Source organism: Staurois parvus, unplaced genomic scaffold, assembly GCF_062004578.1.
Source record: "Staurois parvus isolate SC_StPar_1 unplaced genomic scaffold, SC_StPar_1.0 ptg000136l, whole genome shotgun sequence".
In the NCBI taxonomy this organism is placed as follows: domain Eukaryota; kingdom Metazoa; phylum Chordata; class Amphibia; order Anura; family Ranidae; genus Staurois; species Staurois parvus.
The window spans coordinates 14342429-14414517 of record NW_028317932.1 but is presented as its reverse complement, the minus strand read 5'-3'; the positions used below and the strand labels follow the sequence as shown (position 1 = coordinate 14414517).

Sequence of the window (72089 nt, the reverse complement as noted above, 5' to 3'; positions counted from 1 at the left end):
TGACCTGGATAAATAAGACACCTTCACTGACACCAACAAAAAAGTGTTTTAAATGAATGCAGTAGATTTCGAAGCAATATCTTCCAACACACGTCTGAATTCCTGTCCATTGATCCTGTAGAAGAAAATTATCAACTGTGTCTATGATATCCTCCCTGCTCTTTAGTTAATATTGTAACTTATGTAGAATAATACCTCAGCACATTGATACTAATTGTGAAATATCCCAAATTCCAAATGTAGATGCATACACAGTATTCACTGACTGGGGTAATATTAGTTGATTCATATAGTTTAATTTTTGGCTTAAGTTTGGTGGTTATTTAAAGGTTTAGTCTACCCAAAAGTGATGTTTTATTTATATATAGAACCTAGTGGATTTGGTTTGCTTTTTATATGGCCCTGATACTCCAGCATTGAGATTTTACTGATTTTGACATTTTTTGATGTTTCTGCTCTCCTTTGTAAATTCTAGTTATTCTTCTTGCATGCTCAATAATATATAGAATCATCTGTTAGGGAGAGTGGGGCCCCCTCAAAAAGACCATAACATGTATGCAGATCCAGCGACTCAAGAACAGCTATGTCTCTGATGGAGACCCTTCAAGATATAAGTTATTGTCATATTAAGCTCGCTAGCATCTGACAAGGACTGATATATCAGTGTTGGATGAATGGAACCTTTTAAAGATACTTAAATATACATTGGCTATGAGATACAACAGGCACTTATAGACCACCAACATTTTAAAGAAAAAGATATTGGTTGTCCTGTAACTATTCTGTTCCAATGCTTTGGTATTTTACACAGGGGAACTTTAGAATAGAAACGGATGTTGTGCAACACATTATCAAATCCATAAAGATCACAGATGACCGCTGGATAATATGACTGACAACTCATGTATAAAGTATAACACTACTAGTGGTTCCTGAGCATTTGTATCAGCAGTTTTTCTTTTTGGATGTAACAATGAGATGTAAATCAAGGATGAATGTCATCAGCTCCCCTAGCAGTGTAATGTTTGTCCCAAACCCTATCACTGCCAATTTGTGGAACAGCTTGGCCTGTGGGCAGGGGTGTAACTAGATTTCTGAAAGACTTGGGGCACCCTTGGGCACTCTCTGAAGTAAAACCCAAGTGGTGACCTGGGGAACAGTTTCTGGACTCTGAGAAGATAAACCTAAGTGGTGGGTGTGTCACGAATGGGAAAAAAGATCTGCACGACCGCCACTGCACTAAAATCTTCCTCTTTATTGAAACAACCACAAAAAATTACATAAAAAATACATTAGGTTGAAAAAAGCCTAATTGGGTTGGTATTTTTTCCCAAGTAGTTGGTGTGGCCTAACTGCACACAAGTGGGAGGGTTTATAGGGATATGATTAAATAAAACCAGAGCTTCTAATGGTATGCATGATACATATATACCACTGCCCTTCAGTACCCACAAAATATAATTTAATTGCCATGCCACAAGCTAGAGTCTAACCAAGATAACCATAATTTCTGTACCTGGAACCTGGAAAGGCTAAAACATGCGGCATAGTGCAGGTGTGGTATAAAGTTACATGGTTAAATAGAGTCTAAGCTTACTCACAGTACACACTACCAGGGGTGGACTGACAACTCATGGGGCCCCCGGGCAATAGGGATCATGGGGCCCCTGTGTCCTTGCCCAAACTCAAAAAGCCTATGAAAAAGGTACCAGTGGCATCTCATGGGGCCCCCTACTGACCCCGGGCCCTCGGCCAGTGCCCGAGTTTCCAAATGGTCAGTCCGCCCTGCACACTACACACATACGCAGCAGGCCTTGTATCCACAAAATATTTCTTACTTACTGTACCACAAGGGAGAGCTTCCCAGACACACATAAAATCGAAGGCTCAGCAGTAGAGGAGGGAGCAGTGAGCTTTGAAATGGGATTACATAGTTACATAGTTAGTCTGGCTGAAAAAAGACAAAGGTCCATCCAGTTCAACCATAAAAAAAAAAGTTATAATCCTATGCCCACAGTTGATCCAGAGGAAGGCAAAAAAACCCCAGCAAAACATGATCTAATTTGCTCCTGCAGGGAAAAAAAATCCTTCCTGATCCCCCCAGAGGCAATCGGATATTCCTGGATCAACTTTACCTATAAATGTTAGTATCCAGTTATATTCTGTGTATCTAAGAAACAATCCAGGCCTTTTTTAAAGCAATCCACTGAGCTGGCCAGAACCAACTCTTGAGGGAGTCTATTCCACATTTTCACTGTGAAGAAACCTTTCCGTGTTTAGAGTTTCAATTTATTTTCCTCCAGACATAAAGAGTGCCCCCTTGTCCTCTGTGATGACCTCAGGGTGAATACCTCTCCACTAAGTTCCCTATATGTACAACTGATGTATTTATACATGTTGATCATATCCCCCCTTAATCTCCTCTTCTCAAGAGAGAATAAATTCAGTTCCTCTAATCTTTCCTCATAGCTGATCTCCTCCATGCCTCTTATCAGTTTGGTTGCCCTTCTTTGTACTTTCTCCAGTTCCCCAATGTTCTTTTTTGTGAATTGGTGCCCAAAACTGAACTGCAAATTCCAGATGAGATCTTACTAATGATTTGTACAGGGGTAAAATGATATCTCTCTCTGGGGTCTATACCTCTTTTAATACAAGAGAGGATTTTGCTCACTTTAGAAACTGCATCTTGGCATTGCATGCCATTGTTAAGCTTGTGATCTACCAGAACCCCCAGATCCTTCTCCATCATTGATTCCCCCAGTTGTACCCCCCCCCTAGTATGTATGATACATGCATATTCTTAGCCCCAAGTGCATAACCTTTCATTTATTAAACCTCATTTTCCACATAGTTGCCCAATTAAACAGTGCATTGAGGTCGGCTTGAAAGTTGGAGACATCCTGTAAGGACGTTATTCCACTGCACAGTTTGGTGTCATCTGCAAAGACTGAAATGGGATTTATAATCCCAGACCCTATATTGTTTATAGATACAGTGGGGCAAAAAAGTATTTAGTCAGCCACCAATTGTGCAAGTTCTCCCACTTAAAAAGATGAGAGAGGCCTGTAATTGGCATCATAGGTAGACCTCAACTATGAGAGACAAAATGAGAAAAAAAATCCAGACAATCACATTGGTTGATTTGGAAAGAATTTATTTGCAAATTATGGTGGAAAATAAGTATTTGGTCACCTACAAACAAGCAGGAGTTCTGGCTCTCACAGACCTGTACCTTCTTCTTTAAGAGGCTCCTCTGTCCTGCACTCATTACCTGTATCAATGGCACCTGTTTGAACTTGTTATCAGTATAAAAGACACCTGCCCACAACCTCAAACAGTCACACTCCATACTCCACTATGGTGAAGACCAAAGAGCTGTCGAAGGACATCAGAAACAAAATTGTAGACCTGCACCAGGCTGGGAAGACTGAATCTGCAATAGGCAAGCAGCTTGGTGTGAACAAATCAACTGTGAGAGCAATAATTAGAAAATGGAAGACATACAAGACCACTGATAATCTCCCTCGATCTGGGGCTCCACGTAAGATCTCACCCCGTGGGGTCAAAATGATCACAAGAACGGTGAGCAAAAAGAAGAGAACTGGGACCAACGTAACAAAGGCTACCATCAGTAACACACTATGCCGCCAGGGACTCAGATCCTGCAGTGCCAGATGTGTCCCCCTGCTTAAGCTAGTACATGTCCAGGCCCATCTGAAGTTTGCTAGAGAGCATTTGGATGATCCAGAAGAGGATTGGGAGAATGTCATATGGTCAGATGAAACCAATATAGAACTGTCTGGTAGAAACACAACTCATCGTGTTTGGAGGAGAGAGAATGCTGAGTTGTATCAAAAGAACACCATACCTACTGTGAAGCATGGGGGTGGCAACATCATGCTTTGGGGCTGTTTCACCACAAAGGGACCAGGACGACTGATCCATGTACAGGACAGAATGAATGGGGCCATGTATCGTGAGATTTTGAGTGCAATCCTCCTTCCATCATCAAGGGCATTGAAGATGAAACGTGGCTGGGTCTTCCAACATGACAATGATCCCAAACATACCGCCCGGGCAACGAAGGAGTGGCTTCGTAAGAAGCATTTCAAGGTCCTGGAGTGGCCTAGCCAGTCTCCAGATCTCAACCCCATAGAAAACCTTTGGAGGGAGTTGAAATTCCGTGTTGCCCAGTGACAGCCCCAAAACATCACTGCTCTAGAGGAGATCTGCATGGAGGAATGGGCCAACATACCAGCAACAGTGTGTGCCAACCTTGTGAAGACTTACAGGAAACGTTTGACCTCTGTCATTGCCAACAAAGGATATATCACAAAGTATTGAGATGAACTTTTGATATTGGCAAAATACTTATTTTCCACCATAATTTGCAAATAAATTCTTTCCAAATCAGCCAATGTGATTGTCTGGATTATTTTTCTCATTTTGTCTCTCATAGTTGAGGTCTACCTATGATGCCAATTACAGGCCTCTCTCATCTTTTTAATTGGGAGAACTTGCACAATTGGTGGCTGACTAAATACTTTTTTGCCCTACTGTATATTAAAAAGTAAGAGTCCCAACACTGAACCTTGTGGTACACCACTAACAACCGTAGACCATTAAGAGTATGCATCATTAACCACTACTCTTTGAATACGATCTTTTAGCCAGTTTTCTATCCATTTACATACAGATTGTGTGGGCCATCCAGACACCCAGTAGGAGATGTGAAGCATGTACCCCGGTTGCCTGGCACTAGCTACACCCCTGCATGTAGGTAATGTTAAAACAAATCAAATAAAATAATATAGAGATTCCTATGCTGAAAACTATCTATTTATTAAAAAAATATTTTTGCAAAAACCTATAATGTTTGTAGTATGTATGAATTGTCAGTTTCTATTTGTTGTCTTTTGCAATGAAAATGTAACATTTCCTAATAGCATTCCAAAAGAAAAAAGCCTGCAACATTGTATGAATTCTGTATAGCCTCTGCAGAAGCATATTGCACCATTAGTGGTGAGCACAGGCATCACCATACACTTTACAGTGCAGAGGTCACCTTCATTATATATCCTCTTCTGGTCGACTGTTCTTAGTCTTTAGTGTCATGTTATTTTCTCTATTAGTCATGTGTTTTTAACTATTCTTCAAATGTTCTTAAGGTTTTCTTGTCTTAGGATGGTGTGTTACATTTGCTCTGTGAAAAGCAACAAATACAAACTCCCATTTCACACCTATTGCAAATATTACAGGTATTATTTGTAACTTTTGTATGAATTTTGAGATCTTTGCAAAGCAAAGATTTTATTAATAGAGCCCTTAGTGTTAACTACTGTATATGCAGTTATCAAATACAATTTATTTCCTGTTCCTTTAAAGACTAGAATTGTAATATAGATGCACACTCACATTGCACAAAAGCTAAACCATTGACTTGTACCTAAAAAGGCTAACAATGCAATGATAACTCAAAATATTTGCTTCCTGAAAATAGTATATACTTTCCCTTTAAATGCATATTTTATCAGCAATATGACTTCATTAGAAACCTACTGAACCAGATTATTGGCTCAAATATAAAATGACTGCAGACTGCCTGCTACATAAATACAATTAATCCTTTTCACCAAGGTGAGTCTTTTAATTACAGTATTACATTCTATGAACAATCCAGTGCTTTTGTCTTTGCAGAAGGTTGTGAACAAAGACAACTTTTCATATTAAGTACTTTTATTCTAACTTGCGTTTTAACCACTTGCCCTCCAGAGGATTTACCCCCCTTCCTGGCCAGGCCATTTTTTGTGATACGTTGTGCGTTACTTTAACTGACAATTGTGCGGTCATGCAACGCTGCACCCAAATGAAATTTACGTCCTTTTTTCCCACAAATAGACCTTTCTTTTGATGGTATTTGATTGCCTCTTTGGTTTTTGGTTTTTGCGCTATAAACAAAAAAGACTGACAATTTTGAAAAAAACCCTGTATTTTTGACTTTTTGCTATAAAACATATCCAGTAAAAAATTTAAAAAAATCTAATTTCTTCATAAATTTAGGCCAAAATGTATTCTGCTACATGTCTTTGCTAAAACAAAATCCCAATACGTGTAAATTAATTGGTTTACCTGAAAGTTATAGCGTTTACAAATGGTGGTATATACTGTTTACTGGAATTTGTTTTAGCTAGTAATGGCGGCGATCAGCGACTTATAGCAGGACTGCGGGACTGCACTGGGCATTCTGACACTGGGGGAAACTGACTTGGTGTCACTGATATCCCCATTTACACCAATACAGTGATCAGTGCTAATAAAAAGCACTTACACTGTACTAATGACACTGGGCAGGAAGGGGTTAAAATCTGGGATGATCAAAGGGTTAACTGTGTGCTGTTTTACCATGGGGGCTGTGTGTGTGTTTCACTGCAAGCACACTGATTTGTATGGCTCTGCTATGCAGAGCCATACAAAGTAGTGTACAGGAGCTGACAAGGGAGAGATCTGTGTTGTTTATACACAGGTCTCTCCCCCATCACTGATACTCGGTGATCAACGGGTGCCGGTGGGGAATCTATGGCTGGGACACGGTGATTGACAGCCGAGCGGTATGGGTAGGGCACGCGCGCCCCCTACCTGGAAATGCAAAATCACGTATATATACGTGATTTTGCACACCCGTGCCACCCTGTAGCAGTATTTCTGCTATAGGGCAGCGAGGAAGCAGTTAATTGTTTTAATTCCAGCCAAAAGATCCATGTCAGCTGTCCCCTTTGTATGAAAGTGCTGGGTGCATTACTCAGAATTTTAGAAAACAGAATTGATGAAGGAACATTTATCAAATAAATATTTAAGGAACATTTATCAAATAAATTTTCCTTTTTTTTTTATTTTACATTTTTTACTAAGGGTCCATCTATACTGATCTCTTTGTATGAAAGGGTCCCATGACACGGAGTTTTAGAACACGGAGATTCTGCAGGCAAACTGAAATAAACAAAGTATTGCACAATGCTACATTCATATCTGTCCACTTTTTTTTTTATTACTCCGCTCTTGCTGCCAAAGGCAAAAGCCATGCAGCTACACTCTTTAGCACATCTAAAATAGCAGTCAACATTTCATAACAGAGCTGATTTTGGATAGAACATCGCTGCTCATGGGGCAATTTAAAAGCCTGGAGCTAGTACCAAAAGAACATGTCTTACTGCATTCCATTCACAATGTCTCCAAATGTTTGAGTACAATGACAGCAGAGAACAGGGTGCACAGCAAAGTGAACCCATACACTGTATATCCTTATTGCATTGGATGAATACAGATATCCAGAGAAAAGGGCAGCCCTGACACTTACTGCTAGCCATTTTGCATTTGCTAAGCATTCATATAACTGTATAGTTGATGATGTTAAACAGTAATTACAAGGCAGGCTTTGCATCAACCTTTAACTGCAAGTCTGCTGCCAAAAGATATAACAACTATAACATTGCTGAGATGATTCTAAGTGCAAGATGCTTTATGACAATTTACATCTGAATCTAGCAGCTGATCTGCCCATAGTTTATTGTATATCCCAGGTGTTATCATTGTAAGGTGGCAGCTGCCCACAATCATTCCACTACTCCTCTTGGCAGCTATACATTCCTTAGTCCGGCTCATTTAATGGAGCTCATTGCCCCACATATCAGTTCTATAATGCAGCTAAACGTATTTGCGAACACAGGATAATAATTTCCATAAACTTTGAAGCTTACACATTGTAAAGCGTCAGCAGCCAACACACGAACACATCCATGTGCATTAACGGATGTAAAATACTTCTGGTGGAGGCAGATAAGCCAGTCAATTTAAGCAATTTATTTCAACCAGTTACATAAGTAAAAGCCATTTCAAATGTAGATTTAAATTAACCTCGATGTGTTGAATTCACAGATTACATTTCTTACACCAAACTAATTTCTCTGTCATCACAATAATGGATTTCTTATCTTTATTTTTTATTAAACACAAGCCGTAATAGTCCTTGGAGCCAAAGATGCTATTTTCAGTCATGGCGGCAAAAGAATAGATATCATTTCTAATTGATCTGTTTACGAGCTCTGATGAAATTTGGCTTTTGTTTTAAACCATTGTTGAATATTTATAGACAGGATGGTGTCTGAATGATACAGGCTCAATCAGTTTCTTTATTTAATAGGGCCCACTGCTCTTCTTCTTGGTACTCAGCAAAAGAAATAAGCCTTACTGAGCTTGAGTCAAGGCGTCAGTCATTATCATCACGGAAACCTATTGTTGAAACTGATTTTTTTAAATTGTAACAAAGGAAAAACAGAGTCTTTATTCATTAGGCCTTTCATAGGTTGTCTTTGATTTTCCAACCTTCTTTGAAATAATGACAACTGGAAGCTTATTGGCTGCTTTAGGCAACACCTCTAAATTTACAGTCCAGATTGTACAGTACACGAAAAACCCAACTGTGTCAAGTAAGGCAAAGTATAGATAAGAAGGGGCATCTCTCAAAGTAATTACACATAAGCGGTGCCTGCTCTGATGGAGGGGGGGGGGGGATCCATTAACAGTTCCACAGTGAATGAACCAATGTCATTTTTTTGCCCTTTCAGTTATTGGACGTGTCAGCTCTACAGACAAGTAGTTATAAACAGATGTGCATCTGTATACATCCTTTTCCTCCAATCTGTCATGTTTAGGTCTGAAAATCTTTAGACCTAGATGGACTCAGAGGTAATTGAATGTAAATGTATGACAAGGCCTTTAGAGATTTTATGGAGTAAAGCAGCTTACTGAATCTCTCACTATTCACCAGTTCTCCAATCATACTGACAGATCCATGTCTTTCACAGTTGTATGAACTCCAATTGCTTGCACAATACACAGTTTATTGCAATTAAGTAACCAATAATACATCCTTAAAGTGTTACTAAACCCACAACAGTAAAATCAGTCTTTATACGAAGTAAAGCATGCTTGTTATACTCACTGTGGAACCTAAGGGGTTAACCCACCTCATTGTTTTATAAAGGATGTTTGATCCTGTCTTCTCTAATACTCCCCTTCTTCCACAGTTGCCAATCCATCTGCACAGTCTTGGGGGCAAGGTGCACATGCTCAGTTTGGTGTGTATTGTTAGAGAGTTTTTTTTTCTTGGGAGAGTGCACGTGAACAGCACAGGGCCAATCAGCACTGTCCAGACAGAGATCAGGGGTCCTGCATCCTCTTAGAGTAGAATGAAAACTCCTCCCACAAGCTTTAACCAGTGCTCTGCTGGACACTGACAGAAGTCACAAGACTGCTCTAACTGCTGATGAGAAAAGGTATTTAGCAGTTTATATTTACTAAAATAATTGCATTTCCATGTTCTGTGTACCATTGGAGACCAGGTATAGTAAATACAGTGCCCTGGGTTTAGTAACACTTTAAATGAGAAGTATGGGCTTAAAAAAGCAAAGATACATACAGTACTTCTCTCCATGCTGCAGCTGTCCCATGTTGAAATTCCACTTCTATACATGAGTTGCTGCTACTGCTGAACAGGGGGTGGAGAAGAGGCCCCAGTTTGGACTAAACCTTCGACTCATCCCTAGTGACATCAGTGTGCAACTACTGGCATGGTCTTAAGGAAGAGGTGTTGGAGGACTAACACACACAGCATATAGGAAGGCTATTGGAGTGAGGAATAAGGTATATTCCTGATACATTCCCTTTAATGTTCCTCTATCAGATAAGAAAATCTGTAGAATATCACAGTTAGTGATGGGCAAATCTGGTTACCAAAAATGGGATATGCAGCAATGTGTACTTGTCTGTGGCAATCAGATGTTTGTTGCAGATTACCGATTCGCTGGCCAAATTATTCTACTCTGTCAACTTGTAAGGGATCATTGGATTTGCAGTTCACTTCTAACCAACCAATTGTAATTTGCTCATATCTTGACATTTCATACACTGTGCAGAGAAGCATCCTGGTTAATATATGGTTTAAATTGTTCTTGAAAGCTATGTACATATCTAACTAAAGGTATTGATTATTGCCCTGTGCTTAATGTTTAGTGACAGAATTAACTGTCCCTCTGACAATTAATGTGGCTGTGTTGTTAAAAATCTCTTGGTAGGGCCATAGCCCTTGTAGATAATAAGTGGGATCTACAGTTAACAAAATAAATGCATCAACTTTACCAGAATTAATTACTGTACCTATATCTAATGGACAAAGAATAAACTGCTCCATTACTCCAATCCTTTTGAACAGTTTATTGAAGCTTGGAATGAAGCAGCAGAAGGAAGTGTAGATGCTCTGAATACTCATTGTGCTTCTCAACACAGCCTGGCAAGGAAATGATCCACATGTAGAGGTTCCAGTGTCTTCTCCAGAATAATGCTGTCTGCAGGCGTGGTTCTGGTTAGGCCTAAAAATACACAGGCATCATTGTTTCACATCTCAGTAACCTCCACATCCCAAGGAATCTTTCAAAATGATCCTTTGTTTTTTAACACATCCCTGACCCCACTCACCTGTCTATCTGCTCAGAGATTAGCTGGCTGGTTATCAAATTAAAGTTTCCAAGTGGTCAACATTCTTACCTTGCAGCTCAGGGTTCTGGGGTCACCAGTGACAGTATCTGCATTGAGCTTATTTGTTCCTCCTTTCAAAATTGTCTTCCAATTTGTAACATATCCCTTACCCTACTTACCTGCTTATTCCCTTAGGGATTAGCTATGTGTGTCAGAATAAAGTGTTCAAGTGGTCAACATTCTTGCCTTGCAGCTCTGGGTTCTGGGGTCACCAGTAACAGTACCTGCATGAAGATTATATGTCCATGTCTGTGTGGGTTTCCTTTGGGTTATCTGATTTGCTCCTACAATCCAAATACATAGTAGTGGTCCAATCTACTTACTCCCAACCTTGACCCATGTGTTTATATAAATGCAGTAGGGATATTAGGGACTGATGTGAATGGTTTATGTACTCAGCAAAGCACTACGTAATATACTGGTGCCTAATAAATATAGGAAATAAACATTAATGGCTCACACCATAGTCATACATTTACACAGCCTACTGGACATCAGTGCCTGGCAAATCTGGGAAAACAGTTTGACTATTATATACCATTAAATTCTGTATAATAATTAAGCAGAGAGCTTAAGCATATTCCATACACATTTACTGTATTCACTGAAGGGTTGATTAGCTAAGTGCAAACAGGCTGTTCACTTTTCAACGAAAATTTAATTTTTCAGGGGAATTTGCTAGGACATTGCTAAAACACTCCCATCCATTAATGCTCACCCTCACCATCACAGGAGTGATTTGTTCCTCTGATTCAAGCCCCCTCACATGCACTTTATTTCCCCGACACACTAGCTCTAAGCTCAGTGTTTGAGAGCTCATTGCTGTGCTGGTGGGGGACAACAGTAATGGCTGGAAGTGTCTTAAAACATCTTAGCAACAAAGCAGGACTGATGTCATTTCTGGGAGTTTTTCAGTCAGGCTTCAGTAGGTATGCAAATGGCCTGCACCTATAACAAGGGCATTATCCAACGTTACCAAAAACTGCCTATGCAGGTAAGGGATGTCTGTAGATAAAAACAAACTGTGCAACTTTAACCAAAGGTGAACTAATCTTTATACTCAATACAGATTTAGATTGATGGGCGGGGTGGGAACCAAGATTGGTAGAAACAGGACCAGGAGCTATGGTGAGCAGATCTCACTGACTGAGTCACTAAGAGATACACAAATTGGGAAGGTGACCCATTTATCCAGACACCAGATATAACAGAAATGCCTTCTTTGGGAGATCTGGCCCTTTAATAACCATTAGATTTAATAGCTCAGTCCTTCCCTCTTCTGCTTTCCATTGGTTCCACTGGCACCGAGGAGCAGGAGATAGAGAGGGTAGGTTTGATCTTTGAGCACAAGAGCTGATAGTTGCCCACTAGAGTGCTCTGGAAACACAGGTTAAATTTAAAGTGTGCATTTATATATAAAAAGAAAATTTGGTAATATTGATTTAAAATGGACTATAACCCCTATATTTTATTTAATAACTAATTGTTACTTGACCCTGGGAATCTCTGAGATAGGATTGTCTAAGTATGGGCTGGAGGAGATTTACTAAAAGCGGTGCACTCAGAATCTGGTGCCGCTGTGTATGGTATTCAATCAGCTTGTAACTTCTGCTTGCTCATGTGAGCTTTGGCAATATTATTATGATTATTATTATACAGGATTTATATAGCGCCAACAGTTTATGCAGCACTTTACAATATAGAAGGGGGCAGTACAATTACAATACAGTTCAATACAGATGGAACTGGAGGACCCAGCTCATGAAGCTTACACTCTAAGGGGAGGGGGAGGTGTTACAAGAGGTAATAGCTGCAGGGGATTATCTGACTGAGGTGACTCAGGTACAGTTCTTAGGTTGAGGTTGGGTAGACTACCCTGAATAAATTTGCTTGCAAAGAGCTGACAAGACATACTGTTGCAGGGAGTTCCAGAGGATAAGAGTGGCTCTGGAGAAGTCCTGGAGGTGAGCATTGATGGAGGTAAAAAGGGAGCTAGATAGTAGGAGGTCTTGGGAGCAACAGAGAGGGCAATTTGGGTGATATCTGCAGGTGAGGTTGGTGATGTACAGTGAAGGAAATAAGTATTTGATCCGCTGCTGATTTTGAATGTTTGCCCACTCACAAAGAAATGATCAGTCTAAAAATCCAATGGTAGGTGTACTGTAACACTGAGAGACAGAATAGCAACACAAAATTACAAAAGAAATGCATGTCTAACAAATTATACACTGATTTGCATGTTCATGAGGGAAATAAGTATTTGTTCCCCTATTATTTTTGGCTACCAGGTGTCTTTCATACAGGTAACAAGCTGAGATTAGAAGCAGTCTTTTAAAGGGAGTTTTGCTAATCTCATTTTGTTACCTGTATAAAAGACACCTGTCCACAGGAGCAATCAAACAATCAGATTCCAAACTCTTCACCATGGCAAAGACCAAAGAGCTGTCCAAGGATGTCAGGGGCAAGACTGTAGACCTACACAAGGCTGGAATGGGCTACAAAACTATCACCAAGCAGCTTGGTGAGAAGGTGACAACAGTTGGTGCAATCATTCGCAAATGGAAGAAACACAAAACAACTGTCAAGTCTCCCTAGATCTGGTGCACCATGCAAGATCTCACCTCGTGGAGTGTCAATGATCATGAGAACAGTGAGGAATCATCCCTGAACTATACGTGAGGATCTTGTCAATGATCTCCAGGCAGTTGGGATCACAGTCACCAAGAAAACAATTGGTAACACACTACACCGACAAGGATTGAAATCTTGCAGTGCCCGTAAGGTCCCTCTGCTCAAGAAAGCACATGTCCAGGCCTGTCTGAAGTTTGCCACTGAACATCTGAACAATGCAGAGGAGGACTGGTTGAAAGTGTTGTGGTCAGATGAGACCAAAATTGAGCTCTTTGGCATCAACTCAACTCGCCGTTTTTGGAGGAGGAGGAATGCTGCCTATGACCCCAAGAACACCCTCCCAACTGTCAGACATGGTGGTGAAAACATTCTGCTTTGGGGGTGTTTTTCTGCTAAGGGGACAGGGCAACTGCACCGCATCAAAGGGACGATGAACGGGGCAATGTACCGTCAAATCTTGGGTGAGAACCTTCTTCCCTCAGCCAGGGCATTGAAAATGGGTCATGGATGGGTGTTTTAGCATGACAATGACCAAAAACACACAGCCAAGACAACAAAGGAGTGGCTCAAGAAGAAGCACATTAAGGTCTTGGAGTGGCCTAGCCAGTCTCCAGACCTTAATCCGATTGAAAATCTGTGGAGGGAGCTGAAAGTTTGAGTTGCCAAACATCAGCCACCAAACCTTAATGACTTGGAGAGGATCTACCAAGAGGAGTGGGCCAAAATCAGTCCTGAGATGTGTGCAAACCTGGTGGCCAACTACAAGAAACGTCTGACCTCTGTGATTGCCAACAAAGGATTTGCCACCAAGTACTAAGTCATGTTTTCTGAAGGGGATCAAATACTTATTTCCCTCATGAACATGCAAATCAGTGCATCATTTGTTAGACATGCATTTCTTTTGAATTTTTTGTTGCTATTCTGTCTGTGTTACAATACACCTACCATTCGATTTTTAGACTGATCATTTCTTTGTGAGTGGGCAAACATTCAAAATCAGCAGGGGATAAAATACTTATTTCCTTCACTGTAGCTGGGACGATGTTGTAGATGGCTTTGGTTGTGTATGTTGTGGTTAATATTTTAAATTTTATACGATGGGGTAGGGGAAGCCAGTGAAGAGATTGGAAGAGAGGGGCAGCAGTCACAGATCGGTTGGTAAGGTGTTTTAATCTAGCAGCAGCATTCATAATAGACTGAAGGGGTGATAGCCTGTGTAGAGGTAGGCCAGTGAGGAGAGAGTTGCAGTAGTCAAAGTGGGAAATAACCAAGGAGTGAATAAATTGTTTTGTGGTGTCGTTAGTCAGAAAGTGGCAATAAAACCAAGAAGCTGACTAGTTTCTAAGCTGTACCAGATGTTGCACTCTCCAGCCATCATAAATAACTCCCACTATGACTTTTCTATATTGTTACCAAACAGCTGTGTATATTGCATTCATCTATAACGCATTTTATAATGAAAATCTGTACCAGGAACTACTGTATATGGCTAAAGTTATAGTAGCAGCAGATCAGTCAGGCAACTGGCATATTTTCTTCTGATAATCTCCTGAAATTACTTCAAATTTGCCTCTGAATGTCCTAAAACCACATTTGCATGTGTGAGATTATGAAAATCATGTTTCTCCATCAGTCCTTTATAGCCCAGTTGGAGCACACTTTATGGGCTGTGGACCATTCTAGAGACTGAATGCTGCGGTAAACAGATAGATGGCTTAACTTTTTTCTTTTTTTTTTTGCAGTGTCAAGATACAGATGCCATCTGTGCCATCTGTTTATCACTAATAATAAAATGTGTTTTGATGGTATGCCAACACATTTGTATTTCATTGGTAATGGTGAATAGTTGAATAGTAGTATTTCACCTCGTAACAGGCAAAATGTTTGGTTTGGTTTGTGGTTGGTAGGTATAAAATGCAGACTATTTCAAAATTCCATGTAGTTCCTGGAAAAATATAAATGTCTGAACAATTTTTCTAGCACTAAAACAGGCTTGCATTTTTTAACAAACAATGTTGAATTCATATTGCCTTGAACAGCTCTTGTAATATTTGATAAATGCCTCTTTAAAGATTGTTCCTACCACACATTAGGTGTAGTACTATATTCACATTAGGTGTAGTACTATATTCACAGTGTAAATATATAATTTATTAAGTGTTACTAATTCTATATTCATGTTAAAGTTAAGGCCTTGTCATTATGGGCAGTCTGATGATGTTACAATAAGGTCATTGAACCATCTTTGAAAATACAAACTTTGTAACGGCATTGAGTGCTGCGTGTGGCCTCCTTTCACGGTTTAATATACACAAGTATTGTGTTCATTAAAGGTTTATTTCTTTTTACCCATTGAAATATAAGTAATCTTTTAGCTGCACAATGGCATATAATAATTGATTAAAGTGTAACTTTTCTTTTAATTTTCATGAATTAATTTTTATTGCAGTGGCACCTATATGATAGTCCCACAACCCCCAGCATTCCCTGCCAGACTTATACTCGTCTATCTCCACTCCAGCAAAATATCGCCCAGTATGAGCTGGTTCTCTAAACTACCTCTCTGTGGGAATGAATAAGAGTGCACAGCCCATTTATGGAAATATTTTGACAAACCAGGGTGTGCAGCCTCATGTACAATATCTGTGAGAGCTGAGTATAGGACTAATAGGCAGTGCTGGGGGTAAGGACTACAATGTGGCAGCAGTTACACTTTAAGTCAACATAAAATGTTTTGGCAATATGGTAATGACTGTGCCAGTGACCACGTCTCTCATGTTTTTTTAACATACCCATTTTTATGGACTCCTTTGTTGAAACTAGGTATTATGCTAAAATAGAAGTATTTAAATTCAACAAATAGAAAAAGATGTATACTAATTTGATAAGCATACTATCCTTCCACACAAGCAGAAAATATGAATGACACAGACAAAACAATAAAATCAACAACATCCAAATGCTTATTTTTATTTAGATTTATTACACTTGATGTTTTCAAAAGTTACCAGTTAAATGTTGTATTTTAGTCAGCTGCTAGAAACTAAGGACAAAGTAGTATAAAATCATAATAACATAATTTGGCAATATATATGACAAATGACTGAATTATGGAATATGTATTACCCACTACAAACTCTACTAATATGTATGGTGATTTGAACTTAGTAATAACAAATAACCATAGACAGATGCATTTGCCATCTCATTAAACTTGAGAATCTTAGCTAATCTGTCTTTTCACTTTAAAAACAGCGCAAGATAGTAGTAGTGGTGACTGCAATCTAAAACCATGAACCATGAAACCTAAGGATAGTGAAAATATTTTGTAATATTATATAACAAACCTGGCCAGTTTATTGTAAACTCTTCTTAAAGTGGTTAAATCCAAACAAAAATATATAAATCTTTATGAGGCAAAGCCTGATTATGTAAATCAGTTATATGACAGCCTTACCTATGCAGTGGCACATTTTCTTGCCTATATGTGAGTTGTTTCTTGAAACAGGTGCAGCCTGCTCTTTAATATAACTCTCCACAGTGCAGTTGACAGAACCCTCCACTTTTTGTTTTGTTATTGTCTTTTCCAGCTCACAGCAAAATTAAACAAAATAGCTGAAAAAGCCAATTACAAAATAGAACAGAAGACATTTATAACCATAGAAATGGATATCAGTTGGCAGCTTGCACCCTTTGCAAGAGACAGTTGGATTTGGAGGCAAAAAAATATTTACAGCTTGGCTGAAAAAACTTTCAGATTTCAAATTTTACATGAGGTTTTTGTATCTGTATGATGGTATAAGGGGGGAAAAAAGCATAAAAAGCATGATGTATATGTATGTATATATATATATATATTTATTTTTTGGTTTAACTTGAGCGATGTTGTAGTCAACATCCAAAAATGTTTTAAATCTAGTTTTACCACCAAAGATTATAGCTGTAAGAACAATACTTTAATTTAAAATCTGATATTTGTTTTGCTTAATTGGTTGAATTGGTTTACATAATTACATCATACAGCATTTTACTTTTCTCCACAAGAAAGATACACGATGCAAGAGCTCCAGTCATTGACATAACATAAGTGGAATGAAATTAGTGAGGTTTTAATTGTTTCGCTGCCAGAAGTGCTACAACATACTGACCTCCCCTGACAGGTATATTTTCTGCTCCGGAAACACCTGCTACGATTTTTCATTTCTTCATTGCACTTTCAAAGCACAAAGTATTTATTTCAACAATAGATGTCTTTATACAAATGTGGTGGAAGAAAAAATAATTCTACAGAATTCAGCAAATGTCTGCATGCACTGGTTTTGTTTTTGGAGGGTTTTCAAAAGTCTGATTTGTCATAGAGCAATGAAATATGGATCAAAAACTTTGAAAAAGACTGAAGATGGAATTTCATTGTCATCACCACATTGGAGGGTCTTCATACCTGCAAAGACAAAATCACAGCACATTATGAAGATTGTTATTGCAGGAAGATTAAAAATAAATGGTGTTAGTACATTATCTATGCTTTGTAATATAAGACAGTCAGATTTATAGCTCAGGGATACATGGAAACAGAGCAGAGCCGTAAGCTCCATTCACACTAGTGTTTTTTTTTAAGCTCAAAAACACTGGAAAACACGCTGGATAAAAAACACTTGTAATACTGTTTTTTAGTAACATTTTAGTAGTGTTTAGGAGCATTTAGAAGTGTTTTATTAGCGTTTTTACAGTACTTGTAGAAAAAAGCTAGAAAAAAAACTGTTAAGTGTTTTAGCAGCTTTTAGGAGTGTTTAGCGGTTTTTCTGCTGGAAAAATGATCCATAAAACTCTACAAGAACAATTTTTTTTCTGCTCCTGGATGCTGAAGCTCAAAAAACGCTAATAGCCTAAAGTAGTGTACATGAACACATAGAATAACACTATTTAGTTTCTAGGAGCAGAAAAAAAATGCTAATAACAGCTTCTAGGATCTTAAAAAAACGCTAGTGTGCTTGGAGCCTTAAAGTGAACCTGCACTATACCTTGGAACATTTAAGTATATGGCTGTAGTCTGTATACTGGTAGAGAAAGATCAGAAGACCTCCAATGTTTGGATACAGAACTCTAAGTGTAACAGATAAAATACTGAGCTAAAATACAAAAAGTTTTATTCTAATACAATAAAATACTACAAATTCATCAACTCCATAAAAATCACAACATGGTGGCTACATTAGATGAGAATAAAGAAGCTTTAACTGATGTGAAGAGAACCTCCTCTTGTTGTTCTGCTGGACATCCACATGAGTATATATACTGGTAGAGGGAACTTCAATGCACTCTTCAAAAGTTGTGTGGAGAGGGGTCCTAGAAGTTAAAGTGGTTGTAAATCTTTTTTATTTAAATAAGATAACACGCGTTATACTTATCTGCACTGTGTAATGGTTTTGCATAGAGCAGCCCTGGTGCTCCTGGCCCCTCCCCCTGCCAAGTGCCCCCAGAGCAAGCTGAGTACTCTGGGGGCACTCGTACATGCTCGCTCCTGAGCCAGCCCTGTATGTCCTTAAGACATACAGAGCGTTGCTCAGCCCGGCCCCCTCTCCCTCCTTACTGCTCCTACTGCTGTGACGCTTTTGTGCAAATCACTGGATCGTGATCAGACTCAGATAAGTATTAGTGTGGGCCTAGGGGGAGCTGCACACTCAAGGTATTTTGCCTTCATGCCTACACATTGCACATGAATGGTTAAAGATTTAGGATCTTCAAAATGAAGCTAATTCATGTTATATTTTCCCCCTAGATTATGCAACTGCAACCAGGGACACATGACTGCACTTTTGCCAACCCCCTTCTGCTACTAGTGTCTCCCTATTGGCCACTATATGTGATAGGTGGTCCCATTAAGCAGTTAAAAGGCAAGAGAATGAGAGGGGTTGGATTACAATACATCCATGGTAGTTGTGGCTTCAATTTGCATAAAAAGATCCATGTTAGGGATCAGAGGGAGATCTGCAAATAACCTAATAGTTTAAGTAGGGATCTGGTGGTGTCCTAACTCCAAATAACCTAATGGTTATAAAGTATGGCCAAAGGGTTTTGGGCAACACTTCTTTTGTGGGTCACAGGAGAACATTTACTTTTGTCCTCATATGACCCAGAGTCAGATGGTAGCAGGCTATGGCCTGCTATCAGCTGGGGAGGAAAAGCCACTGCAAAAAAAAAAAAAAACTCTTGCTGTACCTTCTTAAAAAGTGTTAGCTGGAGTTCTGCTTTAATATGTTAGTCAAGTGCATTTAAATATGCTAGTGCATCTAACACTACCTTCTACCCAGATGATCAATGCTGCCATACAAAGGTATCTCCATTGTTCCTCCAGTGGAGTTAAGCCACTATAAGCCAGCTTTGGGTTTCTGCGGGTGGGTAAATGCTGTGTGTTTGACAGGTGCATTTGACCTCCAGTGGGCCTCCTTCTATCCTACATTTGATCTGCTTGAAACTAGTATGAATTACCTTTGACTAATATGGGGAGAGAAACAGCTCAGAAATGAACAAAAGCCCATGGAAAAAGGTCCTAACAAGGATCTGACCCCATTTACTTCAGGTCTATGCCTGCCAATTGCTATTTCTTTAAATGAATGTACCTCAGTGGCCAAGATGAGTACTCACATTAAACATGGAAATGATCAATGGCTAGGCTTAGTCTGGTCAAGAAGGACAGATCCCTAGTAATAAAGTTAAACTTATTGTGGGGGGGGCACATTAAGGCAAAAACAAGGAATATTTGCTATGGCTATACTAAATAGATGCCTTTTAAAGTGATATTAAAAGCAATATTTTCTTTAAAAAAAATAACAAGCATTTCATACTAATCCTGCTCTGTGTAATAGTTTTGCACAGAGCACCCCTGATTCTCCTCTGCTCAGGTCCCCCACTGATGCTCCTGGCCCCTACCTCCTGCCGAATACCCCCTTAAACCTTTACAACCACTTTAAAGTGTCTTTTAGAGCAGTGTTTCACAATTTTTTTTCAGTCAGGGCACCCTTTAAAATTCTGCACAATCTCAAAGCACCCCATTCTAAAATGTCAAAAACATAACTAATAGTTTTACATAATGCAGCAGCATCCACACATGTGTGACATCCAACATTATATGACATGTTTGCACAATGGTATTGACTAGTATTCAAATGTTTTTCTTCTCCCTCATTCAGCTAATATGACCCCAGTGCTTATGGAGGACCCCAGGGGAAGGGAAAAGAAAGAAGCTGTACAGGCACCCAACGTCATCCTTATCAACTGATGATGTAATTGGTTGTTAGGATGCCGGCAGCTACAAACTTGTAATGATGCACAATGAAAACCTGTTGCTTTGACTAACTAAAAAACAGGCTTGATCCACCACTGGCCTGTTTACAATTTTGGTGTAATTTTTAGACATCTTGCCAAGGCACCCCTGAAGAATCCTGAAGGCACCTGCCTGAAAAAGGCTGTTTTAGAGTGAGGAAGCATTGTTGTCTGTGACTTTGTTGGGGATATAAACATATAAAAATGATCCCAGCACAATTTTTTTGCACAATTTGTTTTTAGACATCATTAAAAAGGATCACCAACCAAGCTTGTAAAATCCCTTTCACTGATGTTGAAAAATTTTCTACAAGAAATGTATACTGGTGACAGTTTCTACATGTCTATATAATCAGGCAACATAATCTATTTAGTTCACTTCAGCACCCAGAAGTCATTGGGTATTCATCCTTATGGTGTGTGGCTGCTAGCTCTTTCATTTAATGGAGATACTTCCCTTCCCTTTTATCCCTTTCACATCATGACAAAAAAAGGAGGAAAGGGATCCCTAGGACAGGAATTAGGGTTAATGTCCTCAGAGGTGCCACAGATGGCAATAGGATCCTGACCCAGTTTTGAGTTTCTTCCCACTCTGTCCAAAAGAAAAAAAAAGGTTTGGATGGATTTGGGCATTAGATTCAATCATTTTGATCTGTTAGCTGTCTCTAGAAAGCTACACAGTTGGTGGCAAGAAGCAAGCAAGAATGATAACTAGGCCTTACCATAATATTAACGTTATCCCATCCAATATCTTTGCTTATTGTTGTAGTCAACATCCACATGGCTCAGTGCATTACTTGTACTGATTGATAGACAAGGGAAGGGGTAAATTTTAGCATACAAACCTTAACTTTTCAGAAATGTGAATCCTATTGCTTAACTATTATAAGTCTTAAGTGCAGATTTGAAATGGATAAATCTAAAAGTTAAGTACAAAACCACTTTATTAAGTGGGGTCACTAGGATGTGTTCTACGATACGCCTGGCTTCATAACACCTGGATGAAATAAACACGCCCTCTACAGAGAACATCTTGTTTGCTGGATAGTGAAAATCATACTGCATATTACATGCTTCTTAAGACAGTAAAAATAAAACATAGCAACATGGAGTCTGCAGAAATGTTTATTTTGGGAACTAAATTATCCACCTAAGTTTTTTTTTCTATTTTCAAATTCTCCCAAGTAATATGATAGTTTGATGATATTTTTTCAAGATGACAGCCCTGAATCCACTTCATTATTGACAGTTCCTCTGTTTTCTTTCACTGGTTTCTACTGAATACTGGATACTGAATACTCATAAAAAAAAGGATATCTACTCATCTGAGGACATCTATTAGTGCAAAGGTATTATAGATCCAGACTGAAGGTGAGTATTAGTTTTTTAAATAATTTTTTAGCTGGAGTTTAGCTGTAATTGGGGTATTTGATACAAAATTTGGCCTCCACATTTGCTAGATTGCTAGGTAAATACTGTGTATAGTTAAGCTTGTGATCATTACAGCGTACGTCTTAAAAAAATACACTACCCAAAATTAGTGATGCAATAATTTAGTTTGTGAAATATGGTCACAAAATAATCATAGTTCAGGTGGGCAGTTGGGTTCATATGCCCTGGTTATAATTTTGACTGTTTGCTATACTAGACTGCAGTCATGTGTATGCAGTGGAAAAGTGTACTGAAATCCAGCAATACATGAAAAGGGATTAGAGGAGTTCAGAGGAAATCACATAACTGTAAAAAGTAGTATGGAACAGATATATATTGCTATAAGGAGACCGAATACAGCCAGGTGGCTATTGTGGCCTGAATTCTGTACAATTTGTATGTAGTAATGTTTTTAAGGGTTTGGGTTAGATTAGGAATCAAGACAATGTAAGATTACAAAGTGGATACAGAAACACAAGGGACTCATCCTTTAACTTTTATTTTTCTAATGAACTTGTTCTTCTTGTACATTGTTCTCTCACTCCAAACAGAATTCAAATTCCGCCTAAGGAGCTATATAAATAAGTTTTGAAAAGTCACCAAATCTATAGATGTAATGCTTTGATTAACACAAGGCAGGGAACAAAAAAAATGCAAATACTCACTCTTTCAGACAAATTAGGATGCCAAAACCACCTTGCCTTACTCATTGTCATCTGAATAAATGCTCTGCACAATATCTGTCCTCAGAATATCAGTATCAGAACAATATGTGAACACTATCAACTGATTTGAGTTCTTGGTATGAGTGCCCCTGGATACAGTGATAAGAATAGTGCTCCCACTCTTTGTGTGTAAACTCCACATCTGATAATGTTCTACTGTTTGTTGTGTGAATGAAGCTACGGTAAATTGTTCTTGTTTTTTTAAGTCATACAAAAACTATACCTATGCAAAGCAATAATAATGATGAAATGTTGAGGATTATCAAGAACAACAGATATGGAACTATTGTAAAGAATAGTAATAGTAGAGGGCAGGCCAAGGCTGAAATTAATGGTTCATATGTTGGCCATACTTTTCTTCTGGATCCCTCCAGTCTCTGGGATACCCCTAGGTTGGCAGCTGTCTGAGCCTGTTAGCGTGCCCTTGAGAGCTTGACTCAGATGCCCCCGCCCCCTCTACAGTCCAGCATTCCAGTGAGTGCTGGAAGGGCAGAGCAGACTGTTGACTAACAGTTACCACTTTCTGCTCAGTGAAGATTCGAGAACTAAGTGAATAGGGGTCATGTAGTTGTTCAGTTCTCTGTCTTAGTGCCAGCAGGGGACGATGCTGCAGCCACATAGGTTAGTATGTATGTATGTTTGTATTTTTTACATCTTATACTTCTCCTTTAAGTTTGCATAGCTGCAGCAGAACTTACAAGAAGTCCTACCCCCCATATTAATTTTTTTTATTTGATTGATATTATGAAGAACACAATAGGAATAGTGGGGCATCTGGAAATACCCTTTCTGTACTAAGAATAGTCAGATGTGGAGGGGTGGGAATAAAGTGAAGAGATATCTCTGTAGGAATCCTCAAGAGATATGGTAAACTTGAAGGTAACTAACCCCACCAGAATGATCTCTTAGTGACTGTATTTAGGGCTGTATTTAGAAGTCCTGCTGCCCCAGGTATGTATTTCTGATGACACTCTTTGTTTAAAGTGGTTATAAACCTCAGACATGAAATATGAACAAAGTACATCCCTCTCTAGCGTGTACGCATCTCAATCCAGAGCACTAAGTTTAATTTGTCTTTGCTGCTTTATTCCTCTGCTATCAGAATGAATCACTTCTGACAAATTTTCCTGACACCAAGAGAAAAATAGTGACGGGAGGGCACAGTCTTTGATTGACAGCTTTAGCTCTGTTCCTGTGTGCTGTGTGAAGGAGAGTGTGTCCCTTCCCTCTAATCAGCTATCAGAGCTCTTCTCACTGAGTGTAACTTCATCTCGCACCCCCTGCTTTTCCGAGCTGAGAGATCCTGTGTAAGTTCTGCACTTTGAACTGATGTATGGGAATGACAGCTGTAGATAAATAGGTAAAACTTATGTAGGAGGATTTGTTTCACCTCTGTGTATCACCTGAGGCCAGTCACTTCACTGGGTACATGTAAGGTTTACAACGATATATATTTACCGCTTCTCAAGGTAGAGAGACTCCCAATCTCCAAGCACAACTCCTCCTATAGGTGCTAGCCCAGTTCGTGTGCTGCATAGATGAAAACAAAGGAAGTCCACTCCAAACAATCCACTTTATTGAACCAAGATAAAACTAATACAGACAGTCCCCCACTGAATTTCCACTGTCTGTATTGGTTTTATCTTGGTTCAATAAAGTGGATTGTTTGGAGTGCATCCGATCGGACTTCCTTTATTCTCATCTAAGGTTTACAACCACTATAAGCTCTTGTCTCATGTGGCTATTCCTGCTGTCCTAGGTACAGGTCTACAAGTGGTGACCACAGGTTAAGCCTTACTGTCTGTTCATACAAAGGCAGATTAGGTTGTCCTATGTTCCTTGTGGTCAATCTGGCCTAGAATAGATTTAGTCTAGTTCTGGCCAGATTTACAGTAAATTCTGAGCCCATTTTATACAGGGAACAATTTAATCACTCATACAAGAAGTACGTACAGAGCATCAAGCAGCAGCAGTATGACAACATTTTTCATAACAGCTATTTAATATTTGACTGGATATTTGTAAGGATCAGGAGAAGCCTGATACAAAGACTGTCAGAGACTTTACAGAGATTATAAGACATATTTGTCTAATAAACTGCCATTTTACTGTCACCTTTAAATGTACCTGTACTAAACTTAAAGCATACTGACATTGGGAGAACAGGCAGGACAGGGGAATTCTCAGAATGGGAGTTTTCAGCCAGGCTGTGGGGGTTCCGCAAATAGCCTTTAAGTTAGCCAGTAATGAGTATCACTTCATCTCCCAAATTTCTGCATGAATGAACACTGTACAATGCCCTACTACTGCTAGAATCTGAATTAAGAAGAGAGATGGTCATTACTGTATAAAATACAAGTTAGAGCTACAGTTGTTAGTTTTAAGGAAGGTCATGCATCAATTACCTTTGTTTGTTTTTTTACTTTTATTCTTATCTAAATTGCACACATTTAAAATGACGTAATTTACAGAAAACTGTGACTAAGTATAAAGAAAAAATTTTACTGCACAAATGTCAAGGTAACTTCTACGTTATAGACACTGTCGTGGAAGGGGATACCTATTCTTTGGAATTCCATCATAAGTCATAACTAGTGTAACCTTTCTACTTACAGGGTTTATTTACAAAAGCTGGAGAGTGCAAAGTCAGGTTCACTTCTGCATAGAAACCAATCAGCTTCCAGATTTTATTGCCAAAGCTTAATTGAACAACCTGAGGTTAGAAGCGGATTGGTTTCTGAGCAGAACTGATTTTGCATTCTCCTGCTTTAACTTTACAGTATCTACTTTTATTCTATTATATTTCTTTTTCTTTCTTCCAAGAATAACACTTGAAAATGCTATTCCAGTACAAGCAGAATATATTTATTTGCATATTGTGAAGTAGATATTCTTAAAGTGGCCTGCATTCATTAGTTTATGGTAGTTAACCCCTTCGCGCCGATGCCTCCCGGCCCTTTTAGGGTTTCAGAAGCCAGGAGGCGGGGCGGGGTTTAGGGTCATGTGACCACCATGACACGCCGTCATAATCGGGAAAGGTACCTATCGAAAGAGGAGATCGGGACCTTTCTGTGAGTAGCGGACATGCGTGCTGGGAGTGCGTAGGGCGCGTGCTCTCAGCACATATGTTCTTTTTTAATAGAACGCAAATGTGCGGCCACTTGGCGTCTAAGCCCAGACGCCGGAAGGCCGCACATTTGCGTTCAGCCGGCGTGAAGAGGTTAAATTCCTAGCTGTGATCTGAGATAGAACATTTCATAAGGTCCAGAAGTAATGATAAGTGTAGTGTTACCAAAACTGTATTACCAAGTCATCCCAGTCAACTGAAAGATGAGAGTTATCTTAATTTTAAACTCACACAAATAAAGAAAAAACTATCAAAAGAGGAAGTACAATGTAATAGCACACATATCATTTTTGCTATTGAATGATCACAAAAACATGAATGACCATTGGATAGTGCATGTCACACAAACTTCCTATAAGAGAACCCATGCAACTCAAGTTTCTGTTTGTATAAACAATAAAAACATCCATGGGTACAACAAAGAAAATATTATATAACTTGAAATATATTAAAGCTATGTGGTGGATTCCTTATGATTTACATCGCAGTCTCATGAAATGACTCTTTTTAATAGTAAAATACACGCAACTATCATAGCAAAATAAACAATTTAAATCTACTGTACTAATCAGTGGCCCAGGTGTGCACAACCGCGCTTCAGCCGATCAGAGGAAGCTTTGTAGTCATTCAGAGAATAAAAAGCTGCCTATGAATAGTTGAGTGCCCCTCAGCCTTACCCTCTTTTGTTCCAGGTGTGAAACGGGAAAATCTTGTCCCACAGCCAGAACACAAGGCTGTATGCTGTATGTAGCTGAGACTACATACAGTTTATACAGAGCGCCCAGCAGGTGCACCTTTTAGTGTAGGAATTAGTTTGGGCCAATTTGTCCCAAATAAATTATTTAAAGTGACAGTAAAGCTGGAAATCAATTTTAAAGCTAGGTTTACACTTGTGCGGGTGGTTGCCATCACAGGACCACTCCTGTTCCCATAGCCGCGACTACCTGTGCAGAAAAACACACTGCTGCTCAGAAACTGCCTGGGGGTGCTACTAATCCGAACAGCACCCCACACAGTGGAAACTGCAGAGCTGATTCCTGCTCTGTGAACCACTCTGCATTTGTGGTTTCCATGCGGCCTGCATTTTTGAAAAAGGCACAGGGACCTTTTCCCTGCACTTTCAGGAAGCAAAACAGCCCATTCAAATGAATAAGCTGCTGTGCCTGCGCAAAATGTGGCTCTCACACACAAGTGTAAACCTAGGGTAACTGATGAGCCTCATTCTCTATTTGCACATATTAGTAGGTTAGACATCTGGAACAAGTAGGTTGTGAGTTTTTCCAGCTGGATCAGTGATTTACATGAAACAAAGATCAGGATGATGACCAGGAATTTTCACCTTACAAGTCAATAAATACATTAAGGGTGTAAATAAGGTTTAGGAGGGCAGTATGTTTCTAATATGAGGACTCCAATGAACTCCAAGAGGCACTGGGACTTTGATGTGAGTTTGAACAAGGTAGTGAGAGGGCAAAAAACATTTGAAGAACCCACTGGATCAGGTTAGGCTGCTCACAACAGATGAGGCTACATTCCAGTGGGTACCCCAGCCGGTCACCAGAAAAGAACGTGCATATAGGGAAGGAGCACCAGACCAGAAGATGAAAGAGTTAAAATTAATTTACTGATATTGTGTTAAGACAGTCAACGCGTTTTGGGGGTCAAAGGAACTCCCCCTTCATCAGGGCTTCAGTTAAAAATGAGAACCTTGAGTGGACTCAAAGTGAAGGCTTTTCTGTTTGAATCTGTGTAGGAAAGCTGATTGCTGGATTATGAATTCTTCCAAGCAGCATATGCATCAGCAGTCAAAATAAGAGCTGCAATAATAATGTCTTATTTTGACTGCGGATGCAGATACTGCTGGCCAAAAATTTTAATCCAGCAATCAGCTTTCCTACACAGATTCAAACAGAAAAGTCGTCACTTTGAGCCCATTCACGGTTCTCATTTTTAACTGAAGCCCTGATGGAGGGGGAGTCCCTCTTACCCCCAAAACATGTTGGCTGTCTTTTAACACAATATTAATAAATCAATTTGGATTCTTTTATCGTTTGGTCTGGTGCTCGTTCCATATATGTTTGCTCTTTTCAGGTTTTTCTAATCTGAAGCTAAGATCAAGAACACAGGGGCATGGCCTCAAACTAGTAGGAGGAAAGTGACTTTAGAAAGTATCATTTTAATGAAAGAGCAATTGATGGAACAGACTTCCAGAAGAGGTAGTGAGTCAGTCAACATTACATTAAATTATAAACGCTTGGCATAAACAAAGGTCTATATTCCAACAAAAAGGTTAAAAAATAATCCCTCATCCTCCAAAAAAAAACCCCAAAAACTTGATGAACCACTTGGTCTTTTTTGCCATCACCTTTCTATGTTTCTATATGTTTTGTTTTATACATGTATAGGCGGGCAGCCATCTTAGAACCATTAACCCTTTCATTGCCAGAGCCTCTTTTACACCACATGTTAAAATGCACATTTTAGGCCTGAGAATTAGTAAAACATGATGTATTTTTTGAAAACAGAGACCCTGCAAAAAAAAAAGATGTGGTAGATACAAATTATTGTGTTGCACAATATTAACGCAGTAATTTATCCCAGCCACATCAGCCAAGGAATGACAGCTGTGCAACTGGAAGTGATGAAATGCTTGTCATTTCCAGCTTCATTCACTGGAGGGATGATCAGCAAATGGTTGTTCACTGATCTCCCTCTACTCTACCAGCCAATATCTGACATGGCCATGTTGGGCCCTGAAGAGGGACAGTGTACCTCAGTGCACCTCAAGGTGTGAAAAGTGGTTAGATTTTTCAGAGGGGAAATTTTCAGAACCTGTGGATGTGATCACTTCCAGTAAAAAGCTGAAAGTTGACCTAACATGTGTAAACATAGCCCTGGCTTCTTTCGCAGCAGTGAGAGTGTGTAAAAACATGTGCTGTTGCCGCCATTAGCCTTACATTAGTGGCAGACAAAGGGTTAAAGATATGTACTATGCCACAATAATTTCCTGTAGTAATATTTCATTTTTGGGTGGTCATTGCAGTAATTTAAGGTCTGATTTATTTTTTACTGCATGCTTAAAGTGAACCTGCAGGTTATGGACATGCAACTATTTACACATTCTTCACAGGCAGTAAACACGCTTTATAACAATATCACGCAAACATTTGTATTTGCAGGCAGGCACTATGGAGCAGTTTATCCTTACAGCTTATGTCAAAGAAAAAAAACTACATCTCTGTAATACATGCACATTTTCCCATGTTTTATCCCTTTTTCCACACTGTAAGTATAAAACTATTGATGTTCCAGAAATATAGTTCCTACCTTTTTTTTGACATAACACTGTATTTTGTGGTGTTGATTTGTATTGACAGCCCTGCTTACTTAATTTCTGATATATTCAAAAGAACATAGACCTTCCCTTCTTCGTCTCTATATCCCTTCCTTGTGCACAGATAAAGAGAAAAGTTATTAGTTCGCAAGATTTCTGCCAATACCCATAGTGATAATTTCACAGCAGAAACACTGAATCAGAACAGGTGCACTGCAGAGGTAAGCAGAATGAGCTGAGTTGCTAAAAGAATGACTGGAACCCCTTCAATGTTTCTGCTGTAAACTTAGAGAATAAATTGCTCCACAGTACCTGCAACTAAAGTGGTCAATGAGGACACAATGTAATGCTTAATTCCCACTTGCTAAAATATCTTAAAACTTGAATGTTCACGCCCTATCCATGGTTACATCTACACTGTAAATTAAAAATAATAAAGTGGCTGTAAACTCAGTGAAGTGACTGGCCTCAAGTGATACACAGAGATGAAACTAATCCTCCTACATACGTTGTACCTATTTATCTGCAGACTTCTTCTACATTTGTTCAAAGTGCTGAATTTATAAAGCTTTTCTGAGAGTTCAGAAAAAAGGGGGCGAAGAGCTGAAGTTACACTCTGCAGAGCTCAGTGAGGAGTTGATTACACAAAAGAGAAACACTCCCTTCCACATAGCTCACAGGAATAGAGCTGAGGCTGCCAATCTGCTTGAAGTCCCTCCCCTGTCCCCATTTTTCTCTTGATGTCAAGAAAACCTGTCAGACGTGACATGTTGATAGCTGAGGAATGATGTAGAAGATAGAAATGACACTTAGTGCTCTTAATTGAGACAAGTCTACACTATAGACGGATATGCTTTATTCATATTTCATGTCTGAAGTTTACAACCACTTTAAAGGATTAGTTCACCTTTGAGAAAATTTTACATGTTACACCTGTTTTTAAGGTGGAACATGTAACATGTTCTCAATGCTGCATCCGCTGCCCGATCCTCCCCCTCCCTGTGACAGGAGCATGGAGAAAAGTTCCCCGTACAAGCTGTCATTTTGTAATAATTCTGTGAATGAATGAACTACAAGTACCAACAGCCTTAGTGGCTGTTGGCCTATAGTTATCAGTGAACTACCACGGCGCTGTGGAGCGCCCTGGTAGTTCATTGATTCTTCCTGTCAGTATATCTGCTTGCTCGTACATCCTTGTAGATCACTGGTGCAATAATTTACAGGCTCCTGCAGCAAAAAATAAATGCACATTTTTTTTTGCCTGCAAAAAAATGTGCATTTATTATTTTTTAGCAAAAGGGGAACGTATCGTTTAAATCACATTCAATTAAATAAAACAGCAGGGTGGTCTTATTAATACTATTGTTGTAATGCAGTCCTGAATTAGTGTTCCAAGAAAACAAAATGACAAATGCGATGGCAGGAGCTAAACTGGCATTGCGTAGTATTGTACATTTTTTGGACGTATATGATGAATGCATTAGTAAATAAAATATTTAATTAAAATAGACATGCAGATATAGCAGAGCAATTACATTATATGGTTTTATCCAATCAGGATAAAGGATTTTTTTTAAGTATCTGTTTCAGTATATTATAGCATAGCCTTGTTAACGTTCATTTTATAATTGGAATAACATCATAAATTGGAAGTTTCAGTTCATGAGCATGCTGTTCAGACAGCAAGAATTACCCACTTGAAAAGTGGTTTTCTGTGTCTGTTATCTATTGATCATTTTGTCAAGTCGGATAAAATGCCTTACCCAGGGGTAAACAGATCTGTTTTGACATCCAAGAAATTGAAGACACTGAGTGTCACTATGAACGCTAACACGTTTCATTCTAGCTGTCTTATTATTTTTTTGTACTGTACAGCAATGTTATTACAAAAGAATCTTCACCACTTAGAGGGAACTGCAGTTTCTAATAAATTGGTTTAAGAGTTCCTACCAGCCACTTGTTGACTTAGATGACGATGATTAATAAAATAATCACTGTTTTTAGTAGCACCAAAACCTACTGATAGCTCATCCCACACTACAAGGCTTAATTTTGGCTGGGGGACATTCCAACACCAAATGCTTATAGATAAAGTGCTCAGTGGGTTTTTGGAATTTGCATCCCAATGTGAATTAATTGGGATTCAGGGATGGCTCTTATCAGCAAGGCATATGGATACAGTAAAATGTTTTAGTATGCTTTGCAGAATCCCTTGATTCTGTCCCATGAAGACATTACCACACCTTTTTTCATTTACTAGGTATAAAGAAGTAGGAGAAATATGGCATGGCAAAGCTATGTTTGTGCTGAAGTATAACTTTAAGGTTTAGTAACTGAATTAGCTTTCTTCATTGTCCTGGGCAGCTTATAGGTAGCCTGTTTAAGAGTTATATATTGGTAGAGTATGGCTAAATTATCGTTGTTGTATGGATACTGTTACACCAAAACCAGCTAATTTATGAATTGAAAGTAACAGGAACACCAGAAAGAAAACCATACATTGGTAACCACAGTCATTATACTTAGAACTAGAGGAAGCAATGGTGGCAGAGGACAAGAGTGAGGTCTTTGACACCTAAATAAGGCGGTTTTCAGAAAACATCTTTAGAAGCTAAGATATTTTTTCTTCTTCCTAAAGTATCTTTATTCCCTTTAAGATGAATGACAATTATAAAATCATGACCTTACACTGGATCTTTTAAAGCCTAAATTTAATTAAGCTGAAAAAAAATTCAGCACAGGGTTGAGTACTTACATTCAATGTAAAGTGTCCTTGGTTGTTCTCTCTTAGTTGAAATCTGAAGTCCTCTGCTCCCCCCCCCCCCCGCTGCCCCATCATATTAACTCCCACAGTGGGAGATCATGGCTGCGGGAGTTAATACAACTGGCTAGACCTGTCACAGGAACTCCTCAAGAGTTCTGACTATGCCTGCCTCTCTCCACCCCTCTCCCCCCCCATTCATAGATCCTGTACTATCAATAAAAAGCGATCTTTGAATGGAGGACAGGTGGATGAACTAAAGGTCTGCCTCTTTCAATCATTTCATTGATTTTCATTTATGGAAGCTATAGTAGGGGGCATAAAGGGTCGGGATAATCAGCACTCTTGATGAGTGTCTGTGACAAGACCAGATGATGGTATTAACATTGCACCACCAGAGGATGGTGGCTGTGGGGGGTAAAGGGCGGGGGGCAGAGGACTTTCAATGTAAAAAAAAAAAATTACCCAAACCTAGGCCTTAAGTAATTGCCTTATATTTAATATATGTTCATATTAAATCTTTCACATATAAATCACAGCCTCAACCACCTGCAGACTCATGCAGGAGTCAGCTCTTCCTCAGTGTACAGAATAACTGTTATAAAAAAGTATTTGTATTGGTCTGCCATAAACAATTTGTAAAAAGTAGCAAACAGAAAAAGGAGACAGACAGGGACAATTATATTTTAAACACTGATACCGTATAATCAGATGATATAATATACAGTTTACTATATACAGCTACACATATATTATAATAATACAGCATCATTTACATTTTTAAAATTATTACAGTTGCTCAATTATGATGACATTAAAGCAGCTATTAAAACGTATTTTTCCTTCAGCATGCTTTATAAATAAAAAAGATTTGTTAGCACATTATGGCAAATCATGGTATATCAAACATGGAACCAAATGAGATTTATTTAGAGCCTAACTAACATGAAACAGATTTATTATCAGATGAATAAAATAAAGTATGACTATAGATATGAATTAGCTGGAAGAATATTTGCTGGGTTGGAATTTCATCATTTTTTTTCCCTGCTTTTAAAATTTTAGAAAATTTTAGCTTGATGTTTAAAAGACTTTCACTCTAAGGATAGCAAAATATTTTACCTTTGGGGACATTTTTCTGCACGGCTTATTGGTTATCTCTTTCTGCAGCCTGATGAAAATTAATCTGTATGAGAAATAGTAAATAAAGCGCCTGAACATTCCATTAACGTTGCAGCATGTCTGTAACCCCTGGCACTCTCCGTCCTAGTGTCATGCAATGTTATCACTATTACAGGCTCTTCTTAAGACTCTAGCTTGGGTGCTGACCATGACTAACTATTTTTTACATAGCAGAGTGCACACACAAAAGGCCTTCAACAAACCAAAAAGCACATTGCTGTAGAGGCCAAGCAAGATTTGACAATTTAAACTGGAATTCTGATATACTAAAAATGTGATATTTGGTTTTTATACAAATGAGATTACCTAAATCTAGCACAAAAAAAAAAATTTGCATCCAACATCAGGTTTTCCTTTGGCATACTGGAAAAAAAATATATTAAAGTATTTTATTATTTATTCTTATACTTATTCTAGCATTAAAAAAAAGATATTTGGAAAAAAAACTAAAGACCTGAATTAGTCTCTCTCTCTTGGATATTTCAGTAGTGTATGCTATGAAGTTGATTTACTTAACCGCTTGCCGCCCTGCCACTGTGTATATACGTGTGCAGGGCGGCAGTGGAGCGCAAAACCACGTTTAAAAACGGGTTCCGCGCTCCCGACACTTTCGCCGGCAGGGGGCGCGCGCGCGCGCTCCCGCCGACCCGCGGGTGACACTATTTGATCCAGGAGGGATCAATCATTAGATTTCAGCCAGTGATTTCTGGCTGAAATCACATGATCGGTCCCTGTCCTATCCTGTCCTGTGTTGACATACACACAGGGCAGGATATGATGTCATTCTTCTCTGCCTGGACACATTCCGTTCCAGACAGAGAAGAAGACATCCAAAAAGTGAGTACACAAGCACTACACTACAGTTAGAACACTCTAGGACACATTTAACCCCCTGATCGCCCCCCCCTCCAGTTAACCCTTCACTGCCCTGTCACCAGTGTTACTGATCAGTGAAGCGATTTTTACTGATCAGTGTCGCTGGCGACTTCCGATAGAGTTAGCGCCCCTCCCAGATAGCGCCAGATTGCCCGCCAGTACACCAGTAATCCCGTTTAACCCCTTGATCGCCCCCCCCCCTCCAGTTAACCCCTTCACTGCCCTGTCACCCAGTGTCACTGATCAGTGAACCAATTTTTACTGATCACTGTATCAGTGTCGCTGGCGACTTCCGATAGAGTTAGCGCCCCTCCCAGATAGCGCCAGTTTGCCCGCCAGTACACCAGTAATCCTGTTTAACCCCTTGATCGCCCCCCCCTCCAGTTAACCCCTTCACTGCCCTGTCACCCAGTGTCACTGATCAGTAAACCAATTTTTACAGATCACTGTATCAGTGTCGCTGGCGACTTCCGATAGAGTTAGCGCCCCTCCCAGATAGCGCCAGATTGCCCGCCAGTACACCAGTAATCCCGTTTAACCCCTTGATCGCCCCCCCCCCCAGTTAAACCCTTCACTGCCCTGTCACCCAGTGTCACTGATCAGTGAACCAATTTTTACTGATCACTGTATCAGTGTCGCTGGCGACTTCCGATAGAGTTAGCGCCCCTCCCAGATAGCGCCAGTTTGCCCGCCAGTACACCAGTAATCCCGTTTAACCCCTTGATCGCCCCCCCCCCCCCCAGTTAACCCCTGCACTGCCCTGTCACCAGTGTCACTGATCAGTGAACCAATTTTTACTGATCATTGTATCAGTGTCGCTGGCGACTTCCGATAGAGTTAGCGCCCCTCCCAGATAGCGCCAGATTGCCCGCCAGTACACCAGTAATCCCGTTTAACCCCTTGATCACCCCCCCCCTCCAGTTAACCCCTTCACTGCCCTGTCACCAGTGTCACTGATCAGTGAACCAATTTTTACTGATCACTGTATCAGTGTCGCTGGCGACTTCCGATAGAGTTAGCGCCCCTCCCAGATAGCGCCAGTTTGCCCGCCAGTACACCAGTAATCCCGTTTAATCCCTTGATCGCCCCCCCCCAGTTAACCCCTGCACTGCCCTGTCACCAGTGTCACTGATCAGTGAACCAATTTTTACTGATCACTGTATCAGTGTCGCTGGCGACTTCCGATAGAGTTAGCGCCCCTCCCAGATAGCGCCAGCTTGCCCGCCAGTACACCAGTAATCCCGTTTAACCCCTTGATCGCCCCCCCCCAGTTAACCCCTTCACTGCCCTGTCACCAGTGTCACTGATCAGTGAACCAATTTTTACTGATCACTGTATCAGTGTCGCTGGCGACTTCCGATAGTGTTAGCGCCCCTCCCAGATAGGGCCAGTTTGCCCGCCAGTACACCAGTAATCCCGTTTAACCCCTTGATCACCCCCCCCAGTTAACCCCTTCACTGCCCTGTCACCAGTGTCACTGATCAGTGAACCAATTTTTACTGATCACTGTATCAGTGTCGCTGGCGACTTCCGATAGTGTTAGCGCCCCTCCCAGATAGCGCCAGATTGCCCGCTAGTACACCAGTAATCCCATTTAACCCCTTAATCTCCCCCCCCCCCCCAGTTAACCCATTCACTGCCCTGTCACCAGTGTCACTGATCAGTGAACCGATTTTTACTGATCACTGTATCAGTGTCGCTGGCGACTTCCGATAGAGTTAGCGCCCCTCCCAGATAGCGCCAGATTGCCCGCCAGTACACCAGTAATCCCGTTTAACCCCTTGATCACCCCCCCCCCAGTTAACCCCTTCACTGCCCTGTCACCAGTGTCACTGATCAGTGAACCAATTTTTACTGGTCACTGTATCAGTGTCGCTGGCGACTTCCGATAGTGTTAGTGCCCCTCCCAGATAGCGCCAGTTTGCCCGCTAGTGCACCAGAAATCCCATTTAACCCCTTGATCGCCCCCCCCCCCCCAGTTAACCCCTTCACTGCCCTGTCACCAGTGTCATTGATTACAGTGAACAGATTTTTACTGATCACTGTATTAGTGTCACTGGGGACTTCCGATAGTGTTAGCGCCCCTCCTAGATAGCGCCAGTTTGCCCGCTAATGCACGGGATTTTTTTTACCAAAAACATGTAGCAGAATACATTTTGGCTTAAATTTATGACTAACTTTGAGTTTACGATATATTTTTTATAGCTGAAAGTAGAAAATATTGTTTTTTTTCAAAATTTTTGTGGTTTTTTTGTTTATAGCGCAAAAAATAAAAAGCGCACAGGTGATCAAATACCACCAAAAGAAAGCTCTATTTGTGTGAAAAAAAGGACGTAATTTTCGTTTGGGTGCAGCATTGCATGACCGTGCAATTATCATTTGAGTTAGTGCAGCGCTGTATAGCAAAAAAAGGCATAAATTACAGTATCTATACCATAGTTTGTAGACGCTATAACTTTCACACAAAGCAATCAATATACACTTATTGGGATTTTTTTTACCAAAAACATGTAGCAGAATACATTTTGGCTTAAATTTATGACTAACTTTGAGTTTACGATATATTTTTTATAGCTGAAAGTAGAAAATATTGTTTTTTTTCAAAATTTTTGTGGTTTTTTTGTTTATAGCGCAAAAAATAAAAAGCGCACAGGTGAACAAATACCACCAAAAGAAAGCTCTATTTGTGTGAAAAAAAGGACGTAATTTTCGTTTGGGTGCAGCATTGCATGACCGCGCAATTATCATTTGAGTTAGTGCAGCGCTGTATAGCAAAAAAAGGCATAAATTACAGTATCTATACCATAGTTTGTAGACGCTATAACTTTCACACAAAGCAATCAATATACACTTATTGGGATTTTTTTTACCAAAAACATGTAGCAGAATACATTTTGGCTTAAATTTATGACTAACTTTGAGTTTACAATATATTTTTTATAGCTGAAAGTAGAAAATATTGTTTTTTTTCAAAATTTTTGTGGTTTTTTTGTTTATAGCGCAAAAAATAAAAAGCGCACAGGTGATCAAATACCACCAAAAGAAAGCTCTATTTGTGTGAAAAAAATGACGTAAATTTCGTTTGGGTACAGCATTGCATGACCGTGCAATTATCATTTGAATTAGTGCAGCACTGTATAGCAAAAAAAGGCATAAATTACAGCATCTATACGATAGTTTGTAGACGCTATAACTTTCACACAAAGCAATCAATATACACTTATTGGGATTTTTTTTACCAAAAACATGTAGCAGAATACATTTTGGCTTAAATTTATGACTAACTTTGAGTTTACGATATATTTTTTATAGCTGAAAGTAGAAAATATTGTTTTTTTTCAAAATTTTCGTGGTTTTTTTGTTTTTAGCGCAAAAAATAAAAAGCGCACAGGTTATCAAATACCACCAAAAGAAAGCTCTATTTGTGTGAAAAAAAGGACGTAAATTTTGTTTGGGTATAGCATTGCATGACCGCGCAATTATCATTTGAATTAGTGCAGCGCCAAACAGCAAAAAAAGGCCTGGTCATTAAGGGGGGTAAATCCTCTGGGGCTCAAGTGGTTAAAGCAAAAAGGCTGTTCACTTTGCAAGGGAAGTTGAACAATGCAAGAGAGCTTTTTCTCCAGGGCTTAGTAAATGCAGAGAAATGTCATTTTGTTAAAAATACTCAAACATATACAGGCTTGCACATGACTGGATCATGGAAATTTACATAAATTCACCTAATTCACTAAGCTCCAGGGAAAATTCCTTTGCAAAGTGAACTGTCTATTTATATTTAGCAAACTTACCCCTATCACAAAAAGTGAAGTGGAATTAAACCCTCCTATCTGCCCACAACGGTGCCATCTTAGCCTCTATTTAGATCTGCAGGTGCCATGGTGATATAGACATGACCAACCATGACACCAACTATTTGAGGGATTGAAGATCGGTTGAGAGCTGACATCAGCACGCTGGCAACTGTGACAGCTATCACAAGAGGTATGCCCTGAAGGTAGCATATACCGCACATGCCCTAACAGTCAGAATGCAAATTTTAACACTGCACTAAACAACATTGGTATGTCTAATTAAGGATTTAATAACATATTGAACATGTATAATTTAAGCTTTCTTTCAGGAAACAGTTAAAGTGGAACTTTAATCAGAAAATTAGGTCCTGCTAGATCACTTCAGGCTGGTCCCTTTTTCCAGGTATAGCTATGTAGAACATTAAAAATAAGTGCCTATAACTGTTAAAAATCCAGTAATACACTGTCTCACCCTGCTCTGCACATGCTCAGTTGCTCTCTATTTTTTGGCCCTGTGCCGAATTTGTAGACACCGATCTGCTGACAGCCTAAAGATTTACTGCTGCTCAGGGGCTCTGGGATTCAACAAAATGGCAACCTCCAGCAAGAAGAAACGGGACAAATGCTTTAGGCAATTTACAGCACACACTAAGTTGGTAACATAATTATTGATGTGTAATGTATGTTTCTTTCTTGAGAACAGTATTTTATATCAAATTGTTATGGGTTCAGCTTTACATTGATGAGTTTAGTTCCACTTTAAATTTGTATTATGTCTTCTTTTATCATTTAGAGCAGCCAGCACTGTCCCAGTGCAATGGTTAGTGTCTTCTCTCTAGAGATGAATGGGTGGCTTCAACAAGCAGGGGCCTCACCCTTTCATCTCCATAGCCTCAGGCTCACACCTGTGCACTACAATAGAGGTGACCAGTTTTAGATTAGCTGTAAGCAATGTGTAGTGCTCACCGCCGAAGGAGCTGCTGGTTGTACTGGAGCTTCCTAGCCTGTTTACGGTTAAACAATTCCACAGTTGCTCTTACTGACCAATAGACTGGCTTCCACAACATTAATCTTTTGCTTGCAGAGATGTTAGTATGCAACTTTTTGAAACTTTTGAGGTATATAGGGTTAGTGCAGAGGACACCCCTGACATCACAGAAGATTCCAGTAATTAGACAAAGAGCATACTCCCAGCCTTCACAGAAAAATAACCTTTAAGGTGACCCATCATCCTGTGAGTTTGAGGCAGTAGGCAAAGGTGAGGTAAGCTCTTGGACAAGGCATAATCTTTCTGGTGAACTCCCAGCTATCTCAGCCAATTTACCACCATGGTGCTCCTTCTTCAGGCACAGTTTGACTTCCCCTGGGAGGACCACATCCAGCATGGTGGGGGAAGCCTAGCCCCAGATTCTGACCTAGTCTCCTGAGCACATGGTTGCCCTCCCTAGGCAGTAGGCCTACAACCTTCCCCACACAAGAGACAGAAGGGGGTGGGGATTTACAAGGGCACACCCAAATATGTATGTCCTTTCCCAGCCTTCACCACTGGCAATAAATATCCTAGTGATTTGTCAAAAAATAAACATTCATAACCCAGTTTTATTGGTTTCTTCTGCTCTAATGCCTGGAACACTCCTTAGGCAGGCAAGCACAAATGATAAAAAGGGGGGGTGGGGCTTCACAAGGTCATATTTATGTCCCTTCCCAGCCTTCATGACTGGCAACAAAAACCTCCTAGTGGTTTGTCAAAAAATAAATATTCATAACCCAGCATTACTGGATCCTTCTACTCTAATGCCAGGGACACTCCTCAAGCAGGCAAGCAAAAATGATAACACTGGGTTTAGGAATGACCATGTAAATGCAGAGCTATCAATGTTAGTTGAGCTGATTACATCCATGATTACTAACAGGGAGAATTGCTAAAACTGGAGCACTTAGAATCTGGTACACCTATGCATGGTAGCCAATCAACTTCTAACTTCAGCTTGCTCAATTAAGCTTTGACTATAAAACCTGGAAGCTGATTGGTTTCTCCTCAGAGCTGCACCAGATTTTGCATGCTCCAGTCTTATTAAATCCCCCCTAAATTTGAATAATCACTCCTGCTTAGGGTAGGGTAGTTACAAGTGCCCAGCACAGAAGTGGACTGAACAATGGGGGTGGGGGGAATACATTGCCATATGTATTAAAGGTACAGCTGTTCTTTATGCATCACTTTAATACTGCAAAATATTTACATTAATTAAGGGAATATACTCTTGTTTTTGTAAGCAAAGAAAAAAATGTACTGCATAAAAAATGTTATATATCGAACAATAATAAAATCAAAGATGCCAGCTCAGCCATTCCTCCCTACTGTAATAATTCCACCCACAGCAGAACAAAATTGTTTTTTGCTTGAAGTAGGCAATCTCTGCTTGATGAACATCTATCTAGCATGAGTTAGCAAACATTAAACTTATCTCCTCTTATCAAACTGCAATTCAAACATGACACCAAGGTAGAAAACATAAAAACATTGAAAGTTTTCAATACAAATTCTTGGGTTAAAGGCCAACTTTATCCAAAATGGATGTCTCCGTTAGTAATGGGCTTGGCAAACCTTGCTTAAAATGTAGTTAACTCACTGAAGTCTATGGGATAGGAAACAGATTTTTTGTTAACTCTGGTCATTTTCAGAGCTAATAGGTAAACTCCTGTCAGAAAGCATTGTAAGCTGGGCACTTCCATTGGGCAAATGTACCAATGCAAACTATATATTTTTTTTTAATACTGCACAGTATAGAGGGGGTCTTTTTCATGCAGATTGAGGGCAACAATGAAATTACACAAAAAGGAAATTAGAAAAAAAATGCTTTTGTGTTATTGATTTTTTTTACATGTAATAGACAGTAATAGACCTGCTTTGACCATCATATAGAAATTGTTTCACAAACATTTAATTACGTTTTCAAAATAATAGACAGCGAACAGTAGCAGAAGACATGGGTATGCGAGTACAGCATTAAAGAATGGCATAATGAGTACCCAGCATCAGTACCATCATATATAAATTATCTTTAGATTGTAGATTGCTGATGCTGGAGCCTTACGATACTGCAGTGGATAAAGCCGTTTAAAACTGGCCAGTAGAAGGCCAAAATGTACTAAAGGTGAAAAGTACAGGCAGGTGATTTACTACAAGAATTAAGAGACCACTGATGATACAGCAATGCAGAATTGGCCAGCTGCAGGACAATTTTAAATAGCAAGGCTATGCCCAAATGCACTAGAGTCAAAGAGCACTGCCTGGGGTTTCCTTGTAAGAATTAGGCTATCATAGGGAAAACATCAGTGTACACTTGTCCAGCAAAATTATTATTTTATTTAGGAACAACAGGCTTAACCTGTTTTTGCCTATTTTATCAATGGGGGGGCTTGTGGTGAATGTGAGACATATAGGAGTACTAATGTGAGGTTGTTTAGGCTGCCATTGTTCTTGCATTTCATTTTATTTCAAATGATGCAGAAGTGTACTGTGAACAATAGGCAGCACCAAGAGGAGAAGATCAATAACAAATGAATGCTTTGATTTGAGCACCCCAAATGTATGAAAAGCCCTGTTGTAAAAAAGCAAAGCAAAACCCTCAGAAATGCAACAAATTAAAAAAAAATAGTTTAACCTAAAGTAAAGGCTCTTTTAAAATAAAAACCAATATACCCCCAAAATTAACGAAAACTCCAAAATACCACCCCTGAAACACAAACCCTTTTATATGTAGGTAGAAAGGGAAATTTTGGAACCTCTGCAAGATTTTTACTGCTGTCTGTCTTCCCACCCTCTTTATCTGTACTGGTGACCACTGGAAGTGTTGAGAAACAGGAAATGTTGAGAAATCCAAAACTCACAGTTTTCACCAGAACAGTACATGAGAGGTAATCTACCAATAGAGCCCATGTTTTGGTGAAAATACCTAAAGATGAGAGTTTCATTTACTTTGAATCAATACACTTTAATTCTCAAAATCAATGAGCTTGTTATTATTGGTCTCTGAGTTTATACTAGGTCCAGCTCTTTTTTTGACCCAGTCAGTGGGGCTACTACTTTTTCTGATAAACTAGAAACTAGAAAGCTAGAAAACTAGATAGAAAAAGTTAATAATTATTTATTTTACTTAGCGGAAAGAAACATTGCGCAAAAAATTCTCCATGGCAACTTTTCTAGGTAAACAGCACAATTTATTTATAGTTTATAGTTTTTTAACCACTTAAAGCGGTATTACCCATATGGAAGAAAAATATATTTGAAATATATTTTAAAAAATATTCTTCTCAAATATATTGCCATATATTTGAAATGCTACAATTTTGGCCATATTCAATATCTTTCAAAATATATTTAAATATATATTTAAAAATATATGAAGAACATTTTAAAAATACATTTCAAATATACTGTATGTCTTTAAAAATACAAATCTACATTTTTGGAATGCATTTACAAATATATGTAAAAATATATGTTAAAATTATCTTTTTATATGTTAAAAAAAATCTGAAGAATATATTTAAAAAATATATATTTTTATAAATTTATATTTTTAAATATATTCTTCAGATTTGTTTTTAACATATAAAAGAGTCATTTTAACATATATTTTTACATATATTTGTAAAAGCATTCTAAAAATGTAGATTTGTATTTTTAAAGACATACAGTATATTGGAAAAATGTCTATTTAAAAATATTTTTCATATATTTTGTAATAAAAACGCATTGCAACAAGCAGTATATATATATGGGAAGAATATTTTAAAGATATATTTCAAATATATTTTTCTTTCATGTGGGTAAACCCAAAAACAAAAATGTATCATATTACAGAATAACAATTCTTAAACTGAAACTAAAGTCTCCAATAACATAACTGCAAGCAGGTGGGCTAATTATTGCAGAATAGACATGCAATGTCTCTTTTGCAATAAAATAAACATACAGTACCTGCCTGCAGTCTTCTTTAAAATATACACTGAGCTGCTCATTCACCGCTCAGCATAAATTCCAGAGCTGATTGTGCATGCCAGGATGACTAAACTTTTACGCATGTGCAGGAGTGACGTTATCTTGTGCCAGCCAATGAAGACGACTGCATCCCAGCACAGGGAAGAAGCTGGGTAGAAGATGCCAGCTAGACTTGAGATCCACTTTAAATGTGGTGGTTGCATGAGTTTTCTTTTTAGGTTTCTTTTCCCTATATTTTCACCTGTTGATGTGGCCAGTAAGTCTGTTCTTTATCAACTTCCTTTAACAGATTAAGCTGTTCCGCAAAAGTGACAGTTGTAGGGTGTGGATAAACTATTTAACACTGACAGGTGAAACCTTTATCCCAAAAGGAAAAAAAAATGGTTACTGTACCTGTGTTAGATGGAGTTCAGCTTCAAAGGCTAGTTTCACCTTTCTGAACTTGTTACATATTACACCCATTTTTAGGACATGTAACATGTTCAGCATGCACCCCCTCTTCCCCCTTTCCCTCCCTCCCTGTGACAGTGGGCGGGAGATCCACTCCCTGCTGTCACAATTTGAAAACAGTGTGGCCATGCAAGGCTCCACCTGCACGGCCACGTCATTCATTCACAGTTTCCTGTGAATGAATAGACAAGTATCATCAGCCATCAACGCTGACAGTGTGTAGTTCACAATGAACTATGAGGGTTCTGATGAACGCTCTTGTAGTTCATGGATCTTTCTGCTCTCAAGTAACTGCCTACCCAGGGGTCTGCAGGAGCCTGACTTTGCACCGATGATCTGCTGGTAGTGGGTGCTACTGCAGGCTCCATGGAAAAAAATTAATTCACATTTCTTACCTGCAAAGAAATGTGCATTTGTTTTTTTTTTTCAAAAGGTGAATTTCAATTCATTAGTCAAGTCCATCTAAATGTAATAAAAACATGAGTGAGAAAGTTGTCTCCATTGCTCCTTCATCCAGAGTAGACACAACCTAAGACTAGTAGTGTGTTACTGGCTGGGCCACCAGGTAAAAATAAAGAAAAAAATGCCTAAAAAAGAAACCAAATGCAGCTACCACATTTAAGGATTGGTAAACTGCAATATTTTACATGTTTTGCTTTTAGGTTTATTACCAATTTAATGAAAAAGGTAACACAAGCCTGAAAGCCCAACCCTTTTTGCAACTTTGTCATGTTTCAGTAAAACTGTACATATCTTTGACACTACTTAGTGAATCCAGGTGAATCATACCTTGTTTTTTCCATAAAAAGGTTGACCTAATGTGGTGGTAAATGTTACTGGATAACTCCTGATTTGTTTTATTATCAAAAAAGTGGCCCAAAATAGTTACAAATATGCCTCTTTTTCACTTTAGCTTTATATTTTTTGCCATTACCATGACCCATCACCAAAAGACAACCCACACCCACAACCCAACAACTAATTCTCCAACTCCTGGCATTCATTACTTGTTGTCTGTACCAGGGGCGGACTGACCATTTGGAAACTCGGGCACTGCCTGAGGGCCCGGGGTCAGTAGGGGGCCCCATGAGATGCCCCTGGTACCTTTTTTCATAGGCTTTTTTGAGTTTGGGCAAGGACACAGGGGCCCCATGATCCCCTATTTGCAGGGGGCCCCATGAGTTGTCAGTCCGCCCCTTACCTGTACCCATATTAGAACCCAGAAAAAAATAGTGTGCCTGCAGAGAGGGCAATCAATCTGAATCCAGTTGTCAGGTATCATAAACACATTACAGACACTTTGCAGTGTGAAAGTGCACTGCAAACCCCATAATACCAATGTAATAAATATGCATTTTTTATTTTATTTTCATATTCCTACCTAAAACACTGGCACCCATACAAATAGACAATAAACTGACAAATCATGCAAGCTGCATGTCACACCCTATCAAGATAATAAATATTACACCTTTTATATTCTACTTAGACAGCAACCCTGCCACTGACATAAGCACTGATACGAACGCCAAAGCTGACACTATAGACACATGATCACATGCACACAAAACCCCTGTTACTAGCGCAATAATAAATATTACAACTTATTTACTTTGTGTTATTTTATCTATGCATTTATTTTTTAGAACACACTAACACCGATATTGACACGGATGCTAACATTGATATTGTTGGTACTAACATTAGTTTCTATTAGGCACTGATCTATTAATGTTAACTTTATTATTTGCTTATTTATTCATTTTGTTTAGCACTTTATAGACATTTTTACCACTTTATTTACTGTTTTGAACCAATCTGCTCCACTGTATCTCTTAGGGCTCCTATAAATCAATGCAGGCTTAACACAAAGGCACACTGAAAACAATTGTTTTTTGACACTTCAATAAAGTCTAAAAATGGGTAAAAAGTGAATAGTGCATTTCACTGCCCCTTTCCAATACAACTTACATCAGTGCACACACCTTTTAGTGTGTCAGCTGATGAGAACAAGCCCTTACACCTCCATCTGTGAGGAGAAAGAGATGTAATGAGGTTGATTTACTTTGCAAAGAATACCCAATAGCGTGCAAGGAAATAAAAAAAAACAAAAACAAAGTGTTTGCTTGCAAATGATTGGATGATAGATGTATGATTCACCTTATTCACTAAGCTAAGGAAAAATTACCTTGCAAAGTGAAAATTCCCTCGCACAGTAAACAGCCTATTTGCCTTTAGTAAATCAACCCCAGTGTATCTTTTTCTCCTCACAGATGAAGGAGTAAGAGATAGAGGAGGGGCTTCCTAAACAAGTGATGACTCTTAATGGCTATCACAGTGATTATGGCATTGGGAGCCCCTCCTAACCACTCCTGATCATTAGGCTGAGACCAGGATCTGTCAGTGGCAGCTTGGTCTCCATGCTGGGTACACATAACTGAGCCCACAAAAACAGATATGCAAAAATATCTCAGCAGAGAATAATGCCCAGCCAGTGCTGACACATATGTGTATACAGCCGATGTTAAAGGGTTAATGTATGGTAATGCCCCTAAACTGTAATAACAGTATTGACCCCTCTAAATGCCATACAACTGAAAGAGGTGAGCCGGGGACAGATTGGGAATACTGGTTATCTGTAAATGAAGCAGCAGCACTTAATGCCAAACAGTGGCTGCAAAAACAGATAAAAGCTAATGTAGAAAGAAAGCAAAGAAATTTAGAGAAACTGCACTTAGTTGTTGTAACTGTTCAGTTTCCAGAAAAGGTGATCGGACAAATTAGGAAAAGTCAAAGGTCAGCATTAAGATTTATATTTAGCAAATACAAAAGTTCAGTTGCCCATAGAGGAAACAAGATTTTACTGTGAAAAATTGTTCTTTATGGTTGAGTCAGAGTGGGCAGAGTAAGGCTCTGGAAGGTCATATTGCAGTACATGTTGTGCAAGTAACTTCACATATAAAATAATCAGTGCAACTTAGCTGCCCATGTGGTAATGCCCAAGGCATTCATTATTGATGGGATTTGTGGACAGGTTTAGGAAAGACTGCCTTATGGCACCAGTGATGATAACATCAATAGCAGTCAATACTGTAGTGTTGGCAGTGTTCTGCCAAGGAGGGCACATACCTACATACAGTATGTATCTAGTGGGAATGTTGTCATATTATTCATTGCTGACAGGCTGTATTTACTAAATATAACAGGATGTGTATAGCTAATGTGGGAGCCTCCCCTGAAGTGGCTCTCCTTCCCATGATCCCTAGGTCCATCTTGAAGATCAAAAACGGTATCCTGAGACATTGTCTCATGACTGCACATGTGGCCATTTCTCAGAACTGGAAAACAACAACCCTACCACATGTTATAGAGTGGACCCAGATCCTTCATGACATCATGACAATGAAGACATTAGTGGGCAGTGCTGACCCTGAAAAGGTTCACTCACTTTGAACATGTTGATGAACCCACAGGGAATTTGATGGTTTCCTTACCCTTAACTCACAGTGAGTTTGCTAACATCGCTGCACTGGTTGAATCCTAGGATTACTGAGTGCCATAATGAATTGAATGTGTTTTCTCTATGTGTGATTGTTTCTCAAGAATTCTCATCTTCATACCCCTAGGGACCCTCCACTTTGCCCCTCAGTTCCACCTTCCCATAGGGTTTACGCCCCACTCTTTTTTGTGAGTGTAATTCTTGATCTATATACTTGGCATGCTTAAATGTTAAGCAAGAAGCGTATTGATCACACTATATATTCTACTTGAAAAAATGTTGAATAAACAAGATATTTGCACTAAAAATACTAGAATGTTTTTGTTACAAGGACTGGGATCCCTTACCATACTTACCAAAGCATAGAATGATTATATTTTGATGCGTGGAATTGATCTGACATTTTTATAGTCGGTTTTGTTTTTAGCCTCTCTATCAAAGCTGGTAGTGTGTATGAAAGGTTGAACCTGGAAACTGATTGGTTTCTATGCAGAGCTGCACCGGATTTTGTACTCTCCAATTTTAGTAAATCAACCTCTATGTGTCCCTATAAGATGCATTTCTAGAATAAATAAAAACATTTGGCTTACCTCTTGCTCTTCTAAATCCATACACTGTGCAGGTCCACTTCAGTCCCATTTCCACTATTTTGCACCCACGTCATAGACACGGGTGCACTGCTCTCCTCATAGACTTGGCCACCCAGTGTGTGGCCAATAGAGCTTCTGGGAGCTGCTGTCAATTACTGGGGCTGTGCATCAGCACATACAGCTTGTAGACCAAAGTACATTCTAGGGTAACAATGCAGCAGATCAGGAAGCATTGTCACCCTAGGTCAATAAGTTTCAGAACTGGCAGGAAAACCAGGTGGAAAAAAAAGGTAAATAGAAGGAAAGAAAAAGAAAAGAATACCAGAGATAGAACAAGTGGAAGGGGGGGGGGGGGGTGGTAAGATACTATTTTATAAACATATTTTTAAATGTTTAGGTTTACACCTAAACTTAACATTCCTATTGTGCATACCCCAGAGGGTTTTTGCTAACCACACAATACTATCTTCTCTAACTGTAACTGCCTAAATTGTCTTACTATTTCCATATAACAAGCACAGAGGCTTCAGTCTCTTTAAGACTTATTCAATAGAGTGGTACAAACAAAAATGAACTGGACAAACTGCAGTAGCCTATAACCAATATGAATCTAGCTATCTGTAATGGAAAATTATTTCTGATGACCTGGAGTTATTGCACTTTGTTCTCTATACAGTCTATTGAAGTTTGAGTAATGTGGAACTATAGACAAAGCAGTTTCTACCTGTAATGAAACAAACAGCCCAATAAAACTGTTCTCGATAGACTCCATCACTCTAATTTAACCAGCTTGTTCATGCTACTGAACTGGCTACAGCTCTCCAGCCAAAGTAGTGAGTAGTAGAGAGAAAATCTTCAAAAGATAGTAAATTTACTAATGTATTTGAGAAAGGAAATGACTACTGAAGTATATTCCAGTGGAAATGAAAGTGATAAAACTGACAGTAATTTCCAATTGCTCTGGTTTTTTTTTCAGTAAATATACGTACAATATTTTGAAGCGTGATAAGGATATAAATCTTTACTAACTCATTGCAGAACATTTGTAGTTTAAGCTATACCTTACTAACTTGAGTGACTAAAGATACAAGCTTTTGGACCCCTTAGATTCCTTTTTTAGGTTTATGCTATTCTCCTAAAGAATGGATCTAAGGGATCCTGAAAGTTTGCCTTTGATAAATTAAGTTAGCCTAACACCAGATTCATTATACAAACATTACTGCCGACCATTTTTTGAATGAAAACTAACTCTGGGAACATGACTTATCTACAAAGTAACTTAAATGCTCACCATGGTATTCATTTTCTGTTGGTTGTCTAAATTAGACAATACAAGCCAATGTGGTCAGTGATCACTGCCTCTTACCAAATCTGTTAAAGCTACTTTGAAGCAATAGAGGGGGGTTGCACATGACATGATCATGTACAAGAAGCTGCAGTATAAGAGGAAAGCACTATAAATGGCCCTAAGATAGTAGTTGCAATGGATGTTTGTTTAAATAAAACTCAACTGGGGCTTTGGTGTTGCTGGATTACAGCATTAGCTCTTTACATATTTCTAATAAATGTTGTTTTAGGGCCTTGTTGGCCAAGGCTTTTGTAAATTAAGCACAATCACTCAATAATTAATACACAAAGCAGATGTTGACATTAGATACCTTATTAATAATTAATATATTATTAGACAATATATCAAGCTATCAAACATCTTTGCCATTGCTGTGCTTTAAATAAAGTTGTGAACAGATTCTCTAGATTTCCAAAGGGTGAAAAGTGTAAAAAGAAGCTTTTATTTATTTGGACTGAGTAGTGTGAATTTCATTGACCTATATTCTTGCCTGAATTTCAAAAAAAGTCTCAAGAATGAAGTTGAATGACTTGAGTTAAATGGCTAAAATAAACCATTAGCCTATGACAACACAGTCCTGGGTTTCCTATGTAAACTATTTCAGTTTAATGACATTGTAATTTGTAACTTCTCCTCCTGTCTCCTAAAGCGAACATCATTTTTTTAGATTGCTACTGAAATTACAGATGATGCCTTACTTTTCAATCTATCGTGACCTAGACAGTTTTCTTTTAAATATCCAATTTGGTGCCAGTCATTTAGCTGCCAGTGCTGTGCCAAGGTAAAAAAAAGCTGCAATCATAGTCTAGAAAGAAAGGAATCTATGTATTACACATGTGTTTATAACAACTATTCAAATGTTTATGTTAGAAGCACACAGCTGGAGGTTGCATATAAACTCACACATGAACAAGTTGCTGTGCCAGTTTCAAATAATAAGAATGTATATGGATTTGAAAATTTGGATCTAAATTCAGGTTAATATGATACATAAATTATCTTATAGACCTCACCAGACACATACAAAAAATCCTTTTTCTTTCTCTCACTATTTGCTGTTGTTAATCTTGTATATTTCCATAACCCATGGTACAACAATGGAAACGTATGTAAAAAAAGCATATCTACATAAAAGATCATTTTTTAAAAATAATTTAAAGATCTTCCTACCGAGATCGAGGAATGTTTTCTGTGCTTTCTCTCCACCAAACATCTGACAACATTGCTTCGGGATTTGATCTCTTTCCATATCTGATGAGCCAAAAACAGAGCGATCACACCAAAGTAGGTAATAAAATACAATTGCAGGTATATAATCATGTTATGGTATTATTATTAAATTTTATTTGTAACCCTTGCAGTAATACAATAGAGAAGAAAAGCAGTTACAAAATGTCACACTCACTTATACGCATGCTGAGCTGCATTGTCTTAGCCATGTAATTAAATGGTAGTCAAGTAGCTGAAGATAATAATTATAACATTTTATCACACACTGAAGCCCCAAATGAACCAACCTCTGAGAGAACTGCAAAAAATACAAGTTTCAGACTATAATTTTTCACTCACATGAGAAAATGAATTATATGGAATAAAAAAAAAAAAGAATTTGATGCAATAATGTCCATGGTTATAAAACAAGACATGAATATCTAGACTAACATATTGCATAGAATTAACTCGATTTTATCCAGAATCATGTAGAGGTCACATTAGCTTACATAACACTTCACATTATTAAAGAAATGCGATTGGGAATTAAGGGAATATGATTTGCATGTAGAAATAATCACCAAATTTTCTTTATATTATTCCTTGCATTATTCATTTCCATATACAAAATAAAGTACATATGACAACTTTAATAGTTTTGTTGGAATTGGCAGTAAAACATCATACAAAATGTGAACACACTGTAGATGATCTATAAAACATGTTATACGATTAAATTATGTGTAATTTAAAATGTTCTCAAAACATAAGCTGTTAATCCAGATAACACCCAATGCAAAAATCCGATATCTTTTACAAAATTGCAAAAAACAATCTAATATTAACTCTATTCAAAAACGCAATGGGGAATAAAATGGATGTCAATACATTGTTGTAGAGCTTATAGCATGGAGAATCATGTCGTAGTTTGTTAAATATTGTATTTCTGTGTTTATTTCCCCGAGCTATATATTTCTAAAGTAGCCAATAATTGATGATATTTTTACTGTCCTAACAACAATATGAGAGCCTTGAAGGGCTGATTTACCAAAGGAGCTGGGATGTTCACACAAAAAAAGAGTAAAGATTCACTTTAACTATACAATCATGTGAAAATCAAATTCTTCTTATTCATTTCATCTGCACACAACTTGATAATTGAAGTGGATCTGTTGAAGTGTAAACATTCTCAACTCCTTTAGTAAATCAGCCTGTCTGCACTGATTTGGACCCCTCAGATCTCGACACTTAATTCTTCAAAGCCTTTAAAGATTCATGTCACATCCTTCTCTTTGACAAGTCATTTTCTGACTAATGTTTCAAATTAAGATACAAGCTTCTTAATAATATATGACATTTGTGAGTGTCATTTTTATACTGGCTGATATCACATGATTTGTTCATGGTTATAGTTGTGGATGATTGATCTATGTATTCATATTGTTGCTGTGTTTGCAAACATACAGTTGTGTAACTATTTTCTTTAAAAGGCATTTTGAACATACAACATTATTTGTGGTTTCCACTAAATATCTGCTAAGCACGTTGGCTATGCATGTTAAAAGCATAACAAAAGAATATAGACTCAATTTGCACAGCTAACACATTAGGATAAGGATCCTTATTTTTAAAAAGTGACAGCTATTTTCACATGAGACCAATGAGATTTCAAAATTGTAGTCACATGACTAAAATAAAACATTCTTATAATTGTGTTAAAGTTTTGTAAATTGAACCTTGTGTGTTCAGAGAATATTTTTTACTTACTTAGCTCAGTGAAGCTGCATTCACTTCAGTCAATTGGATATTTAAAATGATCACAGGCTCACTTGAGGCTAATTGAAATTTTTTTTCCCTAAGTAAGTCACCCCATATGTGTCATCAGAACATTTACTCTACACATGTCTGGCAAAAACATAATTTCAATATCTGTATTAGTTGTAATAATTTCAATAGTAACATGGGGAACTCAATTTGTTTTCATTGTGTGCATTCATTTAAGCCAAATATGTAAAAAAAATGTCTACCAATCAAAAGTAATCAATGCCCACATTAGACTATAGTCAACTGAAATCTGCTAGTTGCTATGGATTTTTTCACTGATACACAACTGTCTTTTGCATTCAATCTGCAAGACCAAATAAATTGTCAACATGCCCATCTATGCTGTTCTTGGAAGTATAGTGTTGTATGCTTGGCATCTCTGTAATAGGTATATTCAAACAAATTTTAATTTGTAATATACAATTTGTAGCAATACTCAACTAAAATATTTTGTTGAGAAAATATGAAAAAAGTACACAGTCAAGAGGACAAGAAAAAAGGCCAAACTTTATTATGGTTAAGCACATTATTGTATTTAGCTTTGAACAATAGTACCAGGACACCACCATGTATGGTTGCTCTTGGCCAGCATTAACTTCTCGTTTTGTATGTACACCTGTTATAATCTATTAACGTGCTTTTGGTTTCATAACTACCTTTTCTGAATCATCCTTACTCAGATGTCTTTTGAGCTTGTGCCTGTAAATTCAAATGGGTGTTAAATGCCCTGGAGACCTATTAGCATGTATTAGGGTTGCTCTGTCATCCTGTTTTGCATTGTGATGGCTCTCTTGCATATTAGAAAAAATGGCTTAGTTTAAAGTTGGAAATTATTTTTTCTTACACATTCAGTGCTCTCGGGCAGTTCTGACTTTCCACTGTGTGCCATTTGCTTCTGAATATTTTTTAATCAACTCCTCTAACAGTGTTCTTTGGGCACTGTGTCACAATGCATAAATCTCTGTTGCCTTGCCTCAACACTTCACACTAATCTGTTCAGAATTCCCCCAAAAACAAATCACAGTGAAATGTGGTTCACTCACATGAATTAATTGAGATTCAAAATGATGAACTCTAAAAACTTGCTATTGCCAACAGACCTTCAAGGCAGTAAATTAAACAACCAAAGTGCATCTATTTGAGATATGTATAAACTAAAAAAGATGTTATTAAATGTAAAGAAAGTAAATTTTGCACTAGATTTACACAATTTTGGGTTGTCAGTTCATGGAATAATTGGCTGCTTTTAGGTTGCATGATGCATTAAATTTGTTAGCATGGTTGCTTTCCTTTTTTTTGAACAACGGAAATGGGTGCTGCAAAATTACAATGATACTGCACAAAGTGCAGTAGCCCATAGCAACCAATCATAGTTCACCTCCTCTGCGCTTAGAACAATACAAAGCAATTTGATAGCAAATAGAACAATAAAAATAAATTGCTTTCTAATCTTTTTAGATAAGTCTGCCTATATTTGTTAGTATGTTACTAAAGAATCTTGGCTGTTTTTTTAATATTCATCATTGCAGAGGTTTTATATTACATATACCAAATTATATATGCTTGAGAATTAAAACTAACCTATTTATAACAAAATATTGCCTACTCTTTTGCTTGTCAGAGAAAGATTCCTAAAAGCCTTGATTTTATCATTCCACATCTGTGAAACTATGTTACCACATTTCCTACAACTTAATTGCTGCAATAAAGATGGACCTCATGGTGGTTTTAATTAATACGCTTTGCAGTTAACTAATGAGCCAATTGCACTGCAGATTTGAAGGAGCTTTTTCTTCGAAGTTTGACTCCAACACAACCACCATGCTCAGAATATACTAAGTCTTATTGAATTACACAGTGAAAGGAGCTATGATGTGCAATAACCAATAGAAGCAACTTCTATTGCTTTTGTTAGTTTTTTTGTCCAATAATACTAAGGAAAGCTCATTACTGTGAGTTGTATTCACATTTTGTACCATAAAATGAAATAGGCTTAAATTGGTAGACTTTAAAAGTTAAATATATTGTTGGGTATCAACAGAATACTTGGGAGTTGATTTACTAAAGCAAATAGGCTGTTCCCCACCAGAGCTTAGTGAATGTGATACAATTTCACTTTGCAAAGAATATCCAATCATGTGCAAGAAAAATTAAAAAAACGGCATTTTTGCTTGCACATAATTGGATGATGGACGTCAGCAGAGCCACACCTCATTCACTAAGCTCTGGTGAAAATTCCCTTGCAAAGTGCAACTTCCCTTGTAAAGTGAACAGTTTAATTGTCTTTATTAAATCAACCCCCTGGCCTGCATTGACTTCAAATCACATGATCACCCTCTGTTCCAAAACTGAATGAACTTCAATCTCACCTTTGTCTTGTTATGAGGTTTATATAATGTCTCAGTGCTGAGTAGTATTTGGCCATGTCCTCTGCTGGTGCATCCTCTCCTGGATTGTCTGGTTTTGATGGGTACGCCTCCGCAAATGTTCCCAAGCAGATCAGCAAGGATAGACATATAGTCAGCATAGACATCCACAGTCGCATGCTTCCCTGCATCTGAAGGAAAACACCAGGAACAGGATTAATATCTACAAAGCAAAATAATTATTGAAGCACTAAAACTATTCTGATTTCTGCTTTTTAACATATTAATACTGATAAATGTATCTACTTAACTATATTACCACTATATTCAACTCAAGAGTAGAAGTTAAATGTACTGATTGTTCCTTTAAGACCGTAAAAATGACCAACATATTATGTTTAAAGAAACAGTTAGCCTATAGATTAAATTCACTCCAGGATAAGGATACTTATTTTCAAAAAAGAGACAGTTAGTTTCAGTTGAATCCAATAAGATTTCAAATTTACAGTCATGTGCCTAAAATAAAGATACTTAGCTCACGCCAACTTTGCAATATAAGCCTGCTGTGTGTTTATATATACAAGTGTGTGTCTGTATGTGTGCGTGTGTGTGCGTGTGCGTGTGCTTGCAGTGGGGTGTTTATGATACATTTGATTTATATACATGTTTAAGTATCTTTAAGCACAATGTACTTACTGCATTGCCAGATACTAATCATTCTTCTAAATGACTAAATACACTTTCAGGATTACCTTTGGCACTTCTGGCTAGTGGGAATCTTGTCCTGCCAACTTTGACAATGCTTGAACTTAACAATACAAGTACAACATAATACAATACAACTTTCCATAACACACCTGTACAAACTTCATTTAACAAACCCTTAAAAATAACTAAGTTTAAAAAGCTGCATAGGAAATTGTGCAATTGATAAAAGTATTTTGGTTGCTGATATATAATATACAATAGCAATATTTAGCTGCCTTCAAATACTATAGTATCTGGGTAAATATACAGCAACTTGGAGTATACTTCGTGTATAAAACAATCACTTTTAGGGATACAGACTTCAGATTCAGAAACTGCAAAGCTAAGTCTATCTTTCAGAAGAAAGTTAATACAAAATGAATAAAAAGGAATTAATGTGCGGAAGATGTTCAAGTGACAGAGTGTGGAATACAGTTCAGCACCAAGGACAGCTCCGCAGCGCTTTACTTTGCAATGCAGCTGCAAATCATTGAGCAGTGTACTTACATTGTCTGTAAATATCTTCTCTCTTCTGTTTAGTCTCCTTTCTTGCTTCCTCTGCCAATCTCCTTTTGTCTCCGTTAATTGAAAGTGTCGTTAGTCTGCTTTATTTCGGAGCCTCTGTACGCCGGCTTGTGCGGCTCTCTGCCATGCTGCGCCTTTTGTAGTCTCTCCCGTGTAGGCGGGGCTACAGCGCTGCTGTAATCGTGACTGCAAACCGCCGGTCTCCTCCCTCCTATGAGTAGCACCCGCGTCACCGACAAGTACGACCCGGCAGACACTGATGGTGTGAAAATAAAATAGGCACGTAACATTTTTATTGTTTTAGATCTTAATATAAGATAGGACTGTCAACTGGAACTATATTAAATAGACCAAATAGTGAGATTATGGCCCTCAGCAGAGGACATACCTCATTGGTTAAAATTAATTGAACTTACATTTTTATAACATTTTTTTTGTGGTCAGTTGAAATATTTTCAAGTCCCCCCCCCTCCCTCCTGTTTTTGGTCATTAGCATATCATGCAGCTACAGAGGGCGAAAACCTATTAGAGCTGCAAACTTACACAGTGTATGACGACTCTCTGACTCATCAGACTGTAAGTGGAAGATTTTGAATTGGAAAATGATTAATTTTGAACTCTGGGGTAAGAATGTCTGAACCATTTATAGATTTGTATCTAAAAGGCATTTGTTGTGTGGAGGTGTCTATGAGCCTAGCAGCCAGTTGGGATAAATGCTTTATTCCACAAGTAAATATGCCTTGTAGTGTAAGTCTAAATGTAAATGTAGCAGCCAACAAACATTTCTTTGTGTACGTTATCTTAAGCGGATGCATTTGATTTTCTAACCTGTGTCAGCAGGTGCAGGCTACGCTGTAGATATTCACGCTTTGGAAAGTCTAGATAATATGTAAAAATAGGTTGTGGAAAAAATGGACATTTTCAAAAAATTGTTACAGCTACATATTTTCCATAGGAATATGTAACCTGTGTTTGGACCTCACGACAGGTTTAACTCTTATAATAACTAACATGCATGGATATATACGCTCACTGACCACTTTATTAGGTACACCTTACTAGTATCGGGTTGGGCTCCCTTTTGCCTTCAGAACTGCCTTAATTCTCCATGGCATAGATTCAACAAGGTGTTGGAAACATTCTTCAGAGATTTAGGTCCATATTGACATGATAGCATGCCTTTCTATCATCTCGAACCAGTCTGCCCATTCTCCTCTGACCTCTGACATCAACAAGGCATCTTTGTCCACATAACTGCCACTCACTGGATATTTTCTCCTTTCGGACCATTTTCTGTAAACCCTAGAGATGGTTGTGCATGGAAATCCCAGTAAATCAGCAGATTTTGAAATGTTCAGAACAGCCCGTCTGGCACCAATAACCATGCCACATTAAAATCACTTAAATCCCCTTTCTTCCCCATTCTGATGTTTGGTTTGAACTTCAGCAAGTCGTCTTCACCACATCTAGATGCCTAAATGCATTGAGTTTCTGCCATGTGATTGGCTGATTAGCAGTTTGTGTTACCAAGCAATTGAACAGGTGTACCTGATAAAGTGGCCGGTGAGTGTATGTGTATACATTGGGGGTCAATTATGTCTATATCTATTGAAAGGATCTTGTAGCAAGCAATTAATGAAAGGAGAGTGTGCTTGTGTTTGACTTGTGGGCATGTTCAGCACACACATCCAAGGATCTACAAAATGCACACTTTAATGCAAATCATATTGAAGTCAATAGGAGGCAAATCTTGAAAATCAATTCTCTCCATTTTCAAGACTAAGGGATTGTCAAACAAAGAGCATGGAGAGCTGGGCACTGTCAGGGGGGGCATGTACCAAAAATAAAATAAAAAATAAATGCTGTTAAGCAATGAGCAGCTCTTTTATTAAAAGAGAAGTATGGGGGAGAAAAAAATATTGTACTCACCTAGGTGGATGCAGCATCGATCTGATTCTGTATTTGCACCCCCCTCTGGCTCTGAACTGACATCTGATTGTTCAAGCACCACTAATTGCTCAGGTCTCCCATTCGCTCACTGGAGCACTGGGCTGGGGAGGGAGTGGTGCACCTGAGAGGCTGACCCAGTTGTCGGTCCAAGGTTCTAGGTAGATCCCAACCATATGGTCAAGATCTTTCCAGAGCCTGGACCAGCTCAGTGATATCAGCCAACCACGGACTTTATCCCACTGTTGGCTGAAAATGGGTCACAGGAGTGCAGAACGAGTTGCACTCCTGTGATCCATAGGAGAAGTATAGCCAAAAAAGCTTTGGCTTTGCTTCTCCTTTAAGAACTAAAATTAAACATTAATATAGTACCTTTAAATAACATGCTTGAAGGATGCCTTAAACCAGCCTGTGAAATGGCACCACCCCATCTCTCCATCTTGCCCAATTAATGCATGCAATCGCAAATCATTCCCTGAATGGCACCCATGCTGAACAGCTGACCTCCTGTGTTCAAAAGGACAGAATCTTGGCACGGGTCCTCGAAGCAAGTGGAGTAGTGGTGTTTCCTTCAGTATTTTCCAGCTTTCAGGGACATCAGCCAGGTATGGTATACACATACTGTAGTTACATTGGCCCAAGCTGGACCAATGCAACTATGTATAATGTCCATACCTTGAGTTCTTCTTTAAATAAAAATGGCGCAACAATCCCATATCAATTTTAGCAGTAACAGTGCATTTATTGATCACAATACTAGAAACACATTCTTGCTTTGTTGAGACCAGCTGGAATAAAATGGGGCATGGAGTGGTTTTGTTTTGCTCTAATGAACTTGATCTATTGGTCTGTTAAAGGATAATTCCAGGCATTAGCATAGTATACATAGTTACATTGGTCCAGCTTGAACCAATACTACTGCAGTATGTACAGTATATATCATACCTGGCCAATACCACTGGAAGCTGAAAATCACTGAGTTAGACACTGTTACTTCAGATCTCCACTAGCTTCTGGGTCCCGTGTTGAGCAGCTGACCTGATGTCTTTGGACAACAGGGAAAACAAACAAATGGATTTTTGAACAAATCAAGGCCAATCTTTTTCTAGATTCCCCGATGGCTAGACTCACGCTGTATTTTGGACATGTTATGAGAAGAACCAGTTTACTGGAAAGGACAGTTATGCTTGACAAAGTTAAGCTTAAAAAAGGTATTACCATCAATAAGATGAACATGCAATTGTAAAGTGTGAAAACTAAAACAGATGACAGATCATTCTGGAGAAACACTGTCAATGTCATTGCCAGGATTCGACAATGACTTGATGGCATGTAGTAATTATAATAAGGTGGATAAAGATCACAACCTGTCAGGTTTTAAATGCTGTCTCTGCCTCCATTGAAGAGATTTTTTTTGCTAGATTTTAAATATCTTTGTCCCCATGCATGAGATTTCCCTTCAGTTCTTGTTCTGCCTGACACCCGTCACCTGGACAGGAAGTGCAAGGTAATATTCTTAATGGGCATGTCAACAGCAATACAATCCTCTCCAAAAAAGATTTTTTGGGGTTTTTTTGTATGATATCTGTCAAATAGGCAAGAGTGAGGAGATTTTATACTGTTGTGCCTGACGTGTATGAATTAGATAGGAAGTGAAGAAAAGTCTCAAAATTGCTGACACAGACAGCAATAAAACATTGACAGAGTTTCTAACTCACCAAATCTATCATTTAAAAAATGGTTTATATACTTTTTCGTTTGCATAGAGAAAGTTAAGAAATACAGTATACAATCCAAATCACAGATATCTATGGTATCTAACCCTACCACAGGGTAACATTACAGTAGAATAACTGTCTGAAGCACTTAGTGTCATCAAGTCTATATGTGTACAGACTGAACATAATATGCGTGTCCCATAATATTGAAAAAACTTGTGATTGTAGCCTAGAAGGCAAAAAAAAAGACTATAGCAGTGAGCAGGAGTACATTTTGTCGAGTTTCTGTAGGATGACTATAGTTGAGAGCCAGAGAATTCACTCAGATACACTAAAAGGGTGAAATTAAAAAGTGTGAAAAAGGGGTAGGCTTGTGAATGAAGAGGAGGAAAGAATGATTGAGGGGTCTGAATGAAGAACACGAGGAGGGGGAATTCCACCAAGAGTGTGTATCCAGGATGGGGAGTGTTTAAGTGTGATCAAACCCATCAAGTCAAAGCTTTTCTATCTAAGGGAACCATATATTTCTAATACTTTGAGTATTATAGCTGTCAGTTCTTCATTAATCATTGTTCCAGTGATTTACTGCTTGACATCCCCAAAATTTAGAGTGGGTTGCCCCCAGGACTTAGCAGGTGTCTGCTTTGGGGCCAGAAAGATGAAAGTGACCAATGTTCTGTCATATTTGGTTGGATGTGGGATACTCCTATCCAGTAATGCATCCCAAGAATATCACACTAGTTGCCAATGGGGTATAGATCAGATGAGATTATATACGTAGCTTCACAGCTTCTAAATATTAGGGAAATTCCACCAAATGTAGAGTATGGAAACTTGATAGGTACATCCCCACATACAACCAGGAAATAATGTCGAAGACCAAATACTTCTAAGACTAAAAAAAAATTGTTAACTTGAACTGGACTTTGCATATTTTTTTGCAGATGACCATTGACTGCAAGCTATTCAATATTGTTTAAAGTGACTGTAAAGGCTCCAGTTTTGTTTTTTTTGTTTTTTTTTCAGAAAAACAAACGTCATATTTACCTGCTCTGTGCAATGGTTTTGCACAGAGCAGCCTTGATTCTCCTTTTCTGAAGTCCCCCACTGGCACTGTCTGCTCTTACCTCCTGCCAAGTACCCCTATAGCAAGCAGCATATAGACACACAGAGTGCAGTTCAGCCCCTCCCCCCATTCCAGCCTCACTCGCTGTGATTGACAGCAGTAGGAGCCAATGGCTCCCACTGCTGTCTCTGAGCCAGTGAGGAGGGAGAGAATGGAGAGAGCCTCTGCTCTCATGCATTTTGCTGGATCCCGATCAGGCTCAGGTAAATATAAAGGGGGTCTGGGCGGGGGCAGCACAAAGGTTGTTGTACCTTTATGCAGATAATACATTACGGTAAAAACTTTCAGGTTTTAGAACCACTTTAAGGTACACTCTGGTTAAAATATTTGAATGTTTGTCCACATTACAGGATCAAGCTAGTCTCCAGAGCAGGGTGCAGTGGTCCCGGGATATTGGAGAGTTTGCTGGAGATGTCTAGGATGCTGCCCTGGAATCTGTTCTGGGAATTTCTATTTCTCCCTCTCGTAAATTGTCTCAATTGTTTATTCTTCATCGAGTGTATAGGACTCCTGTGCAACTGTATCGGTGGGGCAGGTGGGATTCACCTGATTGTCCGAGGTGTAGGGTCCAACAGGGTGATTTCATTCATATATGCTCTGGCATTGCCCCAAGGTACATAGATATTGGAGTGAGGTTCTCACATTTATTTCTCTAGTATCGCAATATACTGTTCTCCAGGATTCCTTGCATTGTCTGTTGGGGGCACTGGACCAAGAACTGTTCCAACCAGGAGTTTATATTATGGTATATAGACTTTTATATTTGGCTAGGAAGTTGATTGCAAGGTACTGGTTATGGTCTGACTAGTAAGCAATGGATAGATAATGTTAATTCTTTACTCCCACGGTAGAAACTCACGTATCAACATCGCAATGCTTATCGTAAGTTCCAGTAGGTATGGCAGGGTTGGCTGGATACACCTGGGCTTGCCCCTCCTCAATTGATAGTGGACCGGCTTTTGCAGGTGTAATATTTTATATCAGGTGCGTGGCTCCACTTCTCCTTCTTGGGGGAGCTCATGTGCATCTCCCATTCTTTTTGATGAGACGTATTGGGTGAACCAGAGGTGGTTGTTGATGTGGGGTTTTTTTTTTTAATTTTTTGACGACATGTTTTGGGCTTTGTTCCTTTCTCCCATTTCTGTTTACATCTGGTCGGGAAGGAATAAGACGTAAAAAGGAAAAAGTAAGATATTGTTAAGAAAGTTTTGGATCCTTGTGGTCTCTGTTTTGTTTGATTACCATTTCTGTTATTCTGTTTCTTACGGGATCTGCGTATCCATGTTGTTCTATTTATGTGTAATTGTGCTGTTGCAATAATGTCATTGTGGATTCTGTAAGTACTGTTCCATTTTCTCTATTATCTTGACAATAAAAGTTGTTTGGATTAAAAAAAACTATTTGAATGTAAAGCTGGATATTAAAGACACAAATTAATTAATTCATAATAAATCATTAAAAGCATTTTTTTTAAGCGTGACTAATGTAAGTAACTATGTTTGGCCAAATATGAGCAAGCCTCTAAAAAGTAGCACTCAGACTGGGAGGGGAGACGGAACGGAGAGCCAATTAGGTGTTTTACATGCATATTGTTGACAAGAGGAGACCGCAGAGACTTGAAATCAGTTTGCTGCTTCTCTTTCATTGAACTGTCAGGAATGGAGACAGGATTTAACAGTATTCCCTAACTGTAAGTGGTATCACCCACCTGGCTGTATTATTATTATATTTTTTTTTGGTGATATTATGTGATAATGTTGTGTAAATCTCAGAAATGGATGGACAAAAATGCAAACCCTTCATATATGTACTTAGCTGTTTCCTTCAGCTGTTCAGCTTGAAGCAGATTCAGACACATCGATCTGCTAAGTGTCTCTGGCTGGCCACACAATAAAATCTGATTAGACAAACAATAGCATAGAACATTGACCTACCTTGCGCGATATAAACTAAGCTGATTGTTTAGGCAAACCTTCACTTTACTCAGGTATGCGTAATTCTAAGGCACATTAGACACGTAGGATCACATAGCATGTATGCCCTGTTAGTGTGTTCATTCTTGCATCTGTTTGGTGTAGTGCTAATTGATATAATTCATGTTCTGAATGGCCATGTGTTTTTTTATGGGGTCAACTACTGTCCTCTTTCTGAGCCCACAGTAGCGTCACCCTTCACACCCTGCAGCACTAGAGGTACAGTGTACTGCACTGAATTATTGTATGGTAAAATACTTTGTTGTAGTACCATAAATGTTGTGGGACGCATCCTAAATCTAAATACATAGAAATAAAACATTATTTTCCAAAACTCCAAATACAGTGCATTAAGTGGTTGCTCTGACTTTAACAAAGCTGCATGGCCCCCAGACTGATTTTACTTGTTGCTATTTGAAGGGAAATTTCCATGTTTCTAATTTTCTGTTTCAAACACCTCAGTGTGTTTAAAAGGTGTTTAAAGCAAATACAGTTTTACAAAGCTAATAGAAAAATGGCATCCTTTAGAATAAATCACTCCTTCACGTTCAAAGTTGTAGGTTGGGTGTGCTGCTTCAGCATTTAAAAATGTTGTTAGTGCTTTCCCTTCGTAAAAGATGCTTAGAAATCCAAAGTAGAAAGAAAACCCGTACTGCCACCTTCCTTTTTACACATAAATAGATATGATTTATTAAATTCTAGTAGCATGTATAAATAAAACCATCACATTCAGATTAGACAAAAAGTGCTTTCGCTAATAGGACCCTAGTGAGAGGTTTGGCAAATAAATCGCCATGGAGAGGAATTAAATTAACTTCCCTGGGGCAGGTTAACTATACATACCCTGAGAGGCTTCAAACATTAAGCTGAGAGAAAATATTATATTAATGGGTCATGTGCCATGTTTTCTTACAGAAAGAAGCACTTCTTATTTTTAAACATTTGTATTGGTATAAATGATGCTTTGTGAGCAATTCTAGAGGTCTGTACACAAGGACTTTTGTACAAATATAGTATGCCAGTGAATGTGTATAGATGGATAAAGTAAACCTGTCAAGGACCTGGGAAATGCAAAATGAGTAAGCCTTGATGAAAAGCACATGAGCAGATGTTACCTTCTTTAAAAACTGCATGTCAAAGAAAAACACATTTCTAAATATATGGGCAGCTAAATGTATATGCAGGTCGTGACTTCTCCTATAAAAGTCAAACTTGGCCCTGCCCTTTCCTGTCTCCAGAGCCTCTCTTTTGGTTATTTGACCCAAACCCAGGCTGTTTGCAGTTCACAAACAAGCAATCAAATTGGAAATATTTGGCCAGTTATCCCACTTTTGGGACTGTAGCACTACCACCGTTTAATGACCTGATAGATTGCTAGTGGCTTCTGTTTGTAAACAAGCAGACAGGGGTCCTTGGTGACATCATTGACCAAGTATGCTTGTTTAAATACAAAAGCCAGTGGGGATATGTCATCTGGGACAGGAGTAGTGGCAAGTGAAGATGTTATTTTAAGGGGGACCTCAAGCCATTTTTAAAAGAAAAATATTTTAAATGGTGCACTGGTCCTTTGAGAGAAAAAAGGGTGTGGGGTCCCCCTAAAAATTCATTAAAAATTTTTATCTAGACATTCAGCCTAGGTGGCCAGGAAGTGAAAGGCAGTGAGCAAGCTCATTCTCCCTCCTAATCCATACCAGGCCACATGCCTTCATAGATTACATCTATTTAAAAAAGACCAGCTATGCAGGTATTGTATACCCTTTACAGACAATCTCTTGCTTTTAAAACATAGAGACATCATGACCATACAAAAAGCTTTCATTAATTTTTTTATGGCAAGGGAGACAGTATTGTATAGCACTGACAAATCTATACCTCCCAAGGAGCAAAGGGGGTTTGACCTTCTCAAACTTGAGTGCTCATATAGTCTTTTTGATGGGGCATGCACTTGACTGGATATCCAATACCTCCAGATACTCAAACTTTACTCTGGAAAAAGACATGTTTGCTCTTGGACTCTCACAGGCATCATACATTCCAAACTTAATGCTTTACCACTGGAGTTACTTACCAATGTCATTTTAAAAGACGCTATGATCTCTTGATGGGAGATCAAGAATGTCATGTGCCTCTTCCCATATATATCTTGCTTTACTCCAGTACAGCAGAACCCAACCTTATTCCTGGATTCTGACAATTTTGTCTTTCAAACTTGGCACCACCTAAGCCTCTGGACCTTACCCTCTTTATTCTTCAAAGATACCCACAGTCCAAAGCCTTTCAAAACCTTATATGAGAAAGTACCTTGCAAGGGGAGCAGCCCCTAAATGGCATGTGGGAGTCTGCGGTGGGGGGAACTTATCAAAATCTGGAAAACTCCTTCTAGAATAAGGAAGTCCCCAGATATCCAACCCCCTCCCCCACATGAATAAGTATACAGTTGCAAGAAAAAGTATGTGAACCCCTTGGGATTACGTGGAGTTTTGCATGAATTGGGCATAAAATGTGCTCTGAACGTCATCTAAGTCACAACAATAGAAGAACACAGTCTGCTGAACATAACACTACACAAACATTAGATGTTGCCATGGTTTAATTGCACATAACATGTAAACATTCACAGTGCAGGGAGGAAAAAGTATGTGAACCTTTGGACTAAATAACTGGTTGACCCTCCTTTGGCAGCAATAACCTCAACCAAACGTTTCCTGTAGTTGCAGATCAGACCTGCACAACGATCTGGAGTAATTTTGGACCACTCCTCTTCACAAAACTGTTTCAGGGTAGCAATATTCTTGGGATGTCTGGTGTGGATCGCTCTCTTAAGGTCATGCCACAGCATTTCAATCGGGATGAGGTCAGGACTCTGACTGGGCCACTCCAGAAGGCGTATTTTGTGCTGTTGCAGCCATTGTTTTGTTGAATTACTTGTATGCTTTGGGTCATTGTCCTGTTGCATCATGCATCCTCTGCGGAGCTTCAGTTGGCGGACAGATGGTCGTACGTTTTCCTGCAAAATGTCTTGATAAACTCTGGAATTCATTTTCCCATCAATGACAACAATCCGTCCAGGCCCTGAGGCAGCAAAGCAGCCCCAAACCATGATGCTCCCTCCGCCATGTTTTACAGTGGGGATGAGGTTTTGATGTTGGTGTGCTGTGCCTTTTTTTCTCCACACATAGTGTTGTGTGTTCTTCCCAAACAACTCAATCTTGGTTTCATCTGTCCACAGTATATTTTGCCAGTAGTGCTGTGGAACATCCAGGTGCTCTTTTGCAAACTTCAAACGTGCTGCAATATTCTTTTTGGACAGCAATGGCTTCCTCCGTGGTGTCCTCCCATGTACTCCATTCTTGTTTAATGTTTTCCCTATTGTAGATGTGTCAACAAAAATGTTAGCATGTGCCAGAGATTTCTGTAGGTCTTTAGCTGACACTCTGGGATTCTTCTTTACCTCATGCAGCATTCTGCGCTGTGCTCTTGCAGTCATTTTTACAGGACGACCACGCCTAGGGAGAGTAGCAACAGTGCTAAACTTTCTCCATTTGTAGACAGTCTGTCTTAACGTGGACACATGAACATCAAGACTTTTGGAGATACTTTTGTAACCCTTTCCAGCTTCATGCAAGTCAACAATTCTTGATCGTAGGTCTTCTGAGAGCTCTTTTCTGCGAGGCAAGGTTCACATCAGACAGTGCTTCTTGAAACCAGTAAACCCAAAACAGGTGTGTGTTTTTTAAGGGCAGGACAGCTGTCAGCAACACATCCAATATCATCACACTGATTGGAGTCAAGGTTGGCTCACTCCTGGCTCCAATTAGCTCTGGGAGAAGTCATTAAGCTAGGGCCTCACATACTTTTTCCTCCCTGCACTGTGAATGTTTACATGTTATGTGCAATTAAACCATGGCAACATCTAATGTTTGTGTAGTATTATGTTCAGCAGACTGTGTTCTTCTATTGTTGTGACTTGGATGACGTTCAGAGCACATTTTATGCCCAATTCATGCAAAACTCCACGTAATCCTAAGGAGTTCACATACTTTTTCTTGCAACTGTAGGGTACATAGTACCATGTTACACATTCACAAAAAAAAAATAGTAAAGACAAAAGCAAACTCCCACATTGTTAAATAAAAGTCCTTTAATAATAACAAAGTAAACATTGTCGCCAATGTAAATACAATGTCAGTCATGAATGTCCACTGAAAATGTTGACCCACTGACACAATGACCCACTGGGCTGACAATCTTCCCCTGCCACTACTCTCATCACAAATGAAAGCTTCCCAGCTGGCTGCTGTATGTCAGCAAACTTCCCAAGGAAAGGCCAAAAAAAAAAAAATACAATTTAGCTCTCACAGACTTCAGTAGGGTTTGACACTATGTTCAGTTTCAGTGTACCTTTTGCTGAGTTTACTGAACCTCCTTCGCTGAACCAAATTTTGCCAGGTTCGCTCATCTCTAGTTAGCAGATATCTCATCAAACAAAAGGCAGGGTCAAGAGGCAAGATGGAAGGTTTCTGCTGAAGGTAACTTTTGCGTCTTCATTTTCTTCCTCATATGCTGAGTTTTAATTACAATGATTGTGATAGGTTTACAAAATGCCTGATATTAGCTTTATTAGCAAATAAACCTCTTCTGTGTCCCTCTCTGATAAAGTTTTACTTTGTTGCTGCAGGCTGACTTTTCTTGACTTAATGGTCATTAATGGCCATTTGCCATTTCACAGTCTAATGAGATTGCCTCAGTGAGCTAAAATATCATTCTCATAAGTCAGTCAAATGTAAATTTTTGGAGCTTAGCCATGATGTCATGGAAATTCAATCTCTAGCAACAACAGGTAACTATATTAAAGCAGGGAATAACAGAGGCTTTTGTATTTATAACTTTTATATTAAAAACTTTTTAGTGTGTTCTCTTTTGTAAGATTTAACTTTTTTTAAAGGTTGCTTAAAAATAGCACACATGAACTCCAAGTGCAGTACAGACACCACGGCTGTGCTAAAAGCTCTGTGCATTGCATCAAACTTTTACACTCCTGGCTGTCTCTTGTGAACTGCATTGAAAACTCCTATGAAAAAAACAGCTTGTTTCAGTGTACACCAGGGTTGCTCAGCCAGGGTTCCTTCCGAGGTTCCTTGAGCAAAGAGCAATATCTGCCTCTTGTAATGTTCCCACTAACATCATTGATCTTTTTAGCTACCTGTGAGGAAGAATTCATCCCAATGACCTCAAGTGTAAGCATGGCAGGGCCTACCACTAGGCAAACTAAGCAAAAGAAGCAGTAAGAGCGAAGAGTCATACAGCAACTAATTGCCTCTTATCTCACATATAAGCACTAATAATAGTTTATGAGTTCAGTCACAGTATATACAATCCCTGATGAAACCATCAAAAAGCACAGTTTGTCTTGTTTCACTTTAGTGTGAATTAATGAAAGATTGCTTTGTACTGGTGTTGCACTGTCACCACTTCATTCACATTTTTGAACTTCATTCAGGACCTCCAGCTTGGGGAACTTGCATTACATGTCAGCAGTCTCACAAAATCTAGTCAGTTTAATTGATCAAACAGGCCCCTTGTATTTCTGGATATTAAAACAAGGGGTCTATCACCTCCCATATGTGTAAAATAATTTGTATGGAAACATCTGAAATTAAAATTATAGCTATCACTGTGCTGTAGTCATTGCACTCATGGTGATCTCATAATGGATGATATATGCATTCAATTTATACACAATAATTTACAAAACACTATTATGAAATGCAACCATTGATCTTATGCAGCTGTATGCACTTTGAAAATTACTCACATGATGAGGCAGATAATATTGATACAATACTTCCAGGATCACTGATTGCATTTATTTTCTATATGACTGTTTGGTAAACCTAAAGGAAACCTTTATTACGAGTTATAGAAAGGCAGTGGTTGGTCACATTTGGAAGACTTTCAAAGCTAAAATTGACTTGTGTTGAAGAACATTGAGGTGCAGAACATTTGAGCATCCCCTAGGGCCCCCTGGCATCTGGGGCCCCAGGCAGACACCTGTTCTGCTTGTAATACAATAGACCATACATGTTACACAAGAGAATCAAGGTTTGTCCAATTTAACTAATACACTGTATGTCACTATTCATAAATGAATTTGCTCAACTTCAGTTGAGTTGATGTACAGAACATTTAATGTTTTCCTATGCATGCTAATAACTGGGTGCCTAGGCCAGCTACACCCCTCTCTACCTTTATTAGTACATTACATTTATGTAAATTTAACAAATTTTCCTTTGAGAGAAAAAAGCAATCAGTAGACAAACAACATGTAGATGGCGGCCTGAAGGGTAAAACTCAATACTATAATGAGTTCATCAATTGTGTGTTCTTGTTTCAAAATTGGAGTAAAATTGACTTTGCCAAGTTTATTGATTGTGTTAATGTCAACAAAATGGACATGAAAGTCAAGTTTGTGTAGAAATTTAGCCTACGTACTGTGTATTGCTTTTTCATTTTTGCTAAAGGTCAGCTCCAACATGAAAAGAACATTTTGAATCAGAAGACAATCCACCTGCTGGGTGGCTCAGTTTTCATTCTGGCATCTGACACCTCCATTCGCTTTATCTCTGTGGCTGTAGTATCCACAAGATCTGAATGCATTTGTTCAGAGGTTTTCATGTTGATGCGCATATACAAAGGGAGAGATGTGCTACTATGAAGTGTTATTACTTTGTTGGGAAGGAAGAAACCTTCATATTATTTATTATGCATGTGTGATTTTTCTTTCTGAGCATCCCACTATAATATTCCCTAATCTTCCTAAAGTAGTGTTATGGGTGTCTCTGTGCAGGGAATGGGTTTGTATTAATTTAATAATTAAAGTGGTTCTAAAGTTAATTTTTTTTTTACCTTAATGCATTCCCTACATTAAGGTAAAAAATGCTTTGCCACTCGCTGTGCCCCCCTCCCCCCCAAACACTTACCTGAGTCCCACATCGATTCAGCCCTGTGCCCGGCTGCCAGTCGGCAGAGAGAAAGAGAAGAAGGATGACGAGGCAGGAAAGAGAAAGAAGCAAGCAAGTGTGTGGGGAAAAGACTGCACTACTGGCTGAAAGGAACTCTGCCATGGCTGAACACAATCTTGTGAGACCTCAGAGAAGCAAAGATACTGCTCATTGCACAAACCCTTGCCTCTTAGACCAAGAACCTTCTCCTTGGAAGGATGTGAAGTGTGATTGAGATGCCTGGTGTGACCTACTACAGAGCACTCCCACTGCTTATAAGGTAGCAAAAGAGGGACTGTCTCACTAGGATTGAAAGAGCGAAATCACAGCAACTCTTTTCCAGTTTTAGGCCTTTAACTGAATCAGAGCACATGTCTGAAGACCCAGAAGAGGGTGTCCTGTGTCTGGTAAGAGACTAACATTGTACAAGTTAACCTGTTGTCTGCTGGGAACTGTTATGCTTTCTTCAAGGGTCCCAACTTTGCCAGTCAATGGTTTTTCATCAATCACTGGCCAGTCGGATAAAACTGGAACTGTTATAGCAAGTTAGGACTGTCTTTATATACTGTTGCTAGGTAAATGCAATTCAGGTCTATTAATACTGTTAGAATACTGAAGGTGTTTAACCATATCTCTCAGAGTAACGTTATTGTCTTATTGATTGATATTTGCTCTCACTACACTACACTGAGAGCAGTGGGAGCTATTGGTTCATGATGCTAGCAGTCAAACCCTGAACACAGAGAGTGGGGTGTAGAGCCAAGCCGTGCTGTATGCGTTATTATATGAATACAGCATGGCTTAAAAGTAAGCCTGCATGTCTGCTACCATAGCAAGCAGAGGATCCCAGGGACCCATTGGCCAGACCAGGTGAGTAAAACATATTTATTATTTTATTAACACTTGTTTTGCCTTTAGAAACACTTTAAAGCTGATCTCTTAAGTTTCCTGTGACTTTAAATAGTTTATTTAGACCAAGCTGTCGCAATCTTCTACTCAGCCAGTTAGAGGAAGCTTTGTTTTCATTCACAAAATACAAAGCAGCCTGTAAGGGTGCAGAGGAGGTTATTGGGTTCTTCTGGGCTATGGTAGGCACTGTGGGCAGGGCCACTCTCCCTGCACATGGTGTACCTTTGCTTTGCTGTGCTCATCAATGCTCTGGGATGAGATGGGACAATTGTCAGGGAAGTTCAACCTTAAGGCGGTCCTCCAACTCAGAGATGACGATACACCATGTACATTGATTGAATAAACTGGACTCTAGTTAACTCTGCTCTAGTTAACTCTCTGGTTCCGTTCCAATGCACACCTTGGCTGTAACTGTTAGGAGGGACACACTGAGCTATGCCCAGTCCACCCATCCAGTGTATCTCTGTCACCTCACACCCAGTGACAGAAGGGGGTCACGCTGTGCACTTAGCAAAAACCTCAAGTGTGCACTTTGTTCTCTTACTCTCCCATACCTGACAGCTAGGCCGAGGTCCTTTGTGGAGCTGATCTGCTCCCGTTGCTATGGAAGATGGACTGCTAAGGAAAAGAGTTCCGGAGGCAACCCCTTCACCATCTGGAGGATATCTTGCCTTGCATGGGTACCATTCTTCATGACAGGCTGCTTGTACTGGTTACTAAACTTCTGTTACCTTGGCCTCAATATGCTTTGATACAAGTATTCTGCCATTTCTTGCACAATAGGTTTTAGACTGGGAAAGGAAAGCTAAGTACTAGGAATCAACCATGCTCCGTGCCCACGTGTGTGACAGGAGACAGCAGAGTGAGCAGAAGGATGACTTCATTATAGTGCTGCTGTTCCTTTATCACCCAATTAGCAGGCTTGAGGAGTGTTTCTTCTCAGTGCTTTTGAACAAGCTGTGCTGCTGCAGTTGATGTCAAAGACCTAGTTTTCAATGTCTGACAAGGGTGCCTCATTCACAAGAATGGGTTAGAGATTTAAATTTTCTTTGGCAGATAGAACAATTTCCATATACAGTATGTATTTCAGATGTGTTTTGAGCTATTTGCCAGCAGTACCTAAATAAAGTAAATTAAAGCGTGGTATTCCATTCCATGCTGTAGGCCATCTGTTTCAAGGCATTCTGCATACCTTAGTTGTAACTAGTGGTTATTTGAGTAACTGTTGTCTTTCTATCATCTCAAACCAGTCTGGTCATTCTCCTCTGACCAACAAGGCATTTTCATCCACGCTCACTGGATATTTTCTCTTTCAGACCATTCTCTGTAAACCCTAGAGATGGTTGTGCGTGAAAATCCCAGCAGATCAGCACTTTTTGAAGTTCTCAAACCAGCCCGTCTGGCACCAACAACCATGCTACATTTAAAGTCACTTAAAGCGGAGCTCCAGTCCCCCTAATACGTTTTGGTAAAAGCAGATCCACAATGACCTTTCAAATAGCATTAACAATTGGAATAATTCAATAGTAAAAGCATTGTAATTACTTAGTAATTATTAAAAATTTACCATGATCTCGGAAGCAGGCAGGCGCCATGATGGCTGTGGGCATCTAAAGCCCGCAGGTATTTATTTCCGGGAATCAGTGCTGCTGGCTATCCCAGCATGCATCATGTGTTCTCGCGCCTGCGCAGTACAGACACTGCTTGGCGCGATGTACACACTCTGCAATTCCAGCATAGAGCACACCGTAGGACGCAGCAGAATACAGCATCCACGTCTTCCTGTAATCTAGACTCCGGTAAAATGGCGCAAAACACCTCCCATTCACGTCATTTCTGGTTTTCAAGTCCTGCAATTACAGGAAACCAAAGGACTCCTGGAATACAGAAAACAACATCCCAGGAGACCTTGCAAATCGCTTTACGACGTCATCGCCTAGGCTGCCAGAACCGGAACTGCAGCCTTGCAGTTGATTTAAAGGTATGTATATTAATCTAAAAAAAATATCCAACTTGTTCTTTATATCACAGGGACAACATAATCAGGTACAGTATGAAAAATGGGTGGAACTCCG

The 72089-nt window shown here is 38.9% G+C and overlaps 1 protein-coding gene across 1 annotated transcript; it reads right to left on the bottom strand.

The window, feature by feature from the left end:
* Positions 1–16184: 16184 nt before the first annotated feature.
* NPY (neuropeptide Y) lies at positions 16185–55477 on the bottom strand. Its single transcript, XM_089673206.1, has 4 exons — positions 55323–55477; positions 54072–54259; positions 49837–49917; positions 16185–17662 (listed from the first exon to the last, which is right to left on the bottom strand). The coding sequence occupies exons 2-4, from the start codon at positions 54257–54259 to the stop codon at positions 17638–17640; spliced, it is 294 nt and encodes a 97-aa protein (XP_089529332.1). The 5' UTR covers positions 55323–55477; the 3' UTR covers positions 16185–17637.
* Between the last annotated feature and the right edge of the window lie 16612 nt (positions 55478–72089).

Coding starts and splice junctions, on each gene's coding strand:
- NPY (XM_089673206.1), bottom strand. CDS start 54,259: ATGCAGGGAAGCATGCGACTGTGGATGTCTATGCTGACTATATGTCTA. Junction 49,918..54,071: donor AACCTCATAACAAGACAAAG/GTGAGATTGAAG, acceptor TTGGCTCATCAG/ATATGGAAAGAGATCAAATC. Junction 17,663..49,836: donor GAAAACATTCCTCGATCTCG/GTAGGAAGATCT, acceptor TTGTCTTTGCAG/GTATGAAGACCCTCCAATGT.